General features: G+C 41.7%; 3 protein-coding genes and 1 long non-coding RNA gene across 8 annotated transcripts in view; all 4 read right to left on the bottom strand.

Annotated features, from left to right (window-relative positions):
- Positions 1-12,638, bottom strand: part of CNNM2 (cyclin and CBS domain divalent metal cation transport mediator 2) — a 141,118-nt gene extending 128,480 nt beyond the window's left edge. For all 5 annotated transcript variants that reach the window (XM_021699562.2, XM_021699565.2, XM_021699564.2 and 2 more), the window contains exon 1: positions 10,964-12,638. In XM_021699562.2, coding sequence (XP_021555237.1) covers positions 10,964-12,584 — 1,621 coding nt within the window. In that variant the 5' untranslated portion in view covers positions 12,585-12,638. The remainder of the gene's footprint in view (positions 1-10,963) is intronic.
- Positions 12,639-17,826: 5,188 nt separating this feature from the next.
- Positions 17,827-20,776, bottom strand: LOC110589576. The gene is made up of 3 exons (XR_002480900.1): positions 20,738-20,776; positions 18,933-18,984; positions 17,827-18,210 (listed from the first exon to the last, which is right to left on the bottom strand). It is a non-coding gene; the product is annotated as an uncharacterized LOC110589576 (long non-coding RNA).
- A 6,508-nt stretch (positions 20,777-27,284) lies between these two features.
- Positions 27,285-46,447, bottom strand: AS3MT (arsenite methyltransferase). Its single transcript, XM_021700109.2, has 11 exons — positions 46,390-46,447; positions 46,146-46,186; positions 45,731-45,858; positions 44,457-44,607; positions 43,667-43,803; positions 42,892-42,961; positions 41,470-41,551; positions 38,421-38,552; positions 37,947-38,089; positions 35,100-35,234; positions 27,285-27,510 (listed from the first exon to the last, which is right to left on the bottom strand). Coding segments are annotated over exons 1-11 (1,113 nt in total). The 5' UTR covers positions 46,391-46,447; the 3' UTR covers positions 27,285-27,417.
- A 7,525-nt stretch (positions 46,448-53,972) lies between these two features.
- BORCS7 (BLOC-1 related complex subunit 7) lies at positions 53,973-64,345 on the bottom strand. Its single transcript, XM_021700110.2, has 5 exons — positions 64,153-64,345; positions 56,341-56,403; positions 56,178-56,221; positions 55,192-55,212; positions 53,973-54,332 (listed from the first exon to the last, which is right to left on the bottom strand). Exons 1-5 carry the CDS (start codon positions 64,288-64,290, stop codon positions 54,281-54,283), a joined length of 318 nt encoding a protein of 105 aa, XP_021555785.1. The 5' UTR covers positions 64,291-64,345; the 3' UTR covers positions 53,973-54,280.
- Positions 64,346-71,840: the final 7,495 nt, after the last annotated feature.

Genomic DNA, 71,840 nt, shown 5'->3' with positions numbered 1-71,840 from the left:
ACAAGGATGCTAAGACAATTCAATGAAGAAAGAAGAGTCTTTTCAAGAAATGGTGCTGGAACTACTTGATATCAACACACAAAAAGAGTAAGTTGGACCCCTACCTCACACCATATACAAAAATTAACTCAAAATGGATTAAAAGCCTAAATATAAAAGCTAAAACTATGAAAATCTTAGAAGAAAATAGAGGCATAAATCTTTGTGACCTTGGATTAGGCAATGGTTTCTTAGATATGACAATAAAGATAAAACAACAAAAGAAAAAAGGGATAAGTTGGACTTCATTAAATTAAAAACTGTTCTGCTTTAAATGTTACTACCAAGCAAATGAAAAGGCAACTCAGAATGAGAGAAAATATTTGCAAATCATGAATCTGATAAGTATATGTGATGCAGTATTCAGAATACATAAAGAATTCTTACAAGTCAGGGGCGCCTGTGTGGCTCAGTCAGTTAAGTGTCCAACTCTTAATTTCCACTCAAGTCAAGATCTCAGTGTCCTGAGATCAAGCCCTGAGTCAGGGAGTCTGTCTCTATGCTCAGCAGGGAGTCTGCTTGAAATTCTTTCCCTCTGCCCCTCCCCCGGCTCATGCACGTGCTCTCTCGTGCACACGCTCTCTCTCTCTAAAATAAATAAAATCTTAAAAAAAAAATTCTTACAATAATAAAAAAAGACAAATAATCCAATTTAAAAATGGGCAAAGGATCTGAAGATATGCAAAGGGCCAATAAGCACATGAAGAGTTGCTCAACACCATTAGACATCAGGGCAATATAAATCAAAACCGCAACGAGATACCATTTCACACCTACTGAATGACTATAATAATAAAAAAGATTTTTTTAATTTTAAAGTACAGTAAAAGAGTTGGCAAAAATATGGAGAAATTGGAACCCTAATACACTGTTGATGGGAATGTAAAATGGTGCGGAGACTGGAAAACAGTTCGGCAGTTTCTCAAACAGTTGAAAATTGAGTTACCACATGACCCAGCAATCTTACTCCTATGTATATACACAAAAGAATTGAAAATATATGTGCATAAAAACATGTATACCAATAGTCATAGCAACATTAATTATGATGGCTAAAAGGTAGGAAAAGCTTAAATGTCCAACAACTGATAAATGGATAAACAAACTGTGGTGTGTGTGTGTATATATATATATATATATCCATAAAATAGAATATTATTTGACTATAAAAAGGAATTAAATACTGATACACTCTACAACTTGGATGAGCCTTGAAAACATTATGCTAAGTGAAAGAAGCTTGACACAAAGGGCCACATTAATGGTTTCCAGGGACTGTGGGGAGTGGGTAATGGAGAGTGGTTGCTAACAGGCACAGGAGTAATGAAAATATTCTGGAAGTAGACAGCAGTTAACGGTTACTCAACCTTGTGAATACACTGAAAACCACCAAGTTGTATGATAGGTGAATTATATCTCAATTTTTTAAATTTTTAAAAGAATCACTTGTTTCAGCAGTAAAACGTCCTTAAGGAGAAATGGAATAATATGATTTCCCTAATATGAGCAAAGGTTAGTTTTCCCAAGATCAGGATTCATAATGTTCTCAGCAGACTTAAATTTTTCCTAAGTATGATATTGTACAAAGTTAACAAAAAGATTTTTTGCAAAGACTGGCTATGATCACCCTATCCTAACACATCAACTACTTTTCTTATTTCCATGTTCTGCTTCAGTCCATACACTAAGTATTTTTGCATGCCTATAATCCATGCAAAATAATCAGTCTAGATTTTCCCATACTGCTTTATTGCCTTCAACATTATCATTAAATGGTTATAATTAGTTGACATCTATAATTTTCTTTCTTTTTTTTTTTAAAGATTTTATTTATTTATTTGAGAGAGAGAGTGAGAGAGAGAAAGAGCACAAGAGGGGGGAGCAGGAGAGGGAGAAGCAGACTCCCTGCCGAGCAGGGAGCCCGATGCGGGACTCGATCCCGGGACTCCAGGATCATGACCTGAGCCGAAGGCAGTCGCTTAACCAACTGAGCCACCCAGGCGCCCGACATCTATAATTTTCTTAACTCCCTCCCCTCTATGCCCTGCCTTGAAATGTTAGACATTTATTTCCAATTCTTCACTATTTATAGATAATATTGCAATATACATGCAACACGAAAAGCCAATGTAGCTTTTTTCTTCTCTTGAATTATACCACTGAATTAAGATTTCCGGGGGGGGGGGATTACTAAACCAAAGGGTAGGACATTTTAATGACTCCTGGTTGCCTTCCAAAAGTATTACAAATTTACATTGCTATAAGCAACAAAAATTTGCTATATTAGACATTACCATTTTTTATGCTTTGATATAATCAATGTTAAAAGATTTTATCAAAGTAATTTGAGATCTTCCTTTTAGGCTTCAAACTTCGGTTATTCAAGGGCTTCCAAAATCCATGAGTATTTGTTCTATTTCCTTTAAACTTTGTAGCCTTTTTTTAGTCACTTAAAGAGATTGAAGATTTTTATTATTATTATTATTGAAGTATAGTTGACACACATTACATCAGTTTCAGGTGTACAACATAGTGATTTCACAACTCTATACATTATGCTGTGCTCACCACAAGGGTAGCTACCGTCTGTCACCATACAACGCAATTACAGTACCACTGACTATATTCCCTAGGTGGTACCAATTATCCCTGTGACTTATTCACCCGTTACCGGAAGCCTGTACCTCCCACTCCCCTTCACCCATTTTGCTCACCCTCCCAGCCCCCTCGCCTCTGGCAACCACCAGTTTGTTCTCTGTATTTATGGGTCTATTCCTGCTTTTTGTTTGTTCATTTGTTTTGTCTTTTAGAATCCACATATAAGTGAAATCATATGGCATTTTTCTTTCTCTGACTTATTTCACTCAGCATTATACCCTCTAAATCCACCCATGTTGTTGCAAATGGCAAGATTTCATCCTTTTTATGGCTGAGTAATATTCCATTACACATACACATACACACATACACACACATACACCCCACCACCACACACACCCCAGCTCTTCTTTATCCATTGACCTATCAATCGCCATGTGGGCTGCTTCCATAATTTGGTTATTAAGTAATGCTTAAATAATGCTATAATAAAGTTCAAATTAGTGTTTTCATTTTCTTTGAGTAAATACCCAGTAATGGAATTAGTGGATCATATGGTATTTCTTTTTTTTTTTTTTTTTAGATTTTATTTATTTGACAGAGAGAGACACAGCAAGAGAGGGAACACAAGCAGGGGGACTGGGAGAGGGAGAAGCAGGCTTCCCACTGATCAGGGAGCCCGATATGGGGCTCGATCCCAGGACCCTGGGACCAAGACCTGAGCCGAAGGCAGACACTTAACGACTGAGCCACACAGGCGCCCTAGTATTTCTATTTTAAATTTTTGAAGACTCTCAATATTCTTTTCCACAGTGGCTGCCCCAATTTACATTCCCATTAACAGTGCACACGGGTTCATTCTCACCAACATTTGTTATTTCTTGTCTTTTTGATACTAGCCAGAATGATTTTTTTAATTCAGGATTCTTACTCTAAGAAGGGTAGAACATGTAACTGATTGTTCTGTTTTCCTTCAAAATATGTATGCATGTGGCCATCTTGTCAACTAACAGCAACTGTTAGAAAAGTAACAGAGGCTAGAATTCAATCACAATAAAAGAAAAAACCTGCAATAACTAGCCACTTTCAAGCTTCTGCCATCCATAACAACTATGAACACACATGGCTCAAGGTGTTTCTTGACTAGCAATACCTAGTCCAAAGAAAGATCAAGAACGATGAGGAGCCTATAGCATCATGATGACAAAAATAATGGTTAACTGAGCACTAAGTGCCAGGTACTACTCCAAGCATTTTTACATTCATTACCACATTAATTCTTACTAAGTACCCTAGGAGTCAGAAACCATCCCATTTTACTATGGAAAAAAACTGAGGCTTAAAGAGAGTAAGTTACTTGTCCAAAGTAGATCTAGGAAGGGCACATTTTTCTTAACCTTTGCATTAGTGAGTAGTATCTTCCCCACAGGATATAAATTCAAAGAGAAGTATCCCCACCTAGGTCTGATAGCAAGGGGATGGGGTGGTTAAGTATGAAGAAATGAAGATCTCACCATCATTACAGCCGTACTTATAGTCAGTGGTAGCACTAATGTAAAATGGGGGGAGTGGGCACCCCCATTATCTCCATCAACCCCTAAGCCAACCTAATAAACATATCACCTACAGTGGGTGCTTGTTATTCGTCCCTTAGCTCCCCCGGCCAAAGTGTGTTACCCCTAAATTCCCTCTGTGTAAACATTCCAGACTTGCCAGTGTATGTGATGTTGAAAGAATGCTTCTTAGTGTCTCTTTCTTTTTTTAAGATTTTATTTGGGGGGGGGGGGCGCCTGGGTAAGTTCAGTCGGTTGAGCCTCTGATTCTTGGTTTCAGCTCAGGTTGTGGTCTTGGGGGTGGTGGGATCCAGCCCTGAGACGGGCTCCGCACTCAGTGTGGAGTCTGCTTGGGATTCTCTCTCCCTCGCCCTCTGCCCTGCCCCCTCACTCTCTAAAATAAATAAATCTCAAAAAAAAAAAAAAAAAAAAAAATTAGGCAACCTTTTCTTCCCCCCAACACCCCACCCCCCTTCAAAAAAAAAAAACCCCAAAAAAAAAAAAAAAAAAAAAAGATTAGGCTTCTTTTTCTGCCCCCCACAGGTCCTGTCCCCGTGCTTTAATAAAACCACCTAAAAAAACCAACAACAAAAAGATTTTAATTTTTTTTAAGTAATCTCTACACCTAAGGTGGGCTAGAACTCACAACCCCAAGATCTAGAGTCACACGCTCTACCAACTGAGCTAGCCAGGTGCACCTAGTGTCTCTCTTTTTTGATGTTGGTAGGATTGGGGATTTCTGATTTGTGTCCTGGGAAAAAGCAGGTGAAAAGAGAATACTAAAATAAATTGTATTCAATCCTAGTAAATCCATTTCCATGTATTTAGTTTAATAAACATTCTTTATATTCCAAGCAAAGCTTACGAGAATTGAAGTTTACTACCAGTTAAATATATGTGCTTAGAACATAAGGCCCCTTAGAAAGAAAGATACTACTTTATACAGAACTAAAGTAAATACCTAATTGGAGTCCAGAGATTTGTTTTCTTAAAGTCTAAGTATTCAAGAACAAATAAAACCATAAATATTATGTTGGTTCAGTCTATTTTGTGGGTTTTCCTGGTTAATGATATTTTAAATTGTGTTTAGATTTGCTAGTAATTAAAATTAACTGATCCTTCCCAGTAGTTTGGAATGTTTCAAAATTTAAATAATTCTGGGCCCTTTGTGGGGAGAGGGTGGTAGTGTGTAATCCCCACAAAAAACAAGAGAAAAGCAGAACAAGGTCCTTCCCTGTTTCATCCAAACCATAGCAAGTCAGAGCCGGTATTCAACTATGGTGTCTCCTGACCTAAAAAGCTATGCTCAAGCTTCCATGGTCCTATTATGACAAACAACCTCCCAAATCAGGCATGATTCTCGGTAAGAATTTAACTTATATTTTTAAAAAAGGACACTTAGGACAGATAGATGCATGCATGGGGCACATACTTCAAATGCTTTGATGAATATTTCAATGGGAAATTTACAGACCTGAACTGTGAATAAAAATTTAAAAAGCCAAAGAAGTTTTGCCCTAAATTCCCAAGTCCAATCTTAATTACTCTCATAGAAGACACAATCAAAAGAAAACACATCATTCATGGCTATCCAAAACAAGTTAACTCAAATGAAAGGCCTACTATTTAACTATTAAGGATTCAAGCAATCTCAAGACCCATTTCCTAAAATACCCACCTAGTCTGACCTCAGCAGAGTAAAAAACTCAATCAAAGCAATAAGCTAAAATAAAATGAGCTCACACATTCAGATTTATATTCTGTGTAACAAAATGCCTGTCAACAATGGCTTGAATCCGGGATGTCAAAAATATTGACATCAAAATCACAGGGCCAAAACCAATGGCAAACCTGAATATTTGCTTTTTCAATGACAAAGATACCTTTAACTCTGACCACAATAACTTTACCTTGGGACCAGAAGGCCTGCTTGATGGAATGGAAAGAACTCCAGTCTAGAAACAGGGACATGGATACTACTAACTAGGTGGGTAGCCCTGAGCAAGTCACTTATAAGACTTTCCTTCTCAGAGTGTACTTTCCTTATTTACAAGGATGACTAGGCCAACGTTTTCTAAACTCACCTAACTGTAGGGTAACTGTTAAAGATATGTGTCCCAAGCCTCCTTCCCTAGATTCTGCTTCAGGACACCTCTGCATGAGGCCTAGGACCTTATTCTTAATAAGTGATCCAAGTGGTTCTTATCAAACACTGGAGATGATCCTCAAGCTGCCTGCCTTCCACCTCTGATTCTACACTAGCTGGATATTTCATAGTGATGATCTAAAAACATACGAAATTATAATAGTTTAACACTGTTACTGTACAAAGTTACTAAACATACAAGATCATAGAAGCAAATATATCCACCCATCCATCCCTGCCATCATTCATTCATGCCTTCAAACACCAATAAAAACATCCTTCTAGATTCTAGGCAAGTGAAACACTTTGTTTGGTGAGGAAAAAAGTTTCCAACATTAAACCCTCATCATACTGATATGGAAAGACTTGTGTTATAGGAAGAGAGAATTGCATACCTAGTGTTTTAAGTGAAAACACTTAAACAGTGTTTAAGTGAAAACACTCTTCCCTTAAGGAACATTATCTGGTGATCCTACCTGTTCCTGGTTAAGGAAAAGCTAGAAAATAGCCTGGCTAAGTCCCTAGCAGCTATAAAACTGCATGCTCTGCAATACTGGAATGCAATTGTTACAAAGCAAAAAGAAAAAAAACAAAACAAAACAATAATAACTAGTTACTAATTCTTCAAATTCAACCCCAGTAGAGTCAACTGGGTGGCCAAGAGTCCACAATGTTTTACAAGGAAGGTTTTGTCAGGTCAATGGAGAACCTCTGGTGTCTTTCTGCATACAAAGGTAGCAACCTTCAATTTAGCTTTCCTTCCTCTCCACAATTTTGCTTCAAGACAGTTTTTCTAGAAGTCTCATAATCTTCTCCTGGGGTTTACTTTTATCCTCTTATTTAAAATTGTAAGTAACTACAACAGTAACTAAAGAAAAAGAGAACGATTGCATGGAGCACAGAGGGGCACAGCTGTAAAAGATGCTCATTACCAATCAATTACTATATAGGTGGCAACAAAAATGCAAATAAAATCAAGATTAAAACACAAAACTGGGGCGCCTGGGTGGCTCAGTTGGTTAAGCGACTGCCTTCGGCTCAGGTCATGATCCTGGAGTCCCTGGATCGAGTCCCGCATCGGGCTCCCTGCTCGGCAGGGAGCCTGCTTCTGCCTCTGACCCTCCCCCCTCTCATATGCTCTCTCTCTCTCATTCTCTCTGTCTCAAATAAATAAAATCTTTAAAAAAAAAAAAAAACAACACAAAACTGAATTTGAGTCATCCTTGCAGCAGGACAGATGAAAAACAAGAGTGAAGCATTATTGCATGCTTTAGCTATCAGAAAAACAGCTGTAGAATATTTCATTAAAGCACCACACTAGTACATTATAACGTTAGCATAAAACATTTTCACCAAAATGAAACTTGATGCTTGGCATGGAAAAGAATTCTTTAGATTTAGGATCACAAAGGCCAAGAAACGGATTTGTTTTAATGGCAAAAGTGGGGAAACCAACTGTTATGTACACCATCACAGAAGCACTGGGTTTAAAGCCATCTATATGTTTAAATACATTTCTGTGACTGTTGCCCAACTAGCTCTGAGGCAATGCTTTGACAAAAGACCAAACTTCACCCTCACTCAAACCAGAAATGTAAGATCAGAATCAAGGGGACCAGTGTAATGGTTAAGCCTAGAGTAGTTAAGAGCTCCAGTTTGGTTGTCACACAGACCTGAGTTAAAACCCATATCAACAAATTACTGTGTGACCTTGAACAAATCATGTAACCTGAGCCTCAATTTCCTCACTTGTAAAATGGAGAAAAGGCTTCACTCGGCCACTGTGAGATTTAAACAAGGTAATTCGTGTAAAACATTCAGCCCTGTGCCTGGCGCAGTCAATAAATAAAAAGCTAACTGCAAAATGAGTATAATGACTGTCTTCCAACCTCAAGGAAAGCTGATTTTCCAAGTAGCCAGGCAAAAAGTTCTAATCAGTAGAAAGAAGACATTCACACATTCTTATATAAAGGTAGCTTTTCATTTCTTTCCACATTGGGAACCTTTCCCCCTCGGTGGTAAAGCATAACTCACACTGATGATGTACAGCTCTATAAAGAAAAGACTTCAAGGCAGACATTCTTAGTTGGGAAGGGCAATTTTCAATGAGATCTGGATTAATGTTCTAACAGTCTGAGGGAGTTACAATTGGTATTATTAGGAGAAGGAAGGAAAGAGAGGAAGAAAAAGCCTTCACACCATCCCATACACCATCATTCAATAGAGAAAAAACAATAAAGGTTGACTGTTCACAGTATTTCAAAGTGAACTAGAAAATAAACAAAAGAGTATCTGGTAAAATATTTTAAGTCACAGGGAAGAAAGAACTAACACAGCCGTTAGTAAGGTTAAAGTGACCAAACTCATCAAAAAAAGATCAAGAAGGGGAAGGTGAAAAATCAATGGTTCTTACAGTTTAAGTAACAAACACCCACTCTATCCTTCTAAGATCATGGCTGAAATTTCCCATTTGCAACCTACTGTCTTTGCCTGCTCTTCCAAACATGCCACTAACTTGAGTGTACCTTTAACTTGTACTATCTCCTTAACCAAACATATCACTCTAGTTAAGGACAAAAAGTTCTGTGCATTATTATTTTTCAAAAATTCATGGGAAAATATTAGTAACTCCGTTATCTAAAGGTACCGTGAGAGGTAACATTGGGGAGAAAGAGTTCCTCCTGAAAATAAACCACAGAAAATACATAGGAATATTGTTCAAGGACAACCAAAAACAAGTTTCAAAATGATGCAAATTTTGAAATTTTGAGGTAGGGGCAAGATTAATGAGTTGTAAGGTAAAGAGCTAAATTCTCCAAGAAAAAAAGATATAGAAGTGAAGAAAAGGCTTCATTCAGCAGGGAGGACACACTAGTGTTTCAATCCATCAGGAGATAGGCAAAAATTCTGAATTAAAAAATCATGGAATAAATTATCTGTCTCAATGTTGCAAAACCTAGCAACAGAAAGAAAGTATTTCAGAGGCATTTTCAAGCACTGCAAGGTATCTTTCTGTACTAGATATATTATTGCAAAATGAAAGAAGAGATTGGTCAGATGCTCTAATTAACAGCTTAGCAGTGAAAGGATAATGACACCCCCCAAAAGAAGCTCTGTCACTTAGATAATGGACATTTTCTTTTTACTGTTTAAGAATCCAGAAGAATCTCCTTCTGCTTTTAAATGCAAATTACCAATCTCTGAAGCACATTCTGCTCTATTCCTTTATCTGAAAATTACTGCAATGTGATCCCGTTCCAGAGAGGACACCATTCAGCCAGGAGAATGGAATTAGGGCAAACACACGCTCTATGGGGATGTTCAGATCACCACGTTCAGTGAGCTGTCAACACTTACTAAACACAGCCTTTTTTGGTGGAGAGACCACTCTGAGCGCTCAAATTTCTATTTGCAGAAGGAAAACTTAGTTTTGAGGACTAGCAAGTCATTAAAGGTTACATACACATTTTAATACCTGCACTAGCACCACAGCAATTAAACAGCTCAGCAGCCCTTGATTTTCAAATGGCAACACTATTTACTGGAAACTTTTTTAAAGACAGAATTTCAGTAATAATTGCATGAGTTGCTATTTGCCTGTTCATTACATGGTAAAACAAACAAAAAATACCACCATGCAAGAAAGGTGAGCACATCAGACTCTGCACCTCTCTTCCCTGCTAAAACTCCCCAGAACAGTGAGCACTGACTTGGTTTTTTAAAAACTTGAACTTAATATACCAAGTGATCAAGGTCAAAAAGAACACTTACAAACCAGAAAAAAACTCAAGAAATAAATAAACCACAACAGAGGGCGTCATCCCATTGTTAAATGTTCAAGATCTCTGCCAAAACCACACTTGGTTTGGGAAATTTTATTTGTCAAGTAAAGATAAACAAATAGTGAAGAAAGCTAGACAAGATAGCCTCATAAAAGGTTAACTCACCCCTAGTCTTTCTAAGTCATACATTAATAACTAACTTTACTTTTTAAAAAACTCTCTTTTCTAGCTAAGGCGAGTCACATCCGGATGAGTGAACCTTTTTGGTGATATTTGGCTTAACCCATCCCCTATCTCCAAAGGCAGACCTCGGTCTGCCCCACAGGTGGCCTGACAACCAGGAACAGAGCTACTGAAAAGGCACTTCCAATCTCTGAAATGTCAATGAATGTTTAAGGAGGAAAAGGATTTTCTAAATCCTAAACCTATAGATATTCTAAACCTATTTAAATGTTTTCCAAACGCCGGAGATGAGTACATCTCAGCCAGATGTCACAGCATGGCATTAGCTGGCCCCTATTTGCAACCACCCACTCAGAACTGGGGCAATGAATGCAGCAGACCCCTCAAGACCAGAGTTGCAGGCAGTATCATGCACAGAAAATAGAACGCCTGCTTTTTGAAATGCGAAAAAGCCAGTGACGTTAGCCTTGTGCTTTTAAAAAAAACCTAGAAGCTCTTACTAGTTCAATCCATCCCCAAATCCACGCCACCCTTTCAACTTTGCAATTAAGAGAGAGGAGAAATTCCGGTCAACTCGCCTTGGGGGGTTGGTAGAGGGCTCAAGTAGGGAGGAGGATGGAGAGAGAAAAAGCAAGCCAATGAAAGATACCAAAATTTCCCACCTTTCTTAAATTCTTCCAGCATAGCGTCCAACTTGGTGTCATTGAAAACAAAGTGCAAGGGGTGGTTATAAAATTTAGTGATGGTTTTCAGGGGAGTACAGTCATCTGGATCCACGAAGGCCAAGTCTTTGACAAAGAGGAGGTCCACGATGTTGGAGCGCTCCCCCTCAAATACTGGAATACGTGTGTAGCCGCTCTCCATGATCTCCGACATGGTGTTGAAGTCCAGAATGGCTTCGCCGGTGATCATGAAGCAGTCCCGGAGCGGAGTCATCACGTCCTCCACTGTCTTGGTGCGGAGCTCCAGCGCCCCTTGGATGATGTTCAGCTCCTCCTTAACAAGGTCGTTGTAGGGGTCGGTGACCCGGAGCATCTCCAGCAGTTTTTCCCGGTTATAGACAGTGCCTATCTCCTGGCCGAGGACGCAGTCCAGCAGCTTGCTAACCGGGTAAGAAGCGGGGAAGGTCATCATCATGAAAAACTTGGTGAGGAAGATGGTGTTGGCCCCTACAGCCAGGCCGTGCCGGGAGCAGATGGCCTGGGGCACGATTTCCCCAAAGATGACGATGCCGATGGTGGAGACCACCACCGCCACGAGGCCTGAGCCGGCGATGTCGTCGAGCAGGATGGTGAGCGTGGTGTTGACCAGCACGTTGCCCAGCAGCAGCGAGCACAGCAGGTAGTTTCCCTGCCTGCGCACGGGCTCGATGCGCTTGGCATAATTCTTCTCCTTCTCGGTGCCGCAGTTCTGCACGATGCGCAGCTCCATCGGGTCCAGAGCCATCAGCCCCAGGTTGAGGCCGCTGAACATGCCCGACAGGCACAGGAGCAGCGAAATGAAGATCACCTGCAGCCAGAAGGGTAGCAGGAACTTCTTCTCCTCGCCCACAATCATCTTGGTGTCCTCGCCGTCGTGATAAATCCAGGTGGTCTCGGCCCACGGGGGCGGCGGGAGCCCGGCCACCCCGGAGCCGCCCTTGCCCCCGACGGCGCCACCCGCGGACCCCGGGCCGCCGGCGCCTAGGGCTGGTGTGGAGAGCGATGTGCACAGGTAATAGGACTTGCTCTTCTCCATCTTGCGCAGCGGTTTGATCTCGATCTCAATGATGCCCGATGTACGGCGGTTGAGAATGATGTGGGGCAAGATGATGATATCTGAGGTGCGGATGCCGCAGCGCTGGGGGCCGCTGTCCGGCTCTGGCGGCGCGGGGCCCCCTAGCCCGCGCTCGCCTGGGCTGTGGCGCCGCCGCTCATGCTCCGTGAAGGCGATGCGGGACCACGTCTCGTTGTTGATGTTCTGCCCGTACACCCGCAGCTTGACCCGGGTCCGCTCGCTCACCCGCAGCGCCCCCCCTTCCATGAACGACACGTCGTTCGTGTCCTCCAGCCGCAACCCGATGATCACCGTCTCCTCGTTCTCGCCCGCTGCTGCGCAGCCGCCCGCGCCGCAGCAGCAGCTCAGCAGTAGCAGCGGCAGCAGCCGGCCCGCCGCTGCCTGCAGGACCCCCCGGCCGCGGGCGCTGAGGCTGCGGCGCGCCGCCATCTTCCAAGTGGGCAGTGCGGCGGCTGCCTGCCCGCCCGCCATCTTTACTTCGGGTTCACAAGCGACACAGCCAATCATAGGGTGGCTGCTCCAGCTGCGGCTTCATCCTTCCCACCCGGCGGCGCGAGCGCAGGCACCGGCCCCTGGGCGAGATTGCGGCGGAGCGTCCGCACACACTGTTCAGCAGTCCGGCTCCCTGACTGACACTGACTCGGCCTCGGCTAGCTGAGGAACCTGGAGACTCGCGGGAGGGGAAAAAGGGAGGGGGAAGCGCCAGCCGCTCCCGCGAGAGGCAGGCGGACTAGCCAATCACGCGCAGGTGCCCACCCTCCCAGCCAGGGGGCTGGAATGGGGGCGTGGTCATGAGCGGAGCAGCGGGCCAATAGCAAGGTAGGTGGGTGGGGCGATGAAGGCCACCGTCCCCCTCAGCACGCCAAGTTTCCAACTGAAAGGCGCGTGACTCTTGTGTATGTGCGAGGGGAGGAGGTGTGGCCAGCTGGGGCCCGAGAGCCAGTCACAGATGAGGGCTGTACGAAAGGGGGCGGGGCCTCAAGTCCAGCTACCAATGAAAAGGGGCCGTCTGTGGGTCTGGCGCTCCCTGAGGGGCTTCGGTAGTAGATTCCCGCACCTGGGTAGGCAGCGTTGGGCTAATCTCCCGTGGTGTTAGGCGGTTTTTCGCTGCACCGCATTGCCGGCTCCCGCAGTGCTCAATGTTCGTGCGGAGAGGGCCGCCCCATGGGTCCGAGAAACAGACTAGGGAGGTCTTAAGATGCACATCTGCCTGAAAAGCGGGACACCGGCTGCGCCACCCACCTCTACTTGTCCACGCCGCTCTGCCCGAGATAAGCGGCGGCTCGGTAGCCCCAGCACCTATTGACCGGTTTCTTCTGGAGACTCACTTCTCGCTATGGGATGCTCTCACTCTGCAGCTTTGTGGTCATATGGCGCCACCTGCCGGCCACGTGGGCACCCTGCAATACTTTTCAGGTCCGCAAACCCCAAAAGCTGTGCCAGAGGTGGGAAGGTTATAGTGAAGCACTTTCCCCACCTTACAAGTCAAGAACCCTCTCACTATACCACAAAGCTATGGTAATCAAAACAATATGGTATTGGTATTAAAAAGGCACATAGGTCAATGGGATGCAAAGAGAGCCCAGAAATAAACCCACACATACATGGTTAATTAATTTTAGGACAAATGAGCCATGAGTATACAATGGGGAAAGGACAGTCTCTTCAATTAATGGTGTTGGAAAACGGGACATCTACATACAAATGAATGAAATTAAGCCACTATCCTACACCATACATAAAAATTAATTCAAAATGGGTTAAAGACTTTAATGTAAGATCTGAAACCATGGAATTCTGAGAAGAAAAGGTGGCAAGCTCTTTGACATTGGCTTTAGTGATTTTTAAAAACTTTTTGGATCTGACTCCAAAGGCAAGGTAAACAAAAGCAAAAATAAATAAATGGGACTACAACAAACTAAAAAGCTTTGGCACGGTGAAGGAAACCAAAAAAAACAAAAAGTCATCCTACTCAATGGAAGAAAATTTTTGCAAATCACATATCTGATAAGGCTTTAGTATCCAAAACATAAAGAACTCACGCAACTCAACAACAACAACAAAAACCAGCCCAATTAAAAAATGGGCAGATGATGTGAATAGACATTTTTTCCAAAGAAGATGGCCAACAGGCACATGAAAAGATGTTCAACATCACTAATCATCAGAGGAATGCAAACCAAAACCACAATGAAATATCACCTCACACCTGTTACAATGGCTATTACCAAAAAGACAAGAAATAAGTGTTAGAGAGGATGTGGAGGAAAGAACCCTCCTGCACTGTTAGTGGGAATCAACTTGGTGCCAACACCACTGAAAACAATATGAGGATTCCTCAAAAAATTCAAAAATATAATTACCATATGGCCCAACTATTCCTTTTCTGGGTATTTAGCCAAAGAATACAAAAACATTGATTTGAAAATATATGCACACCCCTATATTCATAAAAGCATTATTTACAATAGCCAAGATATGGAAATACAATGGAATAGTACTGGGTCATAAAAAAAAAGAAGGCAATCTTGCCATTTGCGACAATATAGATAGAGTTGAGGGTAATACTAAGTGAAATAAGTCACAGGACAAAGAAAGATACAGTACAATTTCACTTATATGTGGAATCTAAAAAACAAAATGAACAAAACAAAAACAAACTCATACATACAGAGAACATACTGATGGTTACCAGAGGCAGGAGGGGTTAGGGTTGGGTAAAATGGGTGAAAGTGCTCACTTGTATGGTGCTGATGGTAACTACATTTATGGTGGTGATCACTTTGTACACTCCACAAATATCAAATTTAACAGTGTATACCTGAAACTTATATAATATTATATACCGATTTTACCCCAATAATTTAAAAAGAAGGGGCACCTGCATGGCTCAGTCGGCTAAGCATCCAACTCTTGATTTCGGCTCAGGTCATAATCTCAGGGTCATGAGATGGGGCCCCAAGTTGGGCTCCATGCTCGGCGTGGAGTCGGCTTGAGATTTTCTCTCTCCCTCTTCCTCTGTGCCTCCTCCCCCTCGCTCGCACTCTTGCTCTGTCTTTAAAAAAAATAATAAGGGGCGCCCGGGTGGCTCAGTCTTTAAGCGTCTGCCTTCTATTCAGGTCATGATCCCAGGGTCCTGGGATGGAGCCCGCATCAGGCTCCCTCCTCCGTGGGAAGCCTGCTTCTCCCCCTCCCACTCCCCCTGCTTATGTTCCCTCTCTCGCTGCGTCTCTCTCTGTCAAATAAATAAAATCTTTAAAATAATAATAATAATAAAATAAATTAAAAAGAAGATTTCTCTCATATTCTTGCTGAAAGTGTATATCCCTGGGCCCCATTCCATGTTTACTGAAGGGACAGGACCCAGGAATCTGTATCTCTAACAGGCAGCCAGGCAAGTTTGGGAAATGGCAGGGGGCAGACATCCTAAGAGACCCATAAAGGCTTCTTCTTCTTTTTAAAAAGATTTTATTTATTTATTTATTTAAATATTTGAGAGAGAGGAGGGAGAGGGACAAGGAGACTCTGCGCTGAGCACAGAGCCCCACGCTGGGCTCGATCTCACAACTCTGAGTTCACAACCTGAGCCGAAATCAAGCTCTGACACTCAACCAACTGACCCACCCTGGCGCCTGCCCAGGGCTTACTAATCACACTGACCAAATCCTGCTAGGTCCATGGGTTACTTAGGAGAAAAAGATGCTGAGGGTGCCTGGCTGGCTCAGTTGATAGAGCATGTGACTCTTGATCTCAGGGTTGTGAGTTCGAGCCCCACATTGGGCATAGAGATTACTTAATAAAAATTTTAAAAGAAAACTTAAAATTCAGGAGGAAAAAACCCTGAAGACCCAGCTCCCCAGGACTCCCAAACCACTGTGTCTGGAGGAGGCACTGTAGCAAAGTAACTGCCAAATTGGTCTTCTTGTTGCAACTTAAACACCCAAAATATAATTTTTTTTTTCAATTCTGCAAGCACATTTTCTTCCCTTTTTGTAAACAGGTCAGACGTTTCTGATTAATTTCTGGTAGGGGTAATAGCAATGGCCTCTTATGGGTCCCTCCTCTTCCACACCTGCCTCTTTCCCTTCTCAGCCCAGCAGCCAGAGTGGTCTTGTTAAGTCAAATCCTGTTGTTCCTTTGTTTGAAATCCTCACCCGGCTTCCCATTTCATCACAGTAAAAGCCACAGTCCCTACAATAGCCCACAAGGCTCGTAAGGGTGTGCTGTCTCTCCTTATTTCTCTGACCCCATCACTTGCTGCTTCAGCCAGTTTCTCCTAGCCGTTTCTCATTCACTTCAGGGATGCTCCCTGAGAAGCCTGTGCACTTGCTATTTGTTTCCTGTCCCTGGGACTCTCTTACCCCAGATGTCAGTGTACCCCATCAGTCCCAAGACTGCCCAAAGGCCACCTTTTTTTTTTTTAAAGAAACTTTTTTTTTAAAGATTTTTATTTATTTATTTGAGAGAGAGAGAGAATGAGAGAGAGAGAGCATGAGGGGGGGAGGGTAGAGGGAAAAGCAGACTCCCCGCTGAGCAGGGAGCCCGATGTGGGACTCGATCCCAGGACTCCAGGATCATGACCTGAGCCGAAGGCAGTTGCTTAACCAACTGAGCCACCCAGGCGCCCCCACCTTTTTTTTTTTTTAAGATTTATTTATTTATTTGAGAGAGGGAGCACGAGTGGGAGGGGCAGAGGGAGAGGGAGAGAGAATCTGAAGCAGACTCCACACTGAGCACAGAGCCTGACGTGGGGCTCGTCTTGGGGCTTGATCTCACAACCCTGAGACCACCACCTGAGCTGAAACCAAGAGTCGGACTCTCAACTGACTATGCCACCCAGGCGCCCCAAAGGCCACCTTTTTTTAAACTCACAAACATTGCCTACACTCCATCTCTGCTTCATTGTCCTTAATTTTGTTTATTATCTGTCTCCTTCCACCAGAGCTTGACTTCGTGAGGACAAGGATTTTGTCAGTTTTGTTCACTGCTGTATCACCAGGGCCTAGAACAACAGTAGATGTTGAAAAGAAAATTTGTAGAATGTTGAAGAAATGAAAGAATTTTTATTCTGATTATTTTTAACTCATGTCCCTGACTCTATTTTCTAGCCTGTCAGTTTCTGGCAATCCTTCCCCCACCCCCAGTTCTCTTACTGCTATATTTGAAAAAATAAGTTCAGATGACAAAAACCCGACTCACAAACTTGGCATGCATTTATAAAAATAGCATTATCAAAGTTTAGAAGCAAAAAAAGTTGAGATTTTTAGGGATATCTGACAAAGGTTAAAGATGGATACGGTCCTTCTAAGTCAGCTGATTGAAAATGAAACTTTTAAACTTCTTAAAAAGTGTGAGTTCGAGTGTGTTTAAGGGAGCTAAGAGGGAAGACCATTAAAGACTCACAAATGCTGAATGTACACTTTTGAAATAGTGTGGAGAAGGGGTACGGGGGAGAGCGGGCCAAACAGACAGATATTTCCTGTGCATTGCAGAGAAAGCTAGAACGGTCAGGAAAGTGTGGCATTCAGCAGTTTAGAAACAAGTTAGAAATTCAGGACTTCATAGCAAAAAATATAAGGAAGGACCCACTGGGACAACTTACAATATAAAATTAACCAAGCTCAGGGGCGCCTGGGTGGCTCAGTCAGTTAAGCATCTGACTCTTGATTTCGGCTCAGGTCATGATCTCAGGGAGATCAAGCCTCAAGTTGGACTCACGCACTGGGCATGGAGCCTGCTTGAGATTTCCTCTCTCCCTCTCTCTCTGCCCTCCTCCCACCTAAACAATAAAAATTAATAAATTAAATAAAAATAAAATTAAAAACAAACCAAATTCACACTGGGATCACTAAGTGATGCTTATCCTGAATGGTGCTGGGGGGCAAGGTGGGGGTGTCATATTCTTCACGTAGACCCAGGACACAGAGCAATCTAGATACCTAAGCCAAGTAAACTCCTCAGAAAGAAGGATCTTCCTTTGAGTTTGGAGGCTTGTTAGCTCAAAGAGTCACCCTCTCTTTAGTGAGGGGCTGCTGGTACAGGTTTGTCATGACTTCCAGGGGCTTCCAAGTCTGTCCATCTGTGTGAATGGAGGACAAGGGCAACACTTGCTTCTAGGGATCTCTTTTTAAATCTGGAGGAAAACAAATACAATAAAATTTTGAATTCTGACAATATTTCACCTCCAAAAAGGGCTACAAAAGGCTTGAGATGGCTAAGTGGGTGCCATAGGTGTCTAATCCTAGGTAGGTCCTGACTTGGACCTTAGGCAAGTCATTCAGGTAAAGCCAGAACTTCCTAGCAAACACCTTCCCTACCTAACCCTCTCTTGCCAGAATCCTTCACTGGCTGCTAAAGGGGAGGAGTGACTCTTCCACTCTTTCAGCTGCAAAGGATCAACTCCCATGTGTGTGGATTCCAGGATTTGGGAAATCACTCCATCTAGACCTAAAAGTCGTTTTGAGTTTGATTGTCTTACAGATTGCAAGTTAAACACCAAATAGCTCTCTATGCATTTTGTTTTTCAACATAAAGATCTAACTTGATAGAGAAGTTTTTTCTTTGCCCCTAGAAAATTGCCTGGTTTTAGAAAATATTCAAAATTAGTGCTGCAGCAGCAACGTTTTAATCATGCCAAAGCACTAGATCTTCTGAGGAGAAACAGGAACTGGGCAAATACTGGAGTTACCCAGACTTTCCCTAGAATGAAATCTGTTCCCCCTGAAGCAACGTTGTTCACTGGTTTAAATACACAGGCATCTTTTAGTTCAGATGAGAACTCGTCACAACAGTGGGCCAAAAACAAACAAAAGAAGCTAGAATCAAGAATCACATCAAATCAGCAATGCCATTTACCTTCTCTAGAAGCTTTCTTCAGGCTTTCTTTCCCTCCTTTTCTAGATATTTTCTGGATGTAGTCAGTGGAGTAGGAAGAGAAAGACAAAAGCAGCTTTTTGATAGGTTTGTGAGAAAAGCTTCCTCCCTTGATATGAGCCGAGCTCCTTGGGTGCGGCCTTCCCAGTAATCCCGTCTCCAGTCAGGCACTCAAGTGTGTGCAAAGGAGACTCCCACTGCCCTGCCCCCTCTGCCCCCCACCAAAGGCTCTGGGTCCCTCCACAATGGGGACTTAGGAGCTGGACAGCACCCTACACTGCCACTGCTCTTTTCCCAGGGAGCCTGCCCCTCCCGACCCTTCTATGGGGCAACCCCAAGAGGTCTCCTCTGCTCTGCACAGTCACCCCCTTCCTTTCTCCCCTGCCCCCTTGACCTGGGCTACTCAGAGAAAGGTGTCTCTGCGCTAGAAGTCCACTGTTGGCCCTGCTTCAGGACCCCTATCCTCCTGACTGCCAGGCCTGCAACTGTAGGATTTTCTAAAATCTTTTAGGATGTTCTCAGTGCTGTTCGATCTCAGTTCCAGCCTCCAGCTCCGTCTTGGACAAACGTGTAAGAAAGGCTCTGAGGGGCGCCTGGGTGGCTCAGTTGGTTAAGCGACTGCCTTCGGCTCAGGTCATGATCCTGGAGTCCCGGGATCGAGTCCCGCATCGGGCTCCCTGCTCAGCAGGGGGTCTGCTTCTCCCTCTGCCCTCTTCCCTCTCGTGCTCTGTCTCTCATTCTCTCTCTCTCAAATAAATAAATAAAATCTTAAAAAAAAAAAGGCTCTGAGCTTGATTATCCTTATCATTGTGGCTAAAACACTCAACCCAGGTCATGATTTGGGGAAACTTTTCACTTCCAAATTTTTAAATGTTGACCCATGTGAATGTCATCTATTCAAAGATCTTAATTTTAAAACTACATTTGGGGAGTGAGGAAGAGGCAGTTGATAAGGAAGACTGACAGGAGGCTGGTAAGTAGGAATGGGAGTTCAGGGGGAAGAACAGATTCTGAATGTCCAATTCTGAGCCCTCCCGTGAGATTCAGACCAGCATGGGTCTGATAGTAGAGCTGGAATTTATGATTATGACTCCAGTCATAAAATGCCAATTTTCTCATACCAGCTGAGTTCCTTCCCATGGTCTTTTTTCCACATCCTCTGAAGCTGGAGCAAGAAATCTACTCCAACAAGTCAGACACCACCACCACCACCCCCTGCCACGTATAGACAAATAATATGCCAGACCTCAGTGGAAAAAAAATCCGCTCGTATTTTTAGTTCCTCTGAGATATCTATTTGTTTTATTTTAAACATTACTAAAGACTTATTTCTCCCCATTTATTAATACATCTCAATTCTCTGTTTCCTCTTTAAATTTTAACTAAAGTTTTATATCTTATTTCTTTCCCCCATCTCTTTGTTTCTCTTTTACTCATTCATTCATTCATTCACTATATATTGTGTATCTAATAAGTTCCAGACACTGTGCTAGGCATTGTGGAGCTATAATACTAAATCAGAGGTTACCCCATAATCTTACCAGTAAAGAAGTTAGGAAACATTTGCTACATAATGGCATATGCAGGTTAGAACATCTTAAAAAGAAGTACAAATAAAGTGGGAGAATTGAGACTTCATGGTCTTTGAGTTGGTCCTTGAAAAATAGATAGGTTTTTCGATATGCCCATGTAAGAGCTAGCCCAAGAAAGGTGTCTTCGTGTGCTCGGGCTGCCATAACATAATATCATACACTGGGTAGCTTAAATAGAGAAATGTATTTTCTCACAGTTCTGGAAACCAGAAGTCCCAGATCAAGGTCGTGTAGGGTTGGTTTCTGGTGAGAGCTCTCTTCGGCTTCCAGATGGCCTCTTTGTCCTCACATGGCTTTTCCTCTGAGTTTGAATGTGGAGAGAGAGAATGAGCTCCCTGGTATCTCTTATAAGGACACTAATGCTATTAGATCAAGGCCCCATTTTTATGACCTCATTTAACCCTAATTACTTCTTTGGAGGTCCCATCCCCAAACACAGCCACCTATGAGGGTTAGGGCATCAACATATGAATTGGAGGGGGGAGGCAGGGGGAAGAGACACAACTATTCAGTCCATAACCAAGGGACTGAGAGAGAAGGAGGGAAAAGGACCCTAATGGAGAGAAAAGCACCAAGCAAGACAGCAAAGGGGGCAGCATTTTTGGAACACCATGCAGTCGGATTTGCTTCTAAAGCCCATAAAGAATAACAGCAAGAATAATGTTGGAAAGTTGATCAGGCCAGTTTGTGGTGGACTGGATGCCAAGTTTAGAGATTTAGATTTCATTCTGTAGGCACTCAGAGCTATAAAAAGTTATAAGTAGAAGAGCTGTATTACAGGAAGATTAACTGACAGCACCAGTGTAGTGATGCTGGGACCCTGCCAATGTAGGAATTTGAGGAACTCTTGCCACTCCAAGTGGAAAAAACCTCCACGGTTTACAAAGCACTTTCCCATCTGCTATCTTGACTGACCTGCACAATTAGAACTAAAGGTACACCATTTTTCCAGCCACATGTAGGAGGAAAAAAAAAAAACAGATATAACTATCTCATGCCACAGGAGTCCCCAGAAAATGGGACACACCACCCCCTCTGTTTTGGAAGTCCACACCTAAATCACAGCTGTTAGCACGGGGGTTCGTGCGGTAATTACGAATCGTAGAGCAAACATGAGTTTTCCCAGACTGGCCTAGATTCTTGATCATAGGTGAGACTTCCTGATACATTTTTCAATCTTCTAAAAAAAAAAAAAAAGATTGACATACAACAAACCTACAGAGAAGTGCGTAAAACATAAATGTAAGGAGCGGACCACAGAATTTATCGTCCAAAACAGAACATGTTGGAGACTGAAAAAAGGGTACTATTAATAATTCACCTAGTTTGAGGCTTAAACTGGGACAGTCCCAGGCAAAGATTATGTTCACCTTGTAATAAAAGGAACCACCCCCTAGTTGAGAAGACCCTCTAGCTCCCTTCTAGATCACACCCCTCTCCTCCAGCCTAGATGCAACCATTATCCTTACTTTTATAGTAATCATTGTCCCTTTTTCATTGCTGTATTTTTTTTAATTTGGGAATGCCCAAAAGGAGAGCAAGGACAGACCCTAGAATACAACAGGATTATACTAGACCTCATTCTAGCATCGGTTCCAACACTTTTTAGGTTCTACTCCCATCATGCAAGTCATTTAAATATCCTCAGCCTTGGTTTTCTCTTGTGTAAAATTAGAAAAGTCAGCATTGTAAAAGAGGTAAAAGGGAGTTATTTTCAGTAAAGACACAACTTGGGGCATTTGGCATGGTTTATAGCCACAATGACTCTTCCTCATTATCTCGAGAAATCACCATTTTTAAAGGGCTGCATCAGCTTTATGGGCTTCTCTTCCATTATTTAGAAGCAAAAAGAAAAATACCTCCCTCACAACATTTCCCTAGTTAGATCCAAATGAAAGAAATAAGAAGGTTAATAAGAAAAAGAAAATAAGGACAGTTAATAAAAGATTAACTACTAAGCCTAGAAGCTGCACAAATCCTTCTGTGCTTGCTGTGCAAACCTTTCCTCCCTAGCAACTTGACATTTTGAGGTTTTAGCTTTCCAGGGGATGTTCATTTAACATTCACAAAGAAAGTTATGTGATGGAGGCTTGTTAACTCTGGGAACAGAGAATAAACTGTCCAGATCACCTCACCTGACACAATTAGGCTCTGAGTTATATGTCAAATTACCATAAGCAGCCCCGGCACCCTGGTTCCCTCCTGCGAGCATCCCTGCGAAGCTCCACGTGCCCTTCTTGGCTTCTGCTTGTAATGAATTAAATATATAAGTCAGATTCCTAGATGAGGCCATAGACCTGCCATCGTTTGAATGATCATGGGGATAAAGCCCTCACTGGTAACTTTGTTGAAAATGTGCGCATCCTAGTCCTAAAACAGGCCACAAACTCAAAAGCCTACAGGGGTCAGTAAAGCAGATGGGACAGGGATGGCGGCAGACGGAAGGGGCACACTCTGGCTGGAGGGGAAGCCTTTTCACTCTGGCCGTGGCAACTGGGCAGAAATGCCAGGCTCGTGGGGCCAACATTTCTACTTCTCCGAGAGAAGTAGAAATTCATATTTTATGTAAAATCTTCTGATTTATAAATGTGGGCAACGAATTCAAACAATTTCAAAAGCACTGTGACCTCTCCAGATTCTAGATCCATAAATCTGTTTCCCAGCCTGGCAGGGAATGTAGAGTATACCAAATTCAACTCCCTTCTTTCACGGACGGGGAAAGTGAACCGCAAAGTGGACACACGATTTTCCTACGGCCAAGTAGCTAGTTTGGGAGCGGAGCCAGATCGAGAAGGAATACCTGCTTCCGGTCTCCTGCATCACTTCTCATTCCACAAATGAGAAGAGAGTTAATGGCTATAGGCCTAGTTAAAAAGTTAGTAGAGCCAAGTCTGGCTTACAGTGCCCCGGCAACGGTATCAATATACTGTTCTCTTTTACTCTCTCGGGCTTCTAGACAACGTATAGGAGGCAGGGTGCTATTATTATGAAGCAGTGGAGTAACATTAGAGCAGAACATTTTTTTTTTTTTAGGCTTTTTTTTTTTTATTCTTATGTTAATCCCCATACATTACATCATTAGTTTTAGATGAAGTGTTCCATGATTCATTGTTTGTGCATAATACCCAGTGCTCCATGCAGAATGTGCCCTCCTCAATACCCATCACCGGGCTAACCCATCCTCCCACCCCCCTCCCTAGAGCAGAACATTTTTGTCCCAAATTGATTTTCCCCTCACCTGGAGCATACCACAGCTACATGGCTCTGCTCCATGAAAGGAGGGGCTAGCATGTTCCCATTGGGGAAGGGGATTGGTACGGTCATCAGTCCAAGACAAGCAAGGCTCACGCAGCAGGAGAAGATTAAGTACAAAACTTACATTCACAGAACACTCCCATTAACCTCAGTGGGAGCTGAGCTTGCAGAAATTGCAGGGTCAGCAGCTGAATAGAGACAGGAATGAGGCACTAAAGCTCAAGTCATAGGTTACTATTAGGATTGTATAATACCAGCTCCATATTTGCAAAAGAGTTCATTTTTATTATCTAGTGAGATCTCCCTCTACTGACTCTCCCGGCAGAGTCTTCGAAAGAACCCTTGTTAAGACCTCATCTGTGCTGTCTGTGCAGTTGAAGAAACTTGGCAAATCGCAGAAGTTAGGACAGGTGCCAACAACATTTAGAAAACAGGCTTAGCTGTTTTGGTTCTGCTGGCCCACGGGGTTCATCATCTTTGATTGTTAGTGATCTGGGCCTAGGACAGTGCCTGGTACAGAGCAGGTACTTAATAATAGTGAATAAATGAAAGATTGGATGGATAGCTTCACATTCCTTGCCAGGCTCACTTAGGAGACCTCCCAATCTAATAAGGCAGAATTAGTCACCCCTTTGCTGCTTCCTAGGAGCCATCCAAGGCAAGGCCAAGAATCAATAAGAGAAGCAGGCTCTGCCACTGTCTTGGCACAGAGCCATGCCCTTTTCAGCCATGTGTGGCTGGAGGTGGGGGTGGGGGTGGGATCCTGTTTAAGCTACTGCTGTGCTCCCTCCAGTAGGTAAGCTGAAAAGCCTCTGCAGGCTTACCTGATTTTTTTTTTTTTAAGATTTTATTTATTTATTTGAGACAGAATGAGAGAGAGAGAGCGCACATGAGAGGGGGGAGGGTCAGAGGGAGAAGCAGACTCCCTGCCGAGCAGGGAGCCTGATGCGGGACTCGATCCCGGGACTCCAGGATCATGACCTGAGCCGAAGGCAGTCGCTTAACTGACTGAGCCACACAGGTGTCCGTTACCTGATTTTTTTTTAAATAAAGATTTGTTTATTTATCTATCCATTTATTTATTTAAGAGAGATAAAGAGAGCGTGAGCAGGGGGAGGGGCAGAGGGAGAGAGAGAATCCAAAAGCAGACTCCCCAGCTGAGCGTGGAGCCCAACTCGGGGCCCCCAGGCGCCCCTTAGCTGATTTTTAAATAAATTCTCTCCCTATGATAATGAAGGACTGAAAATACTATATTTGGTACAATAATCAATTAAGAGAAAATCTGCTCCTTAAACCCTTTAAGGCCACTATTTTTTTTTTTTTAATGTAAGCTCTACACCCACCGTGGGGCTCCAACTCACAACCCTGAGATGAGGAGCTGTACGTTCTACACACTGAGCCAGCCAGGCACCCCATAAGTCCAGTATCTTCTGAAAAGTGTTTGTAGCTACAGAAGAATTAGGCACCTGTTTCTCTGGCTCTGCTGTTTTTAAGTATAACACGTATGAAATGAAAGTTAACAGGTAACCTAGGTGGTAGGTAAATAGGCAGTCACTCCAATGTTTCAAACTTTTCTGCATATTTGAAAAGGTGGTAATACAGTGTGGGGGGGGGAAGTTGTCCGCTGTCCAAAGAGCTACAGGCAGCTTCTTAAACCATGCTCTGGCAGCAAGTTGGTCTTCAGCTGGTCCTGCCATCACATGCTGGTGGCAACCATATAGATCCAAACTAGTAACAATTTAAACCATATGCCACCCACCCTTTCAAAGAACTTCATGCAGACGAGGGAACAAAGGCACAGAGATGTTAAATAATTTTCTCGAGGCCAAAATGCCAAGTGGAAAAAGAACCATCAAGTTTGCCATCAGACTTCTGCTCCTCCTCCTCCTTATTCCACACTGCTTCCCATGCTTAAAGGAGAGGTATCCTCTGTGAGAAGGGATGTCTGCTCCTAGTTGTCTCTCACCTATTTTGAATATTTAAATAACCACGTATGGCATTTTTTCTGAACAGAACATGTCTACTTTATTTTATATTATGTAGTTAATATTTTATCTAGATTCTAGATCAAATACAGTTCGTATGATGTATATTTTGTTGGAAGATAATGTATAAAGTAGGTTATTCTTAGGAAAAGCCCAACAGGAGTTTCCACATTCCGGTTCACACTCATCCCTCATCATCTTTTGGGGGAACTGAGAATTCAGAATGACAAGTGATTGCCTAAAACCTCCTCCCTCTAAATTTAGAAAAGCCTAATAAATCAAATAACCAGAATGTCCTTTCTTTTCATCCTTTCCTCCTATAGTAGGACCACCTTGGGCTCATGGATGGTGAAGTATGCTTAATCCCACCTGTACTGGTCTAACTAATGCTGTCACTGAAGTAGGTTACGGCTGAGTAGATATTGAATTCTAGAACCATGAAAACACTGTTTAGAATCAAGGTCACAGAGATGAATAGAGCTTAAAAGATACCACCCAGTCCTCTCCTTATTCTGTAGTAGTAAGTTAGGTCCTATGGCTGAACCCACTCAGAAATCTGAGAATTTCTCCATTTTTAACAGCTTTATTAAAAGAAGGGTCTGGAATATAAAATTCATTCCAATGTTTTACAAATATTCTCAGAACCCTAATAAAAAATCTCTTGGGTCATGCCACTCCCCCCTTGTTATTTTGCACTGAAGTCAGAGCAACTGGTTGAGCTTTTTCTCATTAAAACTCTTCATTGCTTAAAGGCTGTTATTAAAGAACTGATCAGCTCCTGATGACAAGGACCATGGCTTATATATGACTTACACCTTTCTGTGTCCCCTGACAAAGTCTTCAAGTGCAACTGGACTTCAATTAAATAACGTTCTCGTTTCTAATGATGACATCATCCTGAAATAGTCCTCAATCTCATTCTTTAACTATGGAAGCTGGAACTAAATCTAATAGTTTCCTAAAAGTTTAACCGGGGCACATTATAAAGGAAAAGAAAACCCACTGTTTTTATATCTCCTACCTCTTTTTAAAAATTATCACTCTTTCCTGATCCGGTTAAGATTTACTACAGATAGTCACAATGTTGTCATTCTTTAGGATCTAATGAGGTCAAAGAGATTCATTATTCAATTGTTTTCTTCATTCAATTACAAAAAAAAAAGTGTTTGATTTAGAAGATATCTTAAGAGCACTCCTAACAAATTTGATTTTGCAATTTTTTTGGCATGATTAGCATGATTTCAGTTGGAGCTTTGTTTTATGAGCAAACACGGTGAAAGTCCAAAAGGTGCTATGCAGGTCAGAAGGAAGATGTTTTTCCTGAGACTCCTCAAGCCCTTCTTGCTCATTGGCCAAGCCCGAAGACTGCGTCTCAGTTCCACATCGGACCACTAGGTGGCACCAGAACTTTGAATTAGCAAAGAGAGGAAAACCCGCTTAACCGGCCTTTACGTCATTTGCTACGAACCTTCAATTAATATCTTCTAAAAAATAATTCATTATTTTTATCAATGATCTAGAACATAGTGGCTTTTCACCATTTATTCTTTCTTATGGTCTGTGCTGTGGGGAAGAGGAGATTAAAAGACACGTAAGTCCTTCACCACCTGCCCCTTTCTTCTGGTCAGCTGTAAATTACAGACAGCAGCCTCCAGCAACATCAGAAGAACATCCGGGCTTTGCATTGTCAGACTCTCCTGCAAGCTTGAAAGGATCTGTGATTACACTCTGTCAAAAGGCAAACCGAAACAAAAGGACAAGTTAAAGGTGTTTTGATGTTCCCCAATACTCATATTTCAGTTTGACTGAGGTTGGCTTACCTAGGAGGTAGATAAAATTTTATAATTCCACAGGATCCTTGGGATTCATCTATAAAGGTGGCTGTCTCGTCCTGAAGCGTCTAATCAAATGTTTACTACTTTCTTTCCTTTTTCAAAAAATATTTTATTTATTTATTTGCAGGAGAGGGAGAGAGAACAAGCAGGGGGAGTGGCAGGCAGAGGGAGAAGCAGGCTTCCCGCTGAGCAGGGAGCCCGATATGGGACTTGATCCCAGGACCCCGGGATCGTGACCTGAGTGGAAGACAGACACTTAACCGACTGAGCCGCCCAGGCGTCCCAAGTTTTTACCACTTCCAAGGTAAACTTCACTTCAAGTTTTGTAAAGGTGGTCCCTAGGGAAAAGTTGGAAACTAGGAAAGTTTATTTTGTTTCATTTTGTTTTATGGGAGTCTCATTTGTACGTGCCTTTTACCCTTCTGGAACTGAATACCAAAATGCTGACACTTCTTTCCTTCCCTTACTCTCATCTCTAGAAACATGTGTGCAAGACAAGAAGGCAAGTCTTACACACCAGGGCCGTCGTTAGCAACTGCTGATGTTCAGATACTGAGACTGCCAACAATAGCCAGCAAGATCTCAGGGCAGAGTGAGTTGGAATTTTCAGAAGACAAGATGGCAGTCTTTATTTTTCTTCCCTTCACCTCCAAATGAGATACCTCCAACAGCAGCACCAGTGAGGCCAGAGAAAAACCAGGCACAAAGGCAGGAAATCAAGAGCATGAACAATCCACCTCAAATAATGATAATGAATTCATTAAACATAAATGTACACTCTTATTACTGATTCTTGGTCACCGCAAATAGAAGGCAGGACAAGACAGGCACGTACCCTACGTTCATGAAGGACAGTCTTATGGACCACTCCCTTTACTGAAATAACCTACTGGGGGCCTGGGCCTCCCTGACCCTCAGTTTCCACCTTTCTAGAATGAAGACGCCTGTCTGGATCTGGCTCCCTAACAGGTAAGCTAGCATCCAGTAGGGGATCTCCAAGCCTGGAAGAGGGCTAGCTATGCTTGTCGCTGCGGCCAGGCCCTCCTGTCCACTGTTTATTTCCTGCTCTTGCTACATTGGAATTCCTGGTCATAAGAGTTAGCCTCTCCTCCTTTTCACCCAGGAAAATGATTTCCCACTCTTTTTCTTCCCATCCCATGTCCTCTCTACTAATAGGAGATAGTAATATCAATATCACTTCCTAATGCATGCTCCCACCCCTAAAAGGTCCCAAGACTTAAATAAAAGGTGAGACACGTTGAGAAACAGTCCTTTCCAGCACCAACATCCTGTGATTCTACAAAAAGTCTAGATACAGAGAGGTAGTACAGCAAATTGGGTAAGAATGTCAGCTCTAGAATCCGACGTGGGTTCAAATTCACCACTTTCTAGCTCTGTGACCTTGGATTAATCTCCCTGAGTCTTAGGTTCTTCATCTGTAAAATGAGGATAATAACGGTTATTGTGAGGACAAAGTGACACAGTGCCTTGAACATCTTACCTGTTCAGTAAAGGCTAGGTCCTCTAATACTATTCCTAGTGTTGCTGATGTTGTTACTACCACTACTATTAACTGTAGCAAGATAGTGCATACCACAATCCTACATGCATCATTTCAGATCCTGCAGTGTTTTACTAATGTAATTCTTTTTTTTCTTTTGGAGGCTGCATGCCCAGTGTGGAGCCCAATGTGGGGCCTGAACTCACGATCCTGAGATCAATCCCTGAGCTAAGATCAAGAGTTGGATGCTCAACCAACTGAGCCACCCAGGTGCCTTTAATGTAATTCTTTTAATAGCAAGATACACTTTCCTTGTCAGGGTTAAAAGAGAAGAAGGAAGAGAATGAGGAAGAGGAGAAGAGGAAGAGGGGGAGAGGGGGGAGGAGCAGGAAGGGCAGGAGGAAAGAGAAGAGGAGGAAGAAGAGGACAAAAGAAAGAAAAGAAGGGCTCTTGGAAACAGTCCTCACTGAGTCAATGCTCAGGAAGAAGCAGCAGTCCTCACTGGTGGCAGGTGTCGGGAAGATGCGAGCACCAGCAACCCCCACGTGCCACCTGCCTGTACTGTGCTCTCGGCCTTTATTGGAAAGGTCTTCTGTAAAAAAGATAGGAACGTCCTCCTCCAAGCACACAAGGTTATATTTCTAGGACACGCAGCTGTTTCATTCCTTAAATCTTCCTTCACTGTCAGCGATTGCCATTTCAAAACCTTGGAACTGATCTAAAGACACGGGCACATCAGCACGCTGAAAGAACCAAGGCAGATGAGAGAGGAGGCAGGTGGGATAAACCAGTTCAAGTACATGGCAAGTTATGATTGGTATGTGAGGTCAAGAGCCCTCCTGCACGCCCCGCGTGCACACTAAGAGGGAGGTCAAGGAGAGCCAGGCTGCAAGAAGGGGTCTCTGCAGAAGCCAGCCCGCTTAATGACTTTTTTTTTTTTTTTTTTTACAACCAGAGTACACTGGAAGTGTTGTGGTTGGAGGAAACACTCCCTTTACTTATAACCATAACCTGCTGACAGCTTTTCTAACTAGGATTCAGGAAACCAGGTTCCAGGAGAATTAGAATGATGAAAACATTTCAAAAATACATATTGATTCTCACCAGAAAGGTTTGGTTATCAGTGAACTCCCAAGAGTTTCAAAATACCAATAACACATTTGTGAAAGGTTTCAAGGGCTGAAAGGTCCAAAGTCACATTTCTCTACTTTCCAAAAAGGCATCTGCTTAGAAAAACAGAAGAGTAGGGGCGCCTGGGTGGCTCAGTCGTTGAGCGTCTGCCTTCAGCTCGGGTCATGATCCCAGGGTCCTGGGATCGAACCCCGCATCGTGCTCCCTGCTCAGCGGGGAGCCTGCTTCTCCCTCTCCCGCTCCCCCTGCTTGTGTTCCTGCTCTCGCTATGTCTCTCTCTGTCAAATAAATAAATAAAATCTTTAAAAAAAAAAAAAAAAAGAAAGAAAAGAAAAACAGAAGAGTAACAAATAGCAGAGGGCTCAAGAATTTAATAAAGTAAAACCTGTAAATCACTCTTTGGCTCTAGAGGTGGCTCCTACATTTAGCTTGCGCTTGATTCATGCTGGTAAGAGTGGCCAAACAAGAACACATTCGGTTTTTTGGCTCCAGAATTCCTGCCTCTTGTGTTCAATTAAATTTTCCCAACTACAAATTTACCATTTTGGAGAGTGATCTCTAAACAAGCTTTACACTTATAGACTGCTTATAATGTAACAGAAGGAGGAGAAAAAGGCATACGAGTTACTTGTGTCTCAATGTATGCTCGATGTATCCAAAGTTATTACGAAATACAAGCAAAAGAAAGCAAAAATTCATGGCAAAAGATTAGAGAATCTCTGGGCCCAGGAGAAAGGGTGTGTCAGGAAGAATGAGAAATCCTAGAACACGGTTCCAAGTGACCAAGAATCTTAATTAGTACAAATCCATAACTGTAACTACTTCTATTTCTTGAGTGTGTATTATGTGCCAGGCATCAGGCTAACATTCTCCATAGATCATCCCCATTGATCCTCACAACCCGAGGAGAAAAGTGATTATTACCTTCCTGTTACATATGGAGAGACAGAGGGTGTAGGGAGGTTAGGTAATGTACCTGAGATCACACATGCCTGGTAGAGCCAAGATCTGAACCTAGCCTATCTGACTGCAAGGCCTGTGTACATAAACCCCACGCTCTGCCGCTATCCTGGTGCAGTAATATCAGTATCTTATTTCCCGGGGCTTCCAATGTTCAGTGCCTCGAGACACATCGTTGGTATGACTTCGGTGAATGTTGTAAGTTCTGTCAGCCCAAAGAGACTTGAAATCCATCACTCAGCCTGTTCTAAATACAATATTATAAATTAATGAATGGATCAGTAAAATAATTGACACCATGAATGGGGGAAAGAATTAAATATATAAGAAAGAGGGGCGCCTGGGTGGCTCAGTCTTTAAGCGTCTGCCTTTGGCTCAGGTCATGATCCCAGGGTCCTGGGATCGAGCCCCATATTGGGCTCCCTGCTCGGCGGGAAGCCTGCTTCTCCCTCACCCACTCCTCCTGCTTGTGTTCCTTCTCTTGCTGTGTCTCTCTCTGTCAAATAAATAAATAAAATCTTAAAAATAAAATAAAAAATATATATGTATATATATGAGAGAAAGACAAAGAGGGATGCTACTCTCTACCCATCTGCCTTCTTCATAGGGTAGCTGTGGAGATGGCAGGAGATAAACTGTGATAAAATGCTTTAGGAAATGCTATACCAATATTTCAGATACTAGAATAATTCCAAAAATGAATCTAAAATATTTTAGAAAACGATCACTTTAGAATATAGTGGTATCCTGGCTCTGGTATACATTCAAGAAATTAAGATATGATCAAAATCAGCTTTTCAAAACAGTGGGGAATTGATATAATAAATGAACAGGAAAATTTGAACTAGTTAATATTTGGAGAAATAGTCACACTGTACCTCAACATTTATGCTAAAATAAATTCCAGATGGTTTAAAAATTTTAATGTGAAAAGCAAAACCATGAAAGCACTAGAAGAATCTGCATGACCTTGGATTAAGCAATGGATTTTTAGCTATGACACCCAAAGCACAAGCAACCAAAAAAGAAAAAAGAAAAATTCAACTTCACCAAAATTAAAAACTTTTGTGCATCAAAGGACACTACCCAGAGTGAAAAGACAACACATGGAATGTGAGAAAGTTTTGCAAATCATATATCTGATAAGGGTCTAGTATCCAGAATATATAAAGAGCTCTTACAACTCAACAATAAAAAGACAACCCAATTTAAAAATGGGCAAAAGAGCCTAGGTAGCTCAGTCAGTTAAGTGTCCAACTCTTGATTTCATCTCAGGTCATGATCTCAGGGTTGTAAAATTGAGCCTAATGTGGAGCTCCATCTTAGGACCCTGGGATCACGACCTGAGCCGAAGGCAGATGCTTAACCGACTGAGCCAACCAGGCAACTCTAAATTGAATTCTGTTTAAAAACAAGGTTTAGGGGCACCTGGGTGGCTCAGTTGGTTAAGCATCTGCCTTTGGCTCACGTCATGATCCCAGGATCTTGGGATCGAGCCCCGCATTGGGTTGTAAAATTGAGCCCCATGTCGGACTCTGTCCTGGGCATGGAGCCTGCTTAAGTTCTCTCTTTCCCTCTCGCCCTGCCCCTCCTCCCTCTCTTTCCCTCTCTTAAAAAAAAAAAAAAATGGGTAAAGGATCTAAAACAACATTTCCGCAAAGAAAACATATAGATGGTTAACAAACATGTGAGAAGATGGTTAGCATCACTAGTCATTAGGGAAATGCAAATCCAAACCACAATGAGGTACTTTACACTGACTAGGATGACTACAATAAAAACTAAACAGAAAATAACACAGTGTTGGCAAAGATGTAGAGAAATTGGAAACCTATACACTGCTGCTAGGAATTTAAAATGGTGCAGCCACTGTGGAAAACAGTTTGGTGGGTCTTCAAAAAGTTGGATGTAGAATTACTATATGACTCAACAATCCAACGACTAGGTATAGACCCAAAATAATTGAAAACCAGTACTCAAATAAGGACACGAAGTACACGTACATGCATGTTCACAGCAATACTACTCGGAACAGCCAGGAATAGAAAGAACCTAATCATCTATCAACTAATGAGTGGATAAACAAAATGTGGTATATCCATGCAATGGAATATTATTCAGACATAAAAAGGAATGAAGCACTGACATATGGATAAACCTTGAAAACATTATGTTAAGTAAAAGAATCCAGACACAAAAGGCCTTATAGTATATGATTCCACTTATATAATAATGCCCACCATAGGCAAATTCAGAGACAGAAAGCAGATTAGTTTATTGCCAGAGGCCAGGGGGAGGGGAGATAGCAGAATGACTGCTTAATAAGTATGGGATTTCTTTTGGGGTAATGAAAGTTTTCTGAAACTAGATACTAGTGATGACTGCACAACCTTGTAAATATACTCAAAGTCACTAAATTGTACACATTAAAATGGTTAAAATAGTGAATTTTGTTATATGAATTTTATCCCAGAATGTCTAAAGTACTAAAAGAAAATATAGGTGGGGCCCCTGGCTGGCTCAGTCAGTGCAGGATGCAACTCCTGGTCTTGGGGTTGTGAGTTCAAGCCCCACCTTGGGTGTAGAGATTACTTAAAAATAAAATCTTAAAAAAATTTTAAAGAAAATAGAGGTAAATTCATAATGTTCACATGGAGAAGGTCTTTCTAATCATAACATAAGAGGCAGAAACCACAAAGGACTTGACTACATAAAAATTGAAAATGTCGGGGCGCCTGGGTGGCTCAGATGGTTGGGCGTCTGCCTTCGGCTCAGGTCATGATCCCAGGGTCCTGGGATCGAGTCCCGCATCGGGCTCCCTGCTCAGTGCAGAGCCTGCTTCTCCCTCTCCCTCTGCCACTCCCTCTGCTTGTGCTCTTCTGTCTATCTCTCTGTCAAATAAATAAATAAAATCTTTAAAAAAAAAAAAAAATTGAAAATGTCTACTCAGGAAAAATAAGCAAATAAAAAGATAGATGACATGCTGAGAAAAAATATTCACAACATATAACAGATAATCGTTTATAGAGCAATAAAGAAATGGCAAATCCCACTCTAATGGCAGATGGTTAAAGGAATTATACAGGAAGTTCACATTGGATGAAATATAACTGGCCAATAAATAGACAAAAGGTTCAATATATGCAAAATAAAACAACAAATTATTTTCTGCCCATCAGACAAGCAAAGAGTTTTAAAAATAATACCCAATATTAGTAAGACGGCAGGGAAAAGGTATTCTCATACATTGCAGGTAGGCATGTAGACTTCTACAATCTTTTTGTAGGGCAATTTGACTATCTCAATTAAGACTTACAAATGTTTGAGGGGTACCTGGGTGGCTCAGTCGGTTAAGCATGTGCCTTTGGCTCAGGTCATGATCCCAGGGTCCTGGGATCAAGCCCCGCATCGGGCTCCCTGCTTAGCAGAGACTCCGCTTCTCTCTCTGCCCCTCCCCCCCACCCCCCAGCTTGTGCTCTCCCTCTCACTCACTCTCTCTCTCACAAATAAATTAAATCTTTAAAAAAAAAATTATTCAAATAATTATTTGAATATTTGAGTAATTTTTTCCAAGGTAACTCTTAACTTTTTGTATCTGGACTCCTTTAAGAATCTGATGAAAGTAATAGATACTTTCTTGAGAAAATACACATACACATATATAATTTTAAGGGATTCATGGATGCCCTGAAGTCCATTCATGGGTGCATCAAGTTAAGAGTCTCTGACTTAATATCCAGATTGGAAAAATAAAGTTATGAAATTAATTCAAATCATTTTGTAGGTACAAATATGGCTAGAAATTATTTATAGTGGCCAACTAAAAGAATAACGATTTGTTTCTTGTTTTAGCAGTCAGTGGCAAGGCAGGGACTGAAAGCCAAACAAACCTTTGATCCTAAAGCAGAACAGCCACTACATGCTGGCAGCTTCTCTCCAACTGGTCTGATCAGAAAATTCTGGGTGAATCGTGAATTCTTCAAGATAGCTGCTGTTTCTTCATCCACTTCAACAATTTCACCTTCCTGAAGGGTAACAGAAAAAAAACACATATTAAGAAATGCCACTTTAGGGGCGCTTGGGTGGCTCAGTTGGTTAAGCGACTGCCTTCAGCTCAGGTCATGATCCTGGAGTCCCGGGATCGAGTCCCGCATCGGGCTCCCTGCTCGGCAGGGAGTCTGCTTCTCCCTCTGACCCTCCTCCCTCTCATGCTCTCTGTCTCTCATTCTCTCTCTCTCAAATAAATAAATAAAATCTTTAAAAAAAAAAAAAGAAATGCCACTTTAATCTTTTTTTTAAAGATTTTATTTATTTATTTGACAGAGAGAGACACAGTGAAAGAGGGAACACAAGCAGGGGGAGTGGGAAAGGGAGAAGCAGGCTTCCCGCGGAGCAGGGAGCCCGAAGCGGGGCTGGATTCCAGGACCCTGGGATCATGACCGAGCCGAAGGCAGACGCCTAATGACTGAGCCACCCAGGTGCCCCAAGAAATGCCACTTTAATCTTAATAAAAGACAAACATACAAAGGTTTTACTAAGGAGTGACATTTCAGGATAAAAAGACCGTATCTTCTGAAAGGATATTTCTGTTCAGACCCTGCCACTAGTTTCACGCTCATTTCAAAATGTAATTGACCAGTGTCATAATCAGTTTTTCTTCGGTGGCAAAGCAAAAAAAAAAAAAGGACACTCATTGCTCCAGTATCCCATCTCTCCTCAGAGACAGATGTAGAAAACCACTGTTATCTGAGTTTCACCTTATTCATCATTAAAATGAGGGTTTAAATTAAAATAATAGTGTTAATGTGTATTTTTGTGAGTCCCAGGGTGTCTGGGGGGCTATATAAAAGCCTCATGCCTTGGGAACCAGGAGTGAGCACAGGAGATTCTGGGTTATCTAACCCCTGCTCCCTTCAGATAAGCTCTGCGTTTACCCCTTCATATACTGGGATTACGTAATGCGATGTCTGACACATAGTACTGGTTTTTTGTGGTTTTTAAAAATTTTTTTTAAGATTTTACTTATTCATTTTGAGAGAGAGCGCACGAACGAGAGAGCACAAGCAGGGGGAGCGGCAGGCAGAGGGAGAGGGAGAAGCAGGCTCCCCGATGAGCAGAGAGCCCGACGTGGGGCTCGATCCCAGGACCCCGAGATTATGACCTGAGCCGAAGGCAGATGCTTAACTGACTGAGCCACCCAGATGCCCCAAGTATTGTTTATTTATTTATTTATTTATTCAAGTATTGTTTTTTTAAATAAGATCTTCCTTAAAAAAGGAATTCTGCTATTAAAGATGGGGTTTTTTTTTTTTAAAGATTTTATTTATTTATTTCAGAGAGAGAGAATGAGAGAGAGCACATGAGAGGGGGGAGGGTCAGAGGGAGAAGCAGACTCCCTGCCGAGCAGGGAGCCCGATGCGGGACTCGATCCCGGGACTCCAGGATCATGACCTGAGCCGAAGGCAGTCGCTTAACCAACTGAGCCACCCAGGCGCCCAAAGATGGGGGTTTTTTGAAAGCCACTATATCAGAGCAATGGGTTCAAAGGCCCTTCCCACTTTGATTCTGTGACCCTACAGAAGCAGGCAGTACATCAAGGGGCAGTGGATCAGTGAAAAAGCATCAATAGCACCAGGGAGTAGTTAAGAACTTCGAAGATGATATTTGGACCAAAAAATCAGGTGGGAAACAGCTACCTTGGGAACAAATCATGATTATATCTTCTATTTACTGAGTTCCCGGTATGTACCAAGGTTCTACTATATTATTGCTAATCTTTATTAAAATTTTATTTTTTAAGTAATCTCTACACCCAACATGGGGCTCGAACTTACAACCCGGAGACGAAGAGTTGCATGCTCTACTGACTCAACCAGCCAGGGGGCCCCTATATTACCGCTAATCTTTTTTTTTTTTTTTCTTATAGAAATTCCACACAGTAGGTATTATTACCCCTACTCTTGCAGTGGAGCAAACTATATCTCAAAGAAGGACTTATTCAAGTTTACCCAAGTAATAAATAATAGAGCCAGAATTTGAACCCAGGTATCTGATGCCAAAGCCTATACTTTTCCATTTTGAGGAAATAAAGACTGCCCTGCAAAGAGTAGTAGAAATATCAATATATTGTCATTAAACAACAAGAGTTCCTTAATTCTATGATGCAAGTGAACCACTGAAATACTGTTGCACAATACTTCTATTCTTTTCCATACTGCTTCTCTGTAATTCCATTAATCTGATGTCTGATGGATACTTCCCATGAAAGATTTTCTTAGGTGGTGACAGTGATATTGTGGTTATGTACAAGAATATTTTATTCTTAGGAGATGCATGCTGAAATATTAAGGATAACATGTCACAATGTCTGCGACTTACTTTTTTTTTTTTTTTTTTAAGATTTTATTTATTTATTTGTCAGAGAGAGAGAGACAGAACACAAGCAGGGGGAGAGGCAGGCAGAGGGAGAAGGAGGCTCCCTGCTGAGCAGGGAGCCCGATGTGGGACTCGATCCCAGGACCCTGGGATCATGACCTGAGCCGAAGGCAGCCGCTTAACCGACTGAGCCACCCAGGCGTCCCTGCGACTTACTTTTAATGGTTCAGCAAAAGCATACATACACACATGCACATGTCCCAACACCAGGAAAGGGAGAAGCAATGCAAGGTTAAGAAAAGGTACCTGGAGCAAATGTAAGAGTAGAAAGAATGTCCAAAATCATGGAAATTTTTATTTACCTTAAATGTGAAATTTGCATCAAATATTAGTTCTTTTTCATGGCCCGTGATTCCTCCATTGTAAATCACTTGGCATCTTTTGGCTGGTCCTGTCTTAGGGAGTTTGAAGAGGCGAAATGTTGCCGAAACAAAACGACAGTCACCTAAAACGGAATTTACCCATGGTTCAGCTCCAGCTCCCAAAAGGCTATTGGTTTGCCTAGTAGGTGAAGAGCATACAGATTATAATGGTGATTTTCTTCTTTGCATGCCACCAGTTATCTTTCTGGGCAGTTCACTTTATTTACCGAATAACTTTGAAGTGCTTTATTAAATACCAAACTTTGGGAGGTTGCTATTAAACAGAAGACAAGATGGAGGTTTCCAGATGACCCAAAGTCTCCTTCAATGAGACCCACTTAGTACACTCTTGCTAGACACCACACTTGAACCACTCAAGGAGCAGTTTTAACATTCCCCACTGCACTTTCTTACCGATCACTCTTTCTAATTCTTTGTTTTGAACTGTAATGAGATTGGCAGTGACCAAACGTGGAGTGCAGAAACCAATTTTTTGGGCGAGGATGGCAAGGTTCTTCCAGTATAAAGCACCACCCAGGCACTCACCTAAAAAAAGAAAAATCACAAACCAACCAAACAACTAGATATTCAAGAAATTACTCTTCTATAAAACTGATTAGGAATGGTATTAGTTGGGGTGCCTGGCTGCCTCAGTTAGAAGAGCATGCAGCTCTTGACCTCGAGGTCATGAGTTTGAGCCCCACGTTGGGTGTAGAGATTACTTAAACAAACTTTTTTAAAAAAAGGATATGGTGGGGCGCCTGGGTGGCTCAGTTGGTTAAGCGACTGCCTTCGGCTCAGGTCATGATCCTGGAGTCCCTGGATCGAGTCCCGCATCGGGCTCCCTGCTTGGCAGGGAGTCTGCTTCTCCGTCTGACCCTCCCCCTTCTCATGTGCTCTCTCTCATTCTCTCTCTCTCAAATAAATAAATAAAATCTTTAAAAAATAAATAAATAAAATAAAATAATAAATTTAAAAAAAGGATATGGTGTTAGTTAAAACATATATCCTAGAAATAGAAACAGGACCTGAGTATCCCCCCAATATCTAGAAAGTCACAATTAAAATGGAATATGCTAGCTTAATGGCCTCTGGGAACCATTATTCAAGACAGTCACTAATGTACGGTCCCATACAGCTGCAATCATATTTCTGGATGGATTAGGTCACATTCTGAAAAGCACTATGCTATGTGAGTAAAAACATATAAAGGATAATTTACAAATTGCCTATTAGCTCCAGATTATCATAAACGATCTGCTACTAGAACAGTAACTACTACTAATATTCATAAGGCAATTTACAGTTTTTAAATTTATTACAACAAATTAGAAACAACCCAAATGATTACCCATAGAGAAATGGTCAAATAAAGTATGGCACAGCTGTACAATACAGTTGTAGAATACACATACATTTTTAAAGATTTTAGGCTTAGGGGAGGAGGAGCAAGATGGCAGAGGAGTAGGAGACCTGGATTTCACCTGGCCCCAGGAATTCAGCTAGATAGGGATCAAACCATTCTGAACACCTATGAACTCAACAGGAGATCGAAGAAAAGAATAGCAGCAATTCTCTGAACAGAAAAGCGACCACTTTCTGGAAGGTAGGACGTGCAGAGAAGTGAATCCAAGGCAATATTCAGGAGGATAGATGGCGCGGGAGGGAGCCTCTGTCGGCCGCTACCGGCAAGTGACAGAGCCGCGGAGCACAAAATCGGAACTTTTAAAAGTCTGCTCCGCTGAGGGACGTCACTCTGGTGGCTAAGCGGGGGGTGGAACCCTCCGGGACAGTGTGGTCTCAGGACCCTCGGGTCACAGAAAGACCGGGGGTGCCTGAGTGTGGCAGAGCTCCCAGGTATCGGAGCGGGGAAGCTGGCTGCAGAGACAGAGCCGAGGTGCGGGCTCTCAGCTCGGGGTTGCCATAAACCATGATCTGCGGCACAGTCAGGCCACTGCTCCTCCAGCAGGGACCCAACAAGCGGCAGATCCGGGGAGACTCCCCTTCCTCCCCCGGGAGGAGCCGCGCGGGAGCGCACCGCAGGGATCTGCTGGGTTTGGAGACTCCACCCGGGGTCGGGTGCCAGAGATAGAAACGCTCGGTCACAGGCCGGGTGAGCACGGAGTGTGGCCAGAGACCGGGGAGACGGGAGTGACTGACTGCTTTTCTCTAGTTGAATACATATATATACACACACAATGGAATATGGAATATTATACAGCCATCAAAAAATGAAATCTTGCCATTTGCAATGACGTGGATAGAACTAGAGGATATTATGCTAAGCGAAATAAGTCAATCAGAAAAAGACAATTATCATATGATCTCACTGATATGAAGAATTTGAGAAACAAGACAGAGGATCATAGGGGAAGGGAGGGAAAAATGAAACAAGACGAAACCGGAGGGGGAAACAAACCATAAGAGACTCTTAATCTCAGGAAACAAACTGAGGGTTGCTGGAGTGGAGGGGGGTGGTAAGGATGGGGTAGCTGGTGATGGACATTGGGGAGGGTATGTGCTATGGTGAGCGCTGTGAATTGTGTAAGACTGATGAATCACAGATCTGTACCCCTGAAACAAATAATACATTATGTTAAAAATAATAATAATAATAAAGATTTTAGGCTTAGGAAACATGCCAAATGAAATGAGGATACTAAATTCTACATATAGCATGCTCCAAATTTTATTATACACACACACACATACACACCCTACAAGGATATATGCTAAAATGTTAAAGAAGTTATTGCCAGGTTACATGATAAGTAATTTTTTCTTTTTCTTTTTGTATTTTCCAACATTTTAACAATATTCATTTATTATTGTATGACAAGAAAAAAGTTAACAGAACTTATTTTAAAAGAACTTTTTTTTTTTAAATAGGATTCTTTTTTTTCTTCTTCTTCTTTTTTTAGTAATCTCTATACCTACTGTGGGCATTGAACTCACAACCCTGAGATCAAGAGTCACATGCTCTACTGACTGAGCCGACCAGGTGCCCCTAATAATAAGAACTTATTTCATAATCAGACTGACCACAGGCATACATTCATCTCCTCAACTTCCAGAGACTCCATTTAAATGACAATAAGGGAATAAACAACACAATAACACTGAGGACAGAAGGAGATGAAGGGGCTTCAGTCCCCAAAGGGTTACCATGCTACAGTTTTCAAAGTATTTTTCATATCCACTATCTCATTTAATCTTCATAACAGCCCAATAAGTTAGATTGTATTATTATCTGCATTTTACAATTTGGAAAACAATGACTCAAAGAGACTAATTAAACTCTAAGGTCATACTACTCTTGAGTGGCAGAGGAGAAAGGGGACAGAAGCCACCCCACCTAGTCCTACGTGTTCCCACATCACAAAGCCTCCTCCTGGGTATTAGCAGATGGGAGCTCTGTACATGAACAAGTATCTGCCGTAAAACAAAACAAAGCAACACTTACCCCATAAAATTCTGTGTGTCCTGATTTCTTCTGGCAATTCAAGGCTAGCATAGACGTCACTGAAATACAGCTCCCCCCCGTGCTGAAACAGCATTATTAGTCCAAACAAGGTTACAGATGACATTAGTCCCAGATAGCAAAGAAAGGAATGAGGAGATAAAATCAACTTTAAAAACCAAACAGAAGTACTGAGGTGACTCTTGGTGAACAAAGCCCAGCTGCCTTACTAGTTACAAGCAATAGCTGCGTGCCAAGATTTCTTTTCAGTGCCCTACAGACAATAAAATGGTTTTCCAAGAGTGTTTCTCTCCTAAATAAAGATACTCGGGTGCTTAAAATTTTAGCCAGTCTGAACCAAATGCAGTCCCAGGTGGTTGTATAACTAATAGAAGTAAATAGTATTCCTGAATTCTTCTCCCTTAAAAATCATAACTTTTGTAATGTTATTTATTTTTATAATAATATTTTTTAAATGTCCTTAAAATCTCAGATATATGAGTGATCAGGAATTTTACGATTGTATTTAGCTAGTTTCAAGGGCTCTGAGTCCAGATTGTACTATAATGTCTCTACCTTTTAGAAGTACATCCTGATGAAGATAGTATGCTGGCCCATAAAATGACATTATTAAATCATTCCTACATATTCTTATTTTATCTCTATGACAAGCCCTGTAAACCAAAAATCTCAGAATCTTCTATCTTCTATCACGAAGATATACATCTCATGATATATGTGGAGGGTACGGAGCTCCAGCAAGTCTTCCTTTTAGAAAGTAGTTAATGTAAAATTTCCATCTTTTTTAACTTCCCAAAGATCTGAAATCCTGATAGAAATGAAATAAGCAGCCCTCAGAAACACTATATAAGCTGGAAGAGTCTATCCATAGCAATCTTTCGGAGTCAGTCCAAAAGTCCCTGAAGTCCTACAAATGCTATCCCAGGACCAGGGGCAGCAGGGAACAGGAAAAGAGCCCACAATAAGGCAACTATTTTACAGCATCCAATGACAATCATGACTCTCGGATTTACGACCTTTTACGACATGAGAGAAAAGGAATCCGCGTCTGGGGCATTCTCGCCACGCCTCTTTTTGCCGTCCCTTTTTTTTTTTAATTTATTTATTTGAGAGAGAGAGTGAGAGAGAGAAAGAGCACAAGAGGGGGGGGAGCGGGAGAGGGAGAAGCAGACTCCCTGCTGAGCAGGGAGCCCGATGCGGGACTCGATCCCGGGACTCCAGGATCATGACCTGAGCCGAAGGCAGTCGCTTAACCAACTGAGCCACCCAGGCGCCCCTTGCCGTCCCTTTTTAACGTGAATAAATGGCAAGAGTTGGAGCTGTCAGCTCAAGGGGGCAAGAACAGGACAGATCCCATCTGCTCTTACTGACATGTAAAGACCCGTTGTCTCCCCCTCCCCTCACCTTCAGCACTCGGTACGCCTCCTGCAGCACGGGTTCCTTATCAGGCACAAGGTTAATGACACAATTTGATCTAAAAAAGAAGAGATGGAATGGCAGGCAAATTCACACACTACTCAGAATGCTTCAAATCCTTTAGTCCCTAAAGACGTCTTCCACCATTTCCCAAAGCTACACCATTCTTTCTGCCTCCCTCTTCTCTTCCCCACGTTCAGCTTTTTCCCAAGAAAAAGGAGATGGATGGGGTATTTAAAATCGCAATAAATTTTTAGTCAATTTGAGTGGGCAGAAAAAAAAAAAATCAGGCACGCTCCTGATTTGTGTCTGCGCGGATGGTCACCACGCAACGGCACGAAGGCTGGTTCCCCATGCCTCCTGCACCACGCGTTCCTTAGGCCACATGTAGATAGGCGAAATTCATCAAAGGCAGCTTCATTAAGGCTGTCACCTGGGCATGATTTGACAACAATTCAAAAGAAAAGGAGAAACAGACTCCTACACCTTGCTGTGACAATAATACTGAAGATAACAGGTCGGTGTGTGTTGTAGGAGCAGGCTCAATGGTCCTGCTGTTCTTTTGGGCTCATCCGTTTATGTTTCAGTTTACAGTCGGTTCTCTCCTGGGCCAGTGTGTTCTGAGACCGGTGGGCTACAAGCACCTGAGAACAGCTCCGTCCCTTTATTAAGTCAGGCTTAACACCCTAAATGAGAGTCAGTTCCACAAAGAGTGTTCGACAGGAAATGGGCTATATTCACAGAAATAAGGGTATAGACCTACATAACAATATCGTAACTCTCATTCTTGATTCCAGTCTCCTCCAAATTCTCTATGTAGCCATGAAGAAAAGTCACATTGGGTGTCTGGAAGCCATGTTTTTCCATGTGATACTCAATATACTTCTTAGCCACTTCTACCTAAAAAAACAAAAAACATATATAAATATATATATATGGATTTGATAATCATTTTTTAAATATGCTACTCTTTTACTAAACATTTCCTATTATGAATGGAATATTCATAATATATTTTTGGTAAGTGTTTAAGGTTCCTCTGGGCATGTAGGATAAATTACAGTCTGGGACAACTCAATGAGGGATAAACTCTCTGCTGGGTTTTTTGTTTTGTTTTGTTTTGTTTTTTTAATTAGGTAGGCTCCACACCCAATGTGGGGCTTGAACTCATGACCCTGAGAGCAAGAGTCACATATTCTATTGCCTGAGCTTGCCAGGTGCCCCTTGATACATGGGTTTTGCTTGAGTAAACTCTTCACTCAACAACAAAATCCTTCAAGATAGATGGCAGAAGCAAGGGAAAAATCAGACTCCACTGGGTCATCATGATATTCATTTATCAGGTCAAACCTCTGACTCTGTTCTCCCAGAAGAGCCCCTAATTGTCAAAGTTCTCAGCCTTCAGGGCAGGAAGCACTAGTGGCGCAAATGGGCTTTGCATTTATCAGCCTTCTTAGATTATCCTTGAAGAGAGTCACAAAGGAAACAACTTTGTCTTTAAAAGAATGCCTTTGAGAATTCTTTCCTCCTTGTCCTCCTAATCTCTGCCTCACCTGACTTTCCGTCATGTCTATCCCAGTGACATGTCCTGTCTCACCGACCAGCTGACTCAGTACATAGCAATCTCTGCCACTTCCACTGCCCAGGTCCAAAATCCAGCAGTTTTCCAGACACTCAGGGATTACCAGACCACAGCCATAATACCTGGGAAATAGAAAATACATCCATGTATACATATTTTCCCCCTAGAGACTAGAATATGTGGAATCGCTAAATCTTACAAATCCTTTCTTCCTACCTCTCTCCTTCCTTTCTGTCCCTCCTTGCTTCCACCATTCCCTGGATTTCTATTTAGGTGTTTCGTTTCCCCCACTAAACTGGAAGCTCCATGAAAACTGGGACTCTGTCTGCTTTGTTTACCATTGTTATCATCGTTGGGCACTGCACCAGGTACTAAGACAAACAAGCCATTTACAATATTTGTTGAGTAAATACATTTAGTTAGTTATTATAGCTGAACATCTACTAAAGGTCCAGAACTGTGCTCGTTATTGGAGAAGAAATGTAACACAAGATTTCTGTCCTCCGGGGGTACTTAACCGGGGAGGTAAACCATGAGCACAGAAAACATTTCCCATGATTTACTGCACAGGCAGTAAGTGCTATAGTGGTTTAGGGAAGAGGGTGCTCGAGGAGGGATAAGGCTTCACAAAGTAGGTAGGACATCAGTGAAGTGTTGGAAGGGCAGGATTTGTTAGGTAGAAAGGAGAGGGAAGGGATTCCAGATCAATAATTGCATGTGAGGGTCCCCTGGGTGGCTGAGTTGTTAGGCGTCTGCATTCAGATCAGGTCATGATCCCAGGGTTCTGGGATCTGGGATCCGCGTTCAGCAGGGAGCCTGCTTCTGTCTCTCCCTGTAGCTCCCCTGGTTCTGCTTGCCCTCTCTGTCAAATAAATAAAATCTTTTTTAAAAAAAATAATTGCATGTGAGGCAGGAGGAAGGGAAAGATCTAGCTAGAGTAGTACAGTGCATCAGAGGGAGCTGGGGTTGGTTAGGAAGTGGGGGCCAAACTGGACAGCCTTGAATGTCACGTCCAAGGTGTATCCTGAGTAAAGGGAGGTTGGGTGGGGAGGGGGGTCATTGGAAGTTTTTAAGCAGAGCTGTAAGATGATCATTGCTGTGCTTTACCAGTTTTATGATAGACACGGCAAACTAGATGGATCTGAGGAAATGGGTTAATTCCCGAGGGACGGCATCACTGTCTTGAAAAAGCTGCTGCCTAGAGTCTTCATGGTGGGGGGACGGGGGGCAGCACAGGAACTCTACCTCAAGGCTACTTCTTCATGTACATTCCTCAAGGCTTCCCGGATGTGCTTGGGGACCAGCCTGGCTGCAGTGACGCAGGCACTGGTCTGGAGATCTGCTGATTTCTTCAGCACCTGCCCATAGTAGGTCTGACCAGAGGCCAAGGGCAGGGTTGGGGTGGGGAGAGAGAAAAGCTGGAACTGGTATCCACAGGGTGAAGTCTCCCATGTCCACCACCACCCCCAGCCCCACCCATCCAGGGCTGGCTAGGCTTTCCCCCTGCAAAGCTCTAAGCCCAGACTTTGCCCTGCACCCCACTCCCGTCCCCTCCTTGATCCTGGGGGGCAAGGGCACAGGCGGGCCGGGCTAACAAAGGCCTAGTGCTCCCACTCAGTCGAGGCTCCTCCTGGGCCATTCCAGGCCCTTCTGCAGGCACCTGCACGTCCTTCCGTATCTCAGCGTCTCGGGGGGCCGCCACTGCCGGGAGGAGAAAAAAGGAAGCTGAAAGGCAAAGGTGCTGAGCACCTGCAAGGGGAAAGGAGCGGACTAAGGTAGAGGGGTGGTTAAAAGGCAGGCCGGGAGCGCTTGTGATGGTGACTGGTAGGGGGTGGTGATTGCAGGGCCTGCCTCGAGGGTCCGCACTGGGGGCGGGGCAGGGAGGCGAGGGGCGGCGCACTCACTATCTCCTGGGCCTCTGCACTCCAGGACTTGGGCACTCCCGCAACCAGCTCCCCAGGCCGAGCGCTCCCGAGGCCCCGCCCCGGGGCAGGCAGGCCTGATCTCCGGAGGGGCGGGCTTCCCGAGCCTGCACCAGGTGGTGCCAGCCGGCTCCACCCGCTGGCGGATGCAGGAACCCGCCACCGCTTCCAGGAGCTTCCAACGCAGTCTGATCATCTGCCCTCACATGGCGCTCTGACCCTGCTGGGCCCAGTGTCATCTCGGTTGTCTTTAGTCTCTCCAACCAGGAAGAGGCTATTACTATTCATTAGTATCTTCCTTTATTGCTCCACTGTGGTTTTCATTTATAAACCCGGACTTAAATGAACACCCATATGATTTTTGCCCCTTTGGGGAATGAAATTACCTTTCTCAATCTTTTTTTTTTTTTTTAAATTGAAGTCTAGTTGACATACAATGTTACCTAAGTCTCAGGTGCACAACATAGTGATTCCACAATTCCATACATTCCACAATGCTCACCACAAGCATAGTTGCCATCTGCCGCCTTATTACATTACTGACTATATTCCCTATACTGTACTTCTCATCCCCATGACTTACTCATTTTACAACTGTAAGTTTTACCTCTTAATCCCCTTCACCAATTTTGCCCATCCCTGCCCCTGCAACCACCAGTTTGTATTAGTGTTTTTTTAGATCCCACACATAAGTGAATTATGTGGTATTTGTCTTTCTCTGCCTGGCTTATTTCACTTGGCATAATACCCCCTGGGTCCATCATGTTGTCCCAAATAGCAAGATCTCATTCTTTTCTATGGCTGTGTAATATTCTATTATATAAATATGGAATTGTATATTATTGTGAGTGTGTGTGTGTGTGTATATACACACATACATATACACCTCTTCTTTATCCATTCATCTATTGATGGACACTTAGGTTGCTTCCATATCTTGGCTACTGTAAATAATGCTGCAATAAACATAGGGGTGCATGTACCTTTTCAAATTATTTTTCATTTTGGGGGGGTAAATAACCAGCAATGGAATTACTAGATCACATGGTAGTTCTATTTTTAATTTTCTGAGGAACCCCCATACTGTTTTCCACAGTGACTGCACCAGTTTGTATTCTCACCAACAGGGTGAGGGTTTCCTTTTCTCCACATCCTTACCAACACTTGTTATTTCTTGTCCTTCTGATTTTATTTTAGTCATTCTGATTGGTGTGAGGTGGTATCTCACTGTGGTTTTGATTTGCATTTCCCAGATGATGAGTGAGCATGAGCACCTTTTCATGTGTCTGTTGGCCATCTGTACATCTTCTTTGGAGAAATGTCTGTTCAGGTCCTCCGCCCATTTTTTACACAAATTATTTATTCTCAATCTATTTTTAAAGTCAGGTTTAGGGCGCCTGGGTGGCTCAAATGGTTAAGCGTCTGCCTTCAGCTCAGGTCATGATGCCAGGGTCCTGGGATCAAGGCCCACATCGGGCTCCTGGCTGGGCAGGGCGCCTGCTTCTCCCTCTCGCTCTGCCTCTCCCCCTGCTCATGCTCTCTCTCTCTCTCTCTCTCTGTGTCTCTGTGTCTCAAATGAATAAATAAAATCTTAAAAAAAAAAAAAGTCAGGTTTATTGAGATATAATTTACATTCAGGAAAATCCAACTTTCTCTAGTGTACAGTACTGTGAATTCTGACAAACGAATACATGACAATAGAGACTCTCTCATGCTGAAGTTTCTTTGTGCCCCTTTGTAGTAAATCCCCCTCCCCTCCCGCACCAGCTCCTAAACAACCACCGATCTATTCTCCCTCCTTATTCAGAATGCCATGGAATCATACTGTATGCATGTAGCAGTTCTCAGTCTGTTTTGAATTATATTTAGAAAAGCAACTCTGCTAAATTCATTTTTAACCTCTAGTAATTTCTAGTCAATTCACTTGTGTTTCCTAAGTATTGTCATTTCATCCTGCAGAAAATTTTTTCTTCCACCCCTATATTGAAAAACATGGGTTTGAACTGCACGGTCCACTTCTTTGCAGATTTTTTTCAGTAAGTACAGTACTATAAATATATTTTCTTTCCCTTGCAATCTTCTTAATAACATTTTGTTTTTTCTCCAGCTTACTTTACTGTAAATACAGTATATAATACATATAACATACAAAATATGTATTTATTGACTGCTTATGTTATTGATAAAGCTTCCAGTCAATAATAGGCTATTAGTAGCTAAGTTTTTGGGGACTCAAAAGTTATACACAGATTTTCAACTGTGCACATGTCAGTACCTCAACCCCCGTGTTGTATAAGGGTTCACTGTATTTGTCTATCTTATTTCCTTCTGTGGTTGTAACAAGCATTTCTATTCATTAGATAGCAAGGAGATACGGATATCTAAATGGGACATTTACTACATTACACTCATTTTTCAATCTCATCTGCTGATAACAGTCTTCCCTGATGTCAATTAATTGTTAAATATTAATAGGAAAGGGGGTGCCTGGGTGGGTCAGTCGTTAAGCGTCTGCCTTCGGCTCAGGTCGTGATCCCAGGGTCCTGGGATCGAGTCCCGCGTCGGGCTCCCTGCTCCGCGGGAAGCCTGCTTCTCCCTCTCCCACTCGCCCTGCTTGTGTTCCCTCTCTCGCTGTGTCTCTCTCTGTCAAATAAATAAAATCTTTAAAAAAAAAAAATTAATAGGAAGGTGTTATATTTTAATACTTTTAACAAGTTAAACCCACGAAAACAATCCTTGTTGGAATATTTTTATAGCTTAGAATATTTGCAACTATTAAGTGTGTAAAAATGTGTGTTTCTATAGCTATCAGTTTCTTGGCAATTGTATAATGGCAAAAACACTCTTAAATATTAGTTTTCAAAATCCTGTCTCCATAAATTAGTTCCTTTAGGAAAGCAGTCACTTTCTCACTCATTGTTAAAATGCTATCTTGGGCGCCTGGGTGGCTCAGTTGGTTAAGCGACTGCCTTCGGCTCAGGTCATGATCCTGGAGTCCCTGGATCGAGTCCCGCATCGGGCTCCCTGCTCGGCAGGGAGTCTGCTTCTCCCTCTGACCCTCCCCCCTCTCATGTGCTTGCTCTCTCTCATTCTCTCTCTCTCAAATAAATAAATAAAAACCTTTAAAAAAAATAAAAATAAAAAATAAAATGCTATCTTTATCTTGAAGGCACAGATTAATGGGAGTTAAGGAAAGGGCTTTACTGTTTTCCACTTGTTCAGTATACTTGCTTTAATATATTATCTTCAATTTGTGGGTATTCACAAGAATCATTTGATAAACCTAAAATCCACATAACTACACATGGATAAACCACAATAAAGCAAACCACCATCAACTAATTTAATTGAGTGATTCCCAGTTTTCCATCGGGTATCTAGTGTACAGAGCTGATTCTGGGCCAGACTGCTTGTAGCCATCATTCATTCTGATTGGTCAGTGCACCAGCCACAGGGGTTTTTGTGTTTTTAAGATCACCCCTGCTAAATGACAGGCATGCTGTGTAGATCAATATGCTATGCAGACCAAATCAGAGCTCTCATATCAAGTCATATTTTAAATATTAGCAAAAGCTAAGTAAACATACATAGAAATTTTCATTATTTTCTTCCCTTACCTCCAAGGATGGCCTTGTGCATACCTCCACATATCCCACCTTGGAAGCAACAATTACAGAATGGTCCAGAAAGGCAGATTGTGGTTCAGTACACAGACAATCTTTAAAGAAGTAGAGCTTTCCAAAATGGCCAGCATCTCTAAAGAAAGGATTCCCCAAAACTGGAAGCATTCAAGCAGAAGCCAGATGACCAGCTAGATGTCTACTTGCTAGAGATGCAGTGGCAGGGGTAAATAGATTGGATTCAGTTACTTCCAAGATCCTTTCTTCTGTATTGCATTAAATACTAGAAATGACAAGTAGCACCCATGTTTCTATTTATAAGGAAAGTAACAGATAATAGACTAGTACTCAAAAGACCTATCACCAAACTCAGTAACTTTGGGTAAGTTATGTCATGTCCCTCACTATGTTTTCTCATCTGTAAAACATGGGGCCAGAATTCAGTCACTTTTGAGGCCCGATACAGAGCTAAGATTCTGGGATTCTATGATTCTTTCTTCTTCACCAAATATTCTATGTTGGTTCTTTAGAAAGAACTCTTCAGAAAGAAAATTTTTTTCTTTTCTTTTTTTTTTTAGTTTTAATTAGAAATAGAAGTTAATTTTTTCAAATATCTTTTTGGTGTATGTTACAGTGATATATGATTTAATGTTTCTTATTAATGTAATGTGTTTTGCAGCTGTTACATCAACTTTGCAATTCTGGAATTATTTTAGCAATTCTTCAAAAATATTTCTCTATTTAATTTTTCTGAGATTTTATTAGGCTTTTTCATCTATGTTAATGAGTAAGAATCTCCTAAATTTTCTTATGTTATTTTGCTTTTAATTTTTAAAAATGATAAATAAAATCTTAAAAAAAATTTTTAAATGGGGCACCTGGGTGGCTCAGTCGGCTAAGCATCTACCTTTGGCTCAGGTCATGATCTCAGGATCCTGGGATTGAGTGCGCTCCCTGCTCAGCAAGGAGTCTGCTTCTCCCTCTGTCCCTCCCCCCAACTCACTCTCAGCATGTGCTATCGCACTCTCTTGCTCTCAAATGAATAAATAAATATTCAAAAAAAAAAAAAAATGAAAGTCATAGGTGCACCTGGCTGGCCCAGTCAGTAGAGCATGTAACTCTTAACCTCGGGGTTGTAAGTTTGAGCCCCATATTGGGTGTAGTGATTACTTAAAAATAAAATCTTTAAATAAATAAAAATAAAAATGAAAGTCATATTACTTCAGCAAATGAACTGGGTATCTTACCATTGTTTTCTGTACTTTGGGAGTATATGGAAGTTCTTTGACAGTTTGGAAAATTCTCAGGAAAGCTATCACAAGCAAATGACTTTTTTTTTTTTTTTTAAGTAAGCTCTAGGCCCAACATGGGGCTCAAACTCACAACCCCAAGATCAAGAGTTGCATGCTCTTCCAACTGAGCCAGCCAGGTCCCCCTGGACATATTCCCTTTTAAATATCAGTTTTGTGATATTATATCTTCAAAGGAGGCGGACATTTTGATACTAGTCATTAAATTTTTAGAATCAAGCTGACAGATCATGCTTTTAAAATCTAAGTGATTATCTCCATTTCAATTATAAATTTACTAATTTGTACTTTTAGATTGAGCTGACACTTTACCAATTTAATTTCTTTTTTAAGATTTTATTTTTAAGTAATCTCCACACCCAACATGGGGCTTGAACTTACAACCCCAAGATCAAGAGTCACATGCTTCACCGACTGAGGCAGCCAAGTGACCCAATACTTTAACAATTCAATTTGTAAGAACCAATTAATGATATCACATATTTTTTCAAATTTTTATCATTCATGCTTGGCTTTCTTATTCTATTTTGATTTCTTCCCTAAGTTCTAACCACAAACCCCTTAAAAAAAGAAAACACCCTTTTCCCTATAGAGATTTAAAGCATGATTTTTTTTTCTTTATAATACTGCTTACAGTACTGCTTTAAAATATTGCTGTATTATCACATATTTTCTTGCACAGAATTTGAATTTTCACTATTTTAAAAATATTATCCTTCAACATATTCTCTACAACCCAGATGTTATTTAAAAAAGTATTTTTTATTTCCATATATTTGATCACCATTTAATTCTACCTAGCCCATTTATTTCTACAAGAGATATAGTATCAAATTATGTATGCATTTCTGACTATTCATACATTTCTGGCTACTTTTCTTCCATGTTTTTTGGCATTCTATTCTTTAAAATGACTAAATTTAGTACTACTAGGCTTTCATTATTTAATATAAATTTTATATTTACCATTAAAATTTTGTGGTGAAATTTGTTTTATCAGTTATAATGTAAGCAATCACTGCTACTTTAATATTTGTTCCAGCATGATGAGGAAAACTTAGACCACACCTTTATTTTAATTTTTAATTTTTTACAAATGTCATGTTAGGTATTTCTTTGCATCTTGTATACTTGGATGATTGAACTTTTTGTTTTTTTTTTTTTAAAGATTTTATTTATTTATTTTGAGAGAGAATGAGATAGAGAGAGAGCATGAGAGGGGGGAGGGTCAGAGGGAGAAGCAGACTCCCTGCTGAGCAGGGAGCCCGATGCGGGACTCGATCCTAGGACCCTGGGATCATGACCTGAGCCGAAGGCGAACTTTTTGTTTTCTAAATTGATGAGCCTTTTAAAAAAAATCAGTCCTTGGATTTTCTAAGCAGATAATCCTACAATATGATAATAATTTTGTCTCTTTGTTGCTAATAGCTATACTTTTTTTTAAGATTTTATTTATTTATTCATTTGACAGAGAGAGAGAGAGCACAAGCAGGGGGAGCCACAGACAGAGGGAGAGGGAGAAGCAGGCTCCCCACTGAGCAGGGAGTCTGACACGGGGCTCGATCCCAAGACCCTGGGATCGTGACCGGTGCCGAAGGCAGATGCTTAACTGACTGAGTCACCCAGGCGCCCCATTAGCTATATTTATTTTTAACTTCTGCACTAGACATGGCCTCCAGCAAAATGCTGAATAGCAACAGTGATAGTAACGTTTGCTAACATTTGCTGTCAATTGCTAACATTTGCTGTCAATTTGCTAACATTTGCTGTCAATGTGGGTCCACTACAGTTCCAGAAGTTTCCAGACCCTTCTTTTTGAAGGTGAATTGAGCCCATTTACATTTAATAAGTGTAATGAGAGTTTATAAAAGGAATGCATAACTGAATTCCTTCATACCTAGTTTTTTCTTTTACCTTATGTTAATGTGTATAGGCATAATGAGGGATAAATACAATCTAATATGATTAGTCGACTTGATGATATACAATATGAATTAAATTGGACTCTTACTTGCTTTTTTCTTTCACTGAAAACACCATTTTCTTATGTCAGCTTTCTCCTAATTCTTTAGTGATAAGAAATGAACTAGAACACAATGGAGTCCCATTTAAAATTCAAACAAAGACATTCAAAGGTAATGTCTTCTAGCAAGATGAATTAAATGAACATGGGCAAATAACTGAAAACATAAGGTTTTCACCATGGCACAACCCTACACTGCAATCATTCCCGGTAATTCAACTGCCTTTGCATTTGGCAATACTGTTCTACAAGTGAATCTGCTGATGACTAGCAAAATTACAAAATGAACCCAAGGCCAACTAATCAAGAGTCACAACAAAGAAACTAGGAATGCAGGTCAAGGCAGGAGGTTGCAGCAGGCCAGATATGATACCATTTGCCTAATTTTCATTTAGGAATTTGCTACAATGAATAAAATAAATATCTCCTCTGAGTTAATAGAAAAGAACAGATATTACCTATCACCATTCTGCGACCATGAAATTTCCTGAATGTATGATTAAAAGAAAAAAAGTCTTTAAAAAGAATATTAATCATTCCTGCTTTCACAATAGAAGCCGTATTTCTGAATTTAAAACATTATTCAGCATTTGCTTAAGAATCACAGTTAGATGATACAGCTCTTGACATATATAAAAGTTCTATGGAAAAAACTAAGACCTCTTTAATTTTGCTTTAACTTTAAACTAAACAGAGCATTTAAAATTTCAGTAAGAGCATGGGTTAGTCTGCTTCAAGAAGTACTTCCAAAATTCAACCACCTAGCTTCTCTTCAGGAGAAACTGCACACCATCATAAATCTTTTCTAACTTAACTTTTGGAGAAGAAAATGGAAAATCAAACCCATAGGACAGTAGCTGAATAAAATATTTCCTTCTCAGTGTCAGACAAAGAAGTGCTTTTCCCTCTTACAAGCTGCTCTATTTCAACAGATGATTCAACTGGTCCTGTAGATCAGAAGACTGCTCAACACTAGAAATTAGAACAGAGAAAAAGTTTATCTGGCATGAGTAATAAAAATCTCTTTGTACAATTTGTACTTTAATGCATAAATACTGCTGAAACTAAATCAAAATTTATATTGGTCCACTACAGTTCCAGAAGTTTAAACTATGAAAAAAAGGTTTGTAAAGCCAATTAGTGTAACCCGTATTGTAAGGGACAGATTTAATCCACTCAAAAAAACAAGACTGCTTAATGACTTTAGCACATTTGCTTAATGAATATTACCAACATGTAAGGTTTTTCTGTTCCTTAAGTTTGGCATCTACACCCTATAATTTTTAGAAAGCCTTTACTAGCAGTGAATTAACTTACTGCATGCCTTTGAAATATACAGTTGACCTTTGTACAACACGGAGGTTACAGGCGCTGACGACCCACACAGTCAAAATCTGTGTATAACCTGACTCCCCCAAAACTTAACTACTAATAGCCTATTGTTGACCAGAAGCCTTACTGATAACAGAAACAGTCAATTCACACATATTTATGTATTTTGTATGTTATATGTATTATATACTACACTCTTATAATAAAGTAAGCTAGAGGAAAAAATATTAAGAAAATCATAAGGAAGAGAAAATACATTTGCAATACTATACTGTATTTATAAAAAAAAATCTGTGTATAAGTGGAACGGTGTAGTTCAAACTTGTATTGTCCAAGGGTCAACTGTACTGTTTTCTTTATAACCCAAATGAGCAGAATATATGTCAATTTAAGGGCATATATCAGCTAGAGTTTCACACTGATTCTAGGCCCAGAAGTATAATTCCCTGTAGCCTGCTTCAGTTGGTTCCCCGACTCCCCTACGTTTGGGGTTACTTACTTCTTCTGAATAGCTTCTTGCCTAAATCAGAAAGGGAAAGAGGAAAATAAAGATAAAAAAATCTCAGAAAACTAGTGCAATTTATGGTTAGATATTTGTAGGCACAACAAATTTCCGGCTTATGTCACATTCTGTATTTCTGTCCATTCTAGCTTAAGACTGTGCTCTTGAAGCTCTGTTCACTATCTGAGTGCAGAGTTGCTAAGAAGATGGACTCTAAACCTGAAGAACTAATGATACTCTATCAGACTGAGGGAGGCAGTACCACAAACTATATGCATGGCTCACATTCAGCCTGGGTATGTGGAATCTAATGGTCACACACCTGATATGCACACACCCCAAGAATGAACATTTAGCTGTTTAAATATCAAGAGTTAAATTCTCAATCATACATTTCCAATAGGTACATAAGTAACATCAACTATATAAAATATAGAGCAAAATGAAATACAATGAAAAGCTAATTATAATTGTATCCAAAATTATAACAGAGAAAGGGTTCTCTGTATCTCAGAATGTCCTGGATCACTTCTACGTAGCTAGGGCTGGGTTAAATGGGGGAACTAGAGGATACAGGTCACAGTTACACTTGATTCCCTAGTGAAAGCGCAGACTCCCCAGGAGAGACCTTGGGCACAGGTCATCGACAAATATTGATTAAGTGTCTACTCAGTGCTGAGCACTGTGCGAGCATGGTCCTGGCATGGGCCCTGCCCTCCTGGGGTTCATAGTCTCTCCCTCGAAGGAGCCCCCAAATGAACACAGAGAAGCTCACAAAAGGCAGTCCCTGCTCTTGATCTCACCCATACTCCAGCTTCTGCAGTCACCGCCATCTTTTCCAGAAGGAGCTCCTTCTTGACTAACCCCACCTTTACTCCCAACTCCTGCCTTCACAGGAAAGCGTGCTGAAGCACAAAGGCAAGAGGCGGCAGCCTGCGGGATGTGACTTTGCAGCAAGCCGGCACAGCGCAAGGCATACTCACTGGTACTGAAGGTGTGTTGTTATTATCGCCATTTTCCTTAGACTCTGCATTAAAACAAAACAAAACGAAAAAAAAAAAAACAAAAACAGCGAACATTCCACTTCCCTGTAGCCACACAAATTATGTAAATAAAACCCAAATCACAAAAGAAATTGTTTCTTACATCTTCTGAGTGCAAGATGGCATCTTCCTGCAGGACCATGTTTCGAGCTGCCTGACCTAGCAGCTGGAAGACAAAAATAAAGTGGTAATGATCAAACTCTGCAAACTTCCTGTCATCTCTCCACAGCTGTTATACCCCCACCCTCTCTCCTCCCCTCCCCCGATACAACCACAAATGCTCCAAATTTAACAGAGGATAATCTTTGATTTGTTCACGTTGAAAATCCAAATTCAGTGTCACTGTGGTGGTGCTGGCATGGGCTCAACATCTGCTCCAAAGGCTACTGTTTGAGAAATCAAGGGCTCCGGAACCGCAGAGTTAGGAGGCAAGAGGACATCGAGAGAGGTTTCCGGCCTACGGTCACACCCGGCTCCTGGCAGACATTAAAGTCCAACCTTGGAAGGGGAGTTACTGTGGGTCCTACCCATTGTCCCTGTTCCCTTGGGTCAGAGAGATTCTGATGAAAAGGGGACCGATGACCTCATATTTAACAGGAATACCGTCACTGCTACAGCCCCCAGATAATCTCCCCTGCGGCAACTGTTGTTTATTTATTTTCGTTTATAAACCTTTACGTACTTCTAATGTTGAGACAGTAAAATAAGACCCTCCATCCCTGTCCCTTCCCTTCCCCATTCTCTCTCCCCTATGCATAAATATTTTTTTAGAGGCACCTGACTGGCTCAGGTGGTAGAGCATGTGACTCTTGATCTCAGGGTCTTGAGTTCAAGCCCCACGTTGGGCGTGCAGCCTACGTAATTAAAAATAAATAAATAAATAAATAACTTACCTTTCCATTGTGTCTTTTTAAAAGTGGCCATACGTATATAATCTGCCTCCCCTTACTTAAAATGTAAGCTACTACCTGCACTCTTTCACACCACACGCTGCTATTTTCACTTGACAAGATATGCTGAGATAGATTGCAGTAGTTTATACTGAATCTGCACATTGCTCTCTTATGGCTGCAGAGCACTGTGCTGTATAGATGTCCCTGTAAGATAATTCAACCAGACTTTGGGGCTATTTGCAGTCTTTGCTATTAGAAGTAGTGCTACAAAAAATACCTTATATATCTTTGTGTCTTTTTGCTAGCATATCTTTGGGATAGACTCATAGAATTATGACTATGATTGCTGGATGGGAGGGTCTTACTGGGGTTATACCATTCCACATTCCCACCCACAATGTATTCGAGTGCCTGTTTCCTCCTTGTGGCCACTTTTAAGTGGCAAACTCTGAAGTCCTACAGATGGGAGATGGTGACTGACAAACTGATGGCAGAAAGAAAAGGTTCTAAAAGAATCTTCCTCATTCATTCATTCAGTCAACAAATATTTATTCAGTGCTGACAGTATGCCAGGAAGAGACATAGCCCCTGTCTTCACAGGGCTCACAATCTGGTGTTACAAAGAGGACACAGGCACTACAATCCTTGTGGTAACTGCCGATGGGGAAGCACCAGATGACCGGGCAGCATGGAGAGTTGAGTGTCTGCCCCATTACAGGGGCAGGTGTTCAGGGAGGGCTTCCGAAAAGAAGTGACTTCTAGCAGAGACCTAAAGATTGGGCATGATCAGATTTACTGTTTTAGAAGCGTGGCAAGCAGAATGGACTGGAGCAGGGACTGAAGGCAGAGACTGGTTGGGAGAACACTGCCATAGTCTAGGCAAGCAATGAAAGTGGCCTGAGCCACAGGAGTGGCCGTTAGAAAGGGGGGTGGGGGTGGGTGATCATTTCAAAGATAGACTCAAGGAGACTCGTGATTCCTGGAATGCAGGAGCTGTTGCAATGCTGGGCCAAGGCCTTGCTTTGATGACAGATGTATCCATTGGCATTCTGCATCATTTTCTTGCATAAACCAACCACGCACATCACATATCATCTAAGATGTCTGGGTTGGGTTTCTTTAAAGCGGAACAACATCTTGAGTATTTCCCCCCAGGCTTTTACTATTGCTTTGCTCATAAGTAAGTCAATAGCAATCTTAGCTCCTCATCTTCAACAGGTACTGTTACTACGTCGTTATTTGTTAGCTCCTCATCTTCAACAAGATTTTTCAACTTCGTTTTCATAGCAATACCAACCCTCTTTGTGTTTTCATTCTAGTTCATCATTTTCCATATTATTGCATTAAGTAATGTAGTTAAAATAGCAAGCATAAACACAGGTGTAAGGTAAAACACAATGGACCCTAAAAAACAAAACAAAACAAAAAAAACCAACCCACACACAACAGACCCTTTACTCAGCACACAACTCACCTGGAGGAGCATGGGGGTCACACGCATTCATTGTGCTGTGGGCACAAGGTTGGCATGCTCTTCCCCACTTGGTGCTCCAGCCATACTGGCCTCTTTGCACACCCTGCACACATTCCCATCTCAAGGCCTTTGCATTTGCCATTTCTTCTACTTGGAGCGTTCTGCCTCCAGACGTCCATGTGGCCTGCTCCCTCACTTCATTCAAGTGTCTGCCTCAATGTCCCCTCCTTAGAGTGCCCTTCCCTGACCGCCCTATTTAAGGAAAACCCTTTCATCACTCTCTACTCCCAGCTTAGTTTTTCTTCATGATATTTACTACCACCTGATTTTTTGTTTCATTTGCTTGTCCGTCTCTTCACTAAAATGTAAGCTTCCTAAGTACAGGGACCTAGTTTTGTGTACCACCCTCTCCCTTATACCTAGAATAGTTCATGGCACATAGCAGACAATAAATATTTGTTAAATGAATGCCATGGAAGGAGAGCTTTACACATGGAAATTGTCAGCTAATCAAACAAAACAGCCACATGGGGACTGGTGAAAAGAGAAGCAATATTCTACAGACTAAGAAGGATTCAAACTAAAAATCAGGCTCCCTGTCCACAATGAGACCAAGACTCATTGGACTAACCCCAGGGAGGTACCCTGTGGCTTTGGGACAATTTGGGTCACACCAATAACAACTCAAAAAGCTGGAGAAGAAGAAGCCTGAGTGGCTCAGTCGGTTAAATGTCTGCCTTCGGCTCAGGTCATGATCCCAGGGTCCTGGAATCAAGCCCCAGGTTGAGCTCCCTGCTCAGTGGGAGCCTGCTTCCCCCTCTGCCTGCTGCTCCCCCTCCTTGTGCATGTGCGCTCTCTCTCTCTCTGACAAATAAATAAATAAAATCTTTAAAAAAAGAAAAGCCTGATCAAAGATTATTTGACCATAGAGTTGAGGGTCCATATATGGGCTCTCTATTCTGTTCCATTGGTCTATATGTCTGTTTTTGTGCCAGTACCATGCTGTCTTGGTGATCACTTCTTTGTAATATAGCTTGAAATCGGGCAACGTGATGCCCCCAACTTTGTTTTTCTTTTTCAACATTTCCTTGGCGATTCGGGGTCTTTTCTGATCCCATACAAATTTTAGGATTGTTTGTTCCAGCACTTTGAAAAATGTCATTGAAAAATTTTCATCATCATTCGCCATCAGGGAAATTCAAATCAAAACCACATTGAGATACCACCTTACACCAGTTAGAATGGCAAAAATTGACAAGGCAAGAAACAACAAATGTTGGAAAGGTTGTGGAGAAAGGGGAACCCTCTTACACTGTTGGTGGGAATGTAAGTTGGTACAGCCACTGCGGAAAACAGTGTGGAGGTTCCTCAAAAAATTAAAAATAGAGCTACCCTATGATCCAGCAATTGCACTACTGGGTATTTACCCCAAAGACACAGATGTAGTGAAAAGAAGGGCCATACGCACCCCAATGTTCATAGCGGCAATGTCTACAATAGCCAAACTATGGAAAGAGCCGAGATGCCCTTCAACAGATGAATGGGTAAAGAAGATGTGGCCCATATATACAATGGAATATTACTCAGCCATCAGAAAGGATGAATACCCAACTTTTACATCAACATGGATGGGACTGGAGGAGATTATACTAAGTGAAATAAGTCAAGCAGAGAAAGTCAATTATCATAGGGTTTCACTTATTTGTGGAACATAAGGAATAGCATGGAGGACATTAGGAGAAGGAAGGGAAAAATGAAGGGGGGGAAATTGGAGGGGGAGATGAACCATGAGAGACTATGGACTCCGAGAAACAAACTGAGGGTTTTAGAGGGGAGGGGGGTAGAAGGATGGGTTAGCCGGGTGATGGGAATTAAGGAGGGCACGTACTGCATGGAGCACTGGGTGTTATACGAAAACAATGAATCGTGGATCACTACATCAAAAACTAATGATGTACTGTATGGTGACTAACATAACATAATAAAATCAAATCGAATTAAAAATAAATAAATAAATAAAAGAAAAAAAGAAAAGCTTGGGACACCTGGGTGGCTCAGCCTGTTAAGTGTCTGCCTTCACCTCAGATTATGATCCTGGGGTCCTGGGATCAAGCCCCATGTCGGGCTCCCCGCTCAGGTGGGGAGCCTGCTTCTCCCTCTCCCTCTGCCGCCCCCCAAATAAATAAATTTTTTTAAAAAGCTGGAGAAGAAAGTCTAAGGAATAGAAAGAAGGTATACCCTCCTGGAGAAGATAATTGCCACTAGACCCCAAAAAACCAGAAGCAGACATTGTTGTGTGAAATAAACCGTAAACACTTGAGACATTTTTTCTCTAGGAGATTCAGCTCTCTGAGCTCAGGACACTATCAAGAAAATGAAAGGGAAACTCACAGAATGGGAGAAAATATGTGCAAAGAATATCTGATAAGAGATTAACATTCAGAATATGTGAAGAACTCCTACAACTCAACAACAAAAAGTCCAATTTGGAAATGGACAATGGACCTTCACAGACATTTCTCCAAAGATATACAAATGGCCAATAAGAACAAGAACAATGCTCAACATCACTAGTTTGGGGAAATGCAAATCAAAACCACAGGAGGGTACCAGTTTATACCTATCAGGATGGCTATGATTAAAAATGGAAAATGACAAATGTTGTCCCTGATGTGAAGTATCTGGGACGCTGGTGCATTTGCTGGCAACGTATAATGGTACACCCATTGTGCTAAACAGTACAGTGGTTCCTCAAAAAATTAAACATAGAATTACTGCAATTGCAATTCAGCAATTACCCAAAATAACTGGAAGCAGGGTCTCAAATAGGTATTTATATACAAACGTCTACTGCAGCATATTCACAAAGCCAAAAGGTGGAAACAGCACAAATCGCCATCACCAAATAAATGGATAAACAAAACATGGTATATACATACAATGGAATATTATTCAGTCTTAAAAAGGAATAAAGTACAATACTGATACATGCTACCAAAAAAAAAAAAAAAGACAAAAAAAGAAAATAAAAAAGACACTCCAAATAATCTAAAGTCTAGTAAAGGAAATGGCAAAAATACATAAGTAACTACAGGAAAAGTCAATATGGTATGTGGTAAGTATCATGTAAGAGATCCAATAAAAAGACAAAAGTCAGAGAACTGAGAGATGATGTGTCAACCCTCCCAGAAAGTTGGAACAATTTCAGTTTAACTCAATCCACACCATTTACTGAACACCCAATCTAAATCTACTCCAGAAGAATCTCGTGTGAAAAATACACAAGGAGGAAGAGAAAGGAGCAAGTGACATCAGGGCAGTCAATGGTGACACCATGGCTTTTGGGTCACTAAATCAGTTAGTATCATATGAGAGGTGGTGCCCAAGATTATGAGCCTAGAACCAGTCTGCCTGGGTTTGAATCCTAGTTCTACCCCTTCCTTGCTACATTGTAACCTTGGAAAAATTAAATTCCTCTTTGTATCTTCTATGTAAGAAACATACCTCCTCTGTTAGTAAGTGCAAAAATTTAACAAATTAAGCTACATAAAACACAGCAGTGTCCAGCACATAGATGCTCAACAAAAGTAAGTTTATTATAACGAATATGGTGTTCAATACATACTGGTGGTTAACTATGAACACTATTTTTTAAAATTTATATATTTATACCTTGTTTCTCCTCCAAAAAGATTGAAGGCAATTTATACCATACTATATGCATGTGTGTGTATACACACACACACACATTTTTTTTTTGAAAAATAGAAACAGAATCTAAAAGTCATTAAAAGGAGAAGGAAGTAAATGTGTCTACCACTAAAACTGATGTAAGAACTTCTGTGCAACCAAGGCCAAAAGTGAAACACTTGCATTTGCATAATTCTTTTTTTAAAAGATTTTATTTATTTATTTGTCAGAGAAGGCGTGTGTGCACAGGCAGGAGGAGTGGCAGGCAGAGGGAGAAGCAGGCTCCCCACTGAGCAAGAAGCCCTAAAGGGGACTCAATCCCACGACTCCAGCATCATGACCTGAGTGGAAGGCAGACGCTTAACTGACTGAGCCACCCAGGTGCCCCTCATTTGCATAATTCTTATTTTTATTAACATATATTATTTGTTTCAGGGTATTTGCATAATTCTTATTTGGTAAAAGGCAACATAACAATTCCTCGAAAAGAGAAGAACTTTCCTCTGATACTGAATCCTAAAATGAGTATATCATGTGTGGCCTCACACAAAACATACTTGGGATCACCAAATCAGTGACTTCAACAATAGTGTTATGGTAAATGCAAACACCTTCTTCATATGGTTATTTCTTGTAGGCACTACCAATACAAGCTAAGGACATAACATGAAAGATGACTCTGTAAAGACAATTCTACTGGATCCCAAACTAATCTGAATGAAGCTGCTATTAATATTCATATACAAGTCCAAAAGCTTGTGGCCATATTATGCTTGTTACTGCATTACATAACTACTTAATGAAATAATATAGAGACTGATGAAATATGAGTTAAAAGAGAGAGTTGCTATTATTATGAAAACTAAGTTGAAAATAAGCAATAATTGTTGAAGATGAGCAACTAAGTCACACTGCCATTGAGTTAATTATGAGCAAGATAATGATCAAGTTCTACAGAAAAAATTCACAAAGATCTAAAAAGACTTTGTACTCAGATTGTTTCTCAGGTGTATTCAAGATGTTGTTCCACTTTAAAGAAACCAAAACAGAAACTCTTAGATAATATGTTATGTGTGTGGTCAGCTTATGTAACAAAATGAGAGGCATGTTATCATTTCTCTTGGGTAAAAACCTAGGAGTGGAATGGCTCAGTCATCAAACCATTTTGTTTGTCCATTCATTTGTCAACGGACATTTGGGTTGTTTCCAGTTTGACCCTATCACGGATAATGGGGTTATGCACATGTACAAGTCTTTGTGTGGACATATATTTTCATTTCTCGTGGGTAAATATCTAAGAGTACAATAAATACGACTTTTTTTGGAGACAGCGTACATACATAAAACTTTCTGGTGTGAAAAGCCATCATAACTCCATTCACGGAACCAGCTAGAGGATGAAGGGGAAATCGGGGCAAAGGAGAAAGCTAATCTAATAAACAGAAAACCAAGATGTGGCCAGAACGACAAATCAGAAAAGAACAAATCCACAAACGATGCACAAAAGTGTGAAAGGAATCTGGGATGTTGAGGGCAAAACCATGCGGAATTTGGAGGCCAGAAAGAGGGAACCCCATGAAACAAATTATTAACTGGCTAGGACCACTATCTTATCCGCTGTCCTGCAGCAATCTCTGCTTTAAAGCACAGATTCCCACAATCCCGTTCCCCGCCATATCGCTAATCCCCCAGAGACTACACATCCCAGAATGCAACACGCGCCCCCTCGCGAACGAGCTCTATTCTCAGGGAGCAGTTCACAGCCTACAATTCCCAGAAGGTAATGCGATCCCCTCTCACAGCTATGGAAGACTCGGGGCCCCGAGATATCGGGCCATAAAGTCCACTCCCAGCTCACCTCGGAGCTCCGGGAGCCTTTCAGCACCTGCTTGGTGAGCGCGATCACGTCCGTACCACAGGTGTTCACCTTCTCTGTGAGGAGCCCCTTCACAGACTGACCGAATCGCGCTTGCGAATCTGGTGTCCCAGTCGCCATCACCTCAACTAGTGAACGCCGCAGCCTGGGCAACGGCGAGTCGCTGGGGCCAAAAGGCGTCAAGGCGGAAGGAAGCTAGGTGGTGTCTCTTACACCGTGGGAAAAGGAAGGGACGCATGCGCCCAGCGGAGGTTGACCTTAGCTAACTTTAAATTCATTTAAAATATTCAGTTGATATCCTGAGGAAGATAGGGCCGAGGCAGACATCCCTGGAGGGGACAGAGGACAATTTCAGTAAATCTATGCGTTAGAATCAGAAGGCCTGGATTATAGTCCTACTTCTGCCATTTAATTTTGTGACTGCAAATTACTCAAGCTTTGCGTCTTGTGTTCATTAGTAAGAAGTAATAATGTTCAAGTCTCCAAGGGGTTATGAGAACAAATTAAGACCTTTCACTTCAATTTTAATAAGATTCCATTTAGTAAATATCAAACTGTGCTAGGCTGAGGGTAGGGAAAGAAAAGATACAGTCCTTGTCTCTGAGGAGCTCCCAGGCCATGTGATGAGCCATGTAAACAGCTAATAAATGGAGGAAATGTTCAACATCTTAGTAATTTTTTATGATAAATGATCTCTTTTTTCTATTAAAAGCAACCTGATCATCACCTTGGAAATGAATACCGAAATGTTTCAGGTAGCTCTATTTCTTTTTTAGCTAATGCACAAGATGGGAATGGTGTTATATTGTAAATTCTGTTCAAAATAACCTGTACTCAGCATCAACATTACTTTCTCTCCAAGTGTCTAGATTCATGTCTCTGTTGCTTCTTTCATTTAATTCTTGTTCTTAATTTTATTGGGGTATAATTTATGTGCAATAACTATCTTCTTTTATAGTGTACAGTTTAATCAGTGGGACAGATGCACACACCTGTGAACCACCACAATTAAGATACAGAACATTTTTATCACATCACATTTTTATCATAAGTTTCCAAGTGCCTATTTGCAGTCCATCTCTCCCTCACTCTAGGCAACAACCAACCAATCTGCTTCCTAACACTATAATTTGCATTTCTAGAATGTTATATAATTGGAATAATACAGGAAGTATCCTTTTTGTCTAGCTTCTTTCAGCGTAATGATTTTGAGAGTTATCCACATTGTAGTGTGTATCACTAGTCTGTTCCCTTTTTTTTGCTAAGAAATATACCATCATTTGAATATCTCCTTTTGTTTATCCATTCACCTGTGGATGGACATTTGGGTTGTTTCCACTTTGGGGCTACTATAAATAAAGCTGCTATGGCATTCATATGCAAGTCCTTATGTGGGTTGCTTTCATTTATCTTGGATAATATCTAGGAGTGGAATGGCTGGGTCGTATAAGTGTTTAATTTTTCAAGAAACTGCCAGAGGTGCCTGGGTGGCTCAGTTCATTGGGCCTCCAGACTCTTGGTTTCAGCTCAAGTCATGATCTCGGAATCATGATCTCAGAGTCTTGGGATCAAGCCCTGTGTTAGGCTCCTGGCTCAGCGGGTTGTCTGCTAAAGATTCTCTCCCTCGGGCGCCTGGGTGGCTCAGTTGGTTAAGCGACTGCCTTCGGCTCAGGTCATGATCCCGGAGTCCTGGGATCGAGTCCCGCATCGGGCTCCCTGCTCAGCGAGGAGCCTGCTTCTCCCTCGGACCCTCCCCCCTCTCATGTACTCTCTCTCTCTCTCATTCTCGCTCTCTCAAATAAATAAATCTTTAAAAAAAAAAAGATTCTCTCCCTCTGCCCCTCCCCCCTTCTCACTCTCTCTCTCTAAAATAATAAATAAATATATCTTTAAAAAAAATAATAACTGCCGGGGCACCTGGGTGGCTCAGTCAGTTGAATGTCTGCCTTTAGCTCAGGTCATGATCCCAGAGTCCTGGGATCAAGCCCTGTGTTGGGCTTCTTGCTCAGTGGGGAGTCTGCTTCTCCCTCTCCCTTTGCCCCTCCCCCAGCTCGTGCTCTCTCTCAAATAAATAAATACAATCTTTAAAAAAAAAACTAATCAAAAAACAAATCATTTACCAAAGTTTTTACCATTTTATGTTCCCAATAGCAGTGTGGGAGACTCCAGTTCCTCCACACCCACAAATTTAGGAAAAGATTGCTATGTAGCCATGGTAACAAGTAGCCATCTGTGGTAGACAGACTGGCCACTGACAGGTAGCTACGATAAGCCCCATCTTGTGGTGTTCATGTGCTTGTGTGATCCCCTCTCTTACATGTGGGCATGACCTGTGTCTTGCTTCTAACCAATAGAATATGCATAGTTGTTGGGAGATACATGACTGTGTATACATGATTATGTGATTACAAAGACCATAAGGCCCATCTTGCTGAAGTCTCTTTCCCCTTTGCTGGCTGCAAGGAAGCAAGTGGCCATGCGGGAGAACTCCACATAGCAAGGAACTGCTTCTAGTCACTAAGAAATGAGCCTCCAGCTGACAGCCAGCAAAAATAAATAAATTAATTAAATAAATAAAAATGAAGCACTCAATTAAACATCCTAAAGGAGCTGAATACTAGTAACAACCAGGCAAGTGGGGAAATAGATCCTTACCCAGTTGAGCCTCCAGATGAGAACCCAGCCCCGGTTCACACCTTGATTACAGCAGCCTTGTGAGACCCTAAGTAGATGGCCCAGAAAAGTTGTACTTGGATTCCTGACCCACAGGAACTATAAGATAATAAATGTGTGTTGTTTTAAGCCACTGTTTGTGGTAATATTGTTATACAAAAATAGAAGACTAACATACCACCAGAACTTGTTTGAAATCTGTTCAATCAGTTAATGACAACTAACCTCAGTTAATCCCTTTTGCAAATCAAGCAGTCAGGGTCACTTCTGAAAGTCAGTCATCCAGGAACTAATTCATGCCAATAATTACCCCTCAGAGTGCTAATCAATCAACAATAGTCTTACCCAAGTAACACTTCTATAGATAATATCAACCTTCTTATGTCCATCAATCCCTGAAGTCCATGCTTCCCCAAAACTCTATTATGATCAGCAGTCTACTCTGCTTAGAGAGACTGCCTGCTCTCCTTTATTATAATAATTATAATACAAATTCATTTTTGTCTATGTCATATACTGAGCTATAGTCTTATCATTTTTGATAACTCTAGAGGTTCCAGCAACATCATTTTGAAGACCCTCACTTGGCAGCATTCCAGGGACCCTCAGTTCAACAGGTGCACTTACTGGACCTGTATAAGATCACTAGGCCTGGATCTTTGTATTAAGTAATTAGACCTTTGGGTCTGGAGATGCACCATTCAGTTATGAAATCTAGGTCTTTGTATAAGGTTATAAGACCTTTTGTTTGGTGGTATATTCTTTGATAAATATTTTTGCCATTAAAAGGATAATTCTGCTGTTTGCCTTGCTTGTGTTGTTGTTTATCTCTGTGCAAAGCTATGTCACAAGGGATTTTACTTTTTCCAGGATTATCTTGTTTCTTTTGAATGTATAAGGGAGTGTTCCACAGAGAATGGATGGAATCACAGGCACAATAGTCTCCCACCCAACCTAAGCTGGCCTTTGAGGGTTAATGGTTGAGGTCTTTTAGACTGGAGACTGGCTGATATTATCACATCCCTTTTGCTAATTGAAACCACCCAATCTTTTTCCACTAACTGATTAATTATGAATTATCATTACTCTCTCTCTCTCACATTATCATCCTCTGGTATAACTTTCTTAATCCAGAAATTCTATAATCTTTACCCAGTGAAGGAGAATCCTAGATTGTGTTTTTATGATTCAAGAAGTGTCCATGACCAGGGGCGCCTGGGTGGCTCAGTCGTTGAGTGTCTGCCTTCAGCTCAGGTCATGATCCCAGCATCCTGGGATCGAGCCCCACACTGGGTTCCCTGCTCCGCGGGAAGCCTGCTTCTCCCTCTCCCACTCCCCCTGCTTGTGTTCCCTCTCTCACTGTGTCTCTCTCTGTCAAATAAATAAAATCTTCAAAAAAAAAAAAAAAAGAAGTGTCCATGACCAGAAAAGAACTTTTGGACATGCTAATACTAAATATTGATGCAATGTCATTTGTTGATTGACCTCTTAGTAAATATAAAAAATGACAGCACCAGGTTTGATATAGGTAGTCTAGTAACTTGTAAAATCCAATTCCTTACCAGAAGTTAAAGGTCTAAATAGGTAAACTATGGCTCTTTCTAGGGCATATCAAATAACTCAAATAAAACGGTAGATATGTAACCTAATAGTTGCCATGCCTTTAAAAGAATAAACTTCGGGGCGCCTGGGTGACTCAGTCGTTAAGCATCTGCCTTCAGCTCAGGTCATGATCCCAGGGTCCTGGGATCGAACCCCGCATCGGGCTCCCTGCTCAGCAGGGAGCCTGCTTCTCCCTCTCCCACTCCCCCTGCTTGTGTTCCCTCTCTTGCTATGTCTCTATCAAATAAATAAATAAAATCTTAAAAATAAATAAATAAAAGAATAAACTTCTTTAAAGCTACTTAAGAGTTTTCTTTTAACTTCCTCAGAAAAGGTGCCTGGGTGGCTCAGTCAGTTAAGCGTCTGCCTTCAGTTCAGGTCATGATCCCAGCGTCCTGGGGTAGAGCCCCACATCTGGCTCCCTGCTCAGTGGGGAGTCTGCTTCTCCCTTGCCCCTCCCTCTGCTCATGCTCTCTTGCTCTCTCAAATAAATAAATAAAATCGGGGTGCCTGGGTGGCTCAGTCATTAAGCATCCGCCTTTGGCTCAGGTCATGATCCCAGGGTCCCGGGATCGAGCCCCGCATCGGTCTCCCTGCTCAGTGGGAGGCCTGCGTCTTCCTCTCCCACTCCCCCTGCTTGTGTTCCTGCTCTCGCTATCTCTCTCTGTCAAGTAAATAAATAAAATCTTTTAAAAACAAACAAACAAATAAAATCTTTTTTAAAAAATAAACTTCCTCAGAAAAAAATTTTTTTTTACTTTTTAAAAAAGATTTTATTTATTTATTTGACAGAGAGAGCACAAGCAAGGGGAGTGGCAGGCAGAGGGAGAGGAAGAAGCAGGCTCCCCACTGAGCAGGGAGCCCAGGACCCTGGGATCATGACCAGAGCCGAAGGCAGACACTAAACCAACTGAGCCACCCAGGTGCCCCCAGAAGACTTTTTTAAAGTAAATGACAAATGTGAATTACTTGATGCCTTGATATTACCTAAAATAATTGCTGGTCTTAAAGGTAGAAAGTCACATATTATACTATAGAAGCTATGATCCTGCAAACATACATTAAACGTAATCATGTTAAACAGGCTGCTGTGATTAAAAGTTTGTATACAAGAACCTCATAAAAGACAATAAAAATAATGACAAATTCATGGAGAAGTTAAAAGGATTCAATCATAAATACACAAAATCTAGGGGCACCTTAGTGGCTCAGTCGGTTAAGCGTCTAACTCATGATTGCAGCTCAGGTCATAATCTCAGGCTAATGGGATCAAGCTCCGTTTCAGGCCCAGTGCTGCTAGTGGAGGCTGCTTAAAATTCTCTCTCTCCCTTTCTCTCTGTCCCCTGCCCCTGGCTCACACGCATTCTCTCTCTATTTTTCTTCCTCTATTCGGGGCGCCTGGGTGACTCAGTCGTTAAGCACCACCCAGGTGCCCCTAATGTCAGGACTTTATTTGAAAGAGAGAGCAAGTATGAGCTGGGGAGAGGGAGAGAAGGGCAGAGGGAGAGGGAGAAGAATGCTCCCCACTGCGCAGGGAGCCCAATGGGGGGCTCGATCCCAGGACCCTGGGACCATGACCTGAGCCGAAGGCAGACATTTAGCTGACTGAGCCACCCAGGCAGCGCCCTGCTTTTAAAAAAATTGAAATAATTTTAATTTTATTTAAAATTAAATAAATAAATAACAACACAAAATCTGGCCCACCAAATTCTGAAAAGAACCACAAAGAATGATTGAGTTTAAGACCTACAAAGGTAAGATCTTTCAAAACCAGCATCATCACCTGACAGCACCAGATAAAACCTCAAAAAGACACTAGATTAAATTCTCCATGGAACACCTCATTCCAGTAGGCACAAATTGGCCATGATACAGAACACTGATTGAAAATTTATTTTAGGCTAACAGAGGATGTGGCCCATCCATGTCTCATCTATAACTAAATAATTCCGCAAAAGTTTGTAAAGGTACAATTTCAACTCTATGACATTCTGGAAAATTCAAAACTATAGAGGCAGGAAAAAGATTAGTGGTTCCAGGGGTCAGGGGGAGTGAGATGAATAGGCGGATCACAGAAGATTTTTGGGAGAGTGAAACTCTTCTAATGATGATAATGATAGATAAATGTCATTACACATTTATCCAAACCCATAGAGTATATACCACCAAGAGTAAACCCTAATGTAAACTGTGGATTTGCAGTGATAATGATGTGTCAGCATAGGTTCATCAGCTGTAACGAAGGTACCACTTTGGTGGGGAAGGCCATATGCGTGTGGAGGCAGGGAATATATGGGAACTCTCTGTACCTTCCCCGCAACTTTGAACTGCTCTAAAAAAAATAAAGTCTCAACTTAAAAAATTGTAAAGGTAAAGAATTGTAAAAAACTGAAAAGTTGTAAAGGACCGAAACCGTGCCTAAAAGCTATTTTGAACTTCTCCAAAATAGGTTTTGTAAATTAACTTCTTCTATGTGTACTGGTAAGAGTCCATTTATTTTCTGAATGAGTTGAAACATTTCCATGTTGAAAAGCCACAAGTACAATGGCTAAAATTCTATTATATTCTGTATCTTGTACCTAATTTCTCCCTATGTTTTCTACATTCCAACTGATGGGTCCAGTGATAAGGTGACACATTTAACTGAAGCAATTATTTATTAATTTAAATTGTGCAAGACTTGGCCTTTACTCAAAAGTCTTTGTCTTCGTCCCTCCCCAGTCCTCTGGAAAAACACAACATATTTTAATATAACTGAAAAGTTGACATGCAATAGCGACCCTAAATTAAGGTCACCAGAAAATTTTTGAAGCAGGTAGTTCAAAGACCTCAGAAGAAGCTGAAAACCACATGGACTAGACAGCTACCACCCCAAACCCTTGGAACACAGCCCCTACACGTGCCACTCTCTTCATAGTCTTATTTTCATACTTTAAAAAAAACTAATGTCAGGTTCTTTTTTTTTTAATTTTTTCCTTTTTTTATAAGATTTTTATTTATTTATTTATTTGACAGAGAGAGAGAGAGAGAGAGAGAGCACAAGCAGGGGGAGTGGGAGAGAGAGAAGCAGATTCTCTGCTGAGCAGGGAGCCCGATGTGGGGCTTGATCCCAGGACCCTGGGATCACGACCTGAGCTGAAGGCAGACGCCCAACCGACTGAGCCACCCAGGTGCCCCTAATGTCAGGTTCTATCTTTATGACTTAGCATGTTCCCCTTACTAGTAATAATAGCTTGCCTGAGACTAGGCTTTTCTAGAGACGATCATCACACTAACATTACAATTTCGTTTCCCCAAGCTATCACTAGTACAGTCAACTTGAAAAACAATATACCAATAATGGTACCCTTCCTAAAGTCCTAAAGAAGAAGTACAAGATACAGCAATAAATATTT

The sequence above is a fragment of the Neomonachus schauinslandi genome, chromosome 6, assembly GCF_002201575.2.
Source record: "Neomonachus schauinslandi chromosome 6, ASM220157v2, whole genome shotgun sequence".
In the NCBI taxonomy this organism is placed as follows: Eukaryota; Metazoa; Chordata; class Mammalia; order Carnivora; family Phocidae; genus Neomonachus; species Neomonachus schauinslandi.
The sequence above is the reverse complement of the archived record's forward strand: the minus strand, read 5'-3'. Positions and strand labels throughout refer to the sequence as shown.

What these genes read in the sequence shown, in the direction of transcription:
- AS3MT (XM_021700109.2), bottom strand. An exon ending in AGATACGGAAGGACGTGCAG is followed by an intron (nt 45,859 to 46,145) that starts GTGCCTGCAGAA and finishes GCCTCTGGTCAG; the next exon opens with ACCTACTATGGGCAGGTGCT. An exon ending in TAGACATGACGGAAAGTCAG is followed by an intron (nt 43,804 to 44,456) that starts GTGAGGCAGAGA and finishes TTGTTTTTTTAG; the next exon opens with GTAGAAGTGGCTAAGAAGTA.
- BORCS7 (XM_021700110.2), bottom strand. Translation starts at nt 64,290, where the DNA reads ATGGCGACTGGGACACCAGATTCGCAAGCGCGATTCGGTCAGTCTGTG. An exon ending in CCATCTTGCACTCAGAAGAT is followed by an intron (nt 56,222 to 56,340) that starts GTAAGAAACAAT and finishes GTTTTAATGCAG; the next exon opens with AGTCTAAGGAAAATGGCGAT. An exon ending in ACAACACACCTTCAGTACCA is followed by an intron (nt 55,213 to 56,177) that starts GTGAGTATGCCT and finishes TTTCTGATTTAG; the next exon opens with GCAAGAAGCTATTCAGAAGA.